The sequence below is a fragment of the Hyperolius riggenbachi genome, chromosome 7, assembly GCF_040937935.1.
Source record: "Hyperolius riggenbachi isolate aHypRig1 chromosome 7, aHypRig1.pri, whole genome shotgun sequence".
Taxonomy (NCBI): domain Eukaryota; kingdom Metazoa; phylum Chordata; class Amphibia; order Anura; family Hyperoliidae; genus Hyperolius; species Hyperolius riggenbachi.
Window position 1 is genome coordinate 137,050,764 of NC_090652.1, and position 72,089 is coordinate 137,122,852.

A 72,089-nucleotide genomic window follows, 5' to 3' on the forward strand; every position below is an offset into this window, starting at 1 on the left:
GCTAATCTATCCTGGGGGACAGCTGCCTAGCTAATCTATCCTGGGGGACAGCTACCTATCTAATCTATCCTGGGGACAGCTGCCTATCTAATCTATCCTGGGGGACAGCTACCTAGCTAATCTATCCTGGGGACAGCTGCCTTTCTAATCTATCCTGGGGACAGCTGCCTAGCTAATCTATATGGGGACAGCTGCTTATCTAATCTATCCTGGGGGACAGCTGCCTATCTAATCTATCCTGGGGGACAGCTGCCTATCTAATCTATCCTGGGGGCAGCTACCTATCTAATCTATCCTGGGGGACAGCTACCTATCTAATCTATCCTGGGGACAGCTGCCTATCTAATCTATCCTGGGGGACAGCTGCCTAGCTAATCTATCCTGGGGACAGCTGCCTAGCTAATCTATCCTGGGGACAGCTGCCTATCTAATCTATCCTGGGGACAGCTACCTAGCTAATCTATATGGGGACAGCTGCCTAGCTAATCTATCCTGGGGGACAGCTGCCTATCTAATCTATCCTGGGGACAGCTACCTCGCTAATCTATATGGGGACAGCTGCCTATCTAATCTATCCTGGGGGACAGCTGCCTATCTAATCTATCCTGGGGACAGCTGCCTAGCTAATCTATCCTGGGGGACAGCTGCCTATCTAATCTATCCTGGGGGACAGCTGCCTATCTAATCTATCCTGTGGACAGCTACCTACCTAATCTATACCGGGGGACAGCTGCCTAGCTAATCTATCCTGGGGACAGCTGCCTAGCTAATCTATCCTGGGGGACAGCTGCCTAGCTAATCTATCCTGGGGACAGCTGCCTAGCTAATCTATCCTGGGGATAGCTACCTATCTAATCTATACTGGGGGACAGCTGCCTATCTAATCTATCCTGGGGACAGCTGCCTATCTAATCTATCCTGGGGACAGCTGCCTAGCTAATCTATCCTGAGGACAGCTGCCTAGCTAATCTATCCTGGGGACAGCTACCTATCTAATCTATATGGGGACAGCTGCCTATCTAATCTATACCCGGGAAACCTAATTAGCTAATCTATACTGGAGCCACCTACCTAGCTCATCTATACTGGGGAAACCTACCTAGCTAATCTATATTGGAGAAACCTACCTAGCTAATCTATATTGGAGGCACCTACCTAGCTAATCTATACTGGGGTCCCTTACCTAGCTAACCTATTTCTTTTTTTATTTATTTTTGTCCCACCGCAGCATGTAGCATGCGGTACAAATTGTCAGGTGCTGTGCGATCATTCCAAATGGTGGGGGGGGGGGTAAATATGACTGTTGGCCCTCGACCTGGTCTAAGTTTTTCATTTCAGCTCCGTCTATTTGAGTTTGACACCCCTGAATTCTAGACAATAAGACGCACCTAGGTTTAGAAGGGCAAAAATCAGAGTAAAAAAAAAATACTAACATCTGTAACATCTGTTACACTGCACTACACTAATCCCTCCTGCCCCACAAGCTAAGCTACATACACTGTGATGCACTAACACTACGCTACACTAAGATTACATTACAACTTCAGTAAAGTACACTCTGACCTCACCTGATCCTGATGCTGCGCTCCTCTCCCCCTTGCTCTGGTCTTTCTGATAAATAGGGTCCTCTACTCCTCTCCTCCTCCTGCTGCCATTGACATGGTTGTACACTGTGACCTCCCTGCCGCTATACAACTCCGGGTCCTCCATATTTCCCTATTGGTCTTGTTCCTGTAACACTAGCGGCACATGTGCGTCATGTGTGATTCCGGCGCACATGAGCCACTGGTGTTACAGTAACAGGACCAATACAGAAGTACGGAGGCCACATGGAACAGAGGACCCAGAGCTGTATAGCTGAAGTGTACAGCTATATCCACAGTTGCAGGAGGAGAAGTAGAGCCCATCTATTAGCAGCACTGGAGCAAGGGGGGTAGGTTTAGGAGCTCAGCAGCAGGATCAAGTAAGAGCTTCCTTGCGCACTCTGCACAACATCTTACCATATATTTTCAATATAAGAGCAACACACTTTTCCCCCCTGGTTTTGGGGAAGAAAAAGTGCATCTTATATTCCAAAAAATACAGTGTATATACATCCCCAATGTCAGAAATTGATTCCTTATTATGTCTCTAGAAGAGGCCTCTTTTCCATGAACAGCTGAAAGCATTGTATTCAGCGCCCGTCTGCTTCTACCCTCTTACTGACCGACCGCTTGCTAGCACTCTCCCGTGAAGTTGCATCAGCACAGCGCATTCCATCTTTCGACACACAAGACATGATTTCAACCGATAAGGCACTTTTGATTTAAAAGAAGTTAGTTAAAAAAAAGAGTGACAATCAAGGAAGAAAAAGGGACAAAAGGAGGTTTTTCGAAAAAAAAGGTTGCTGTCCCTCTGAAAGACATACAGCTTTGAGCCTGTGACATGATCGAATAGTGATGATTAATGTGTTAAGAATTTTACAATATTTGGTGGTCCTAGTTTAGGGGAAGCACTGACAGAGCTAGCAGCATTATTACTATCTAATGGCTGCCATGTCCAAATGATTATAAGTATCATAATTATAAGTCAGATAACTATCTTGCACCAGCTCAGTTTAGTCATGGTGGGGGAAGGGGGGAGGGGTGTGAGTGAGTGTGTGCGTGTTATAGCACAGATCTATCATGGCAATTAGCTTGTTCACAGACTCTGTCCGTTTTTACCTTAGCTCTCCCTGACAGTGACAGCCTGGTTATATAATTCTTGTGGAGGCAGTGATGTGGCTCAGCCTGGTAGTGCCATAGTGTGCTGCTTCTGTCCCCTGTGATTTCAGTCAGACGTCAATGGGCAGACAGGTCAGTCAGTCCCTTCCTCTCTTTTCCACACTCTCTGGAACTCCTTGCCTCCTGTGTGAAGGGGCGGAGTTGGAGGCGGGACAAGGCTCTGTGCCATTTTTACTCTATTCTCCTCAGCCAGCCGAAACGAAAAACGAATTGTCGGGAGGAAGGAATATCAATGAGCATGCGTCAGGTGAAGTTCCCTTTCACCTGCCTGTCTCTCTGCAATGAGCTGGCGTGACAGGTGTCAGTGTTGGTAGTCATGGCCACAAGATTGGAAGGAAAAAAAATACCACACAGACAGCCAAGACCTGTGGGTCTCTGTTGCTATGGGGCCCATAGCAGGCGCTATTGCTGCTATGGCAATCCCTGTGCCAATGCCTAACACATTCCACAGCACAATACATCTAATAAGCTGCATTATGAGAACAGGCTTTATTGTAGCAGCACAGAGAGGAGAGAAATGTGCTGTTAGCACAGCCCAACTAACAGCAGGGGACACCACATCACTTGCCTTTTAGTTAATGACCTATAAAGTATCCTTCCAGCTAACCTTTTTAACCAGTTCACCCCAAGTGGTTTTTACCCTAAGCGACCTGTGCAATTTTCACCTGTCAGTGCACCTCCCTTCTATTCCCTAATTACTTTATTACTAATCACAAAAAAATGATCTATACCTCGTTTTTTACCCACCAATTAGGGTTTCTGTGGGTAATACATTTTGCTAAGAATTATTTTATTCTAAATGTGTATTCATGGGAAAAATAAGAAAATCATTGAAAAAAAAATATTATTTCTCAGTTTTCGGCCTCTATAGTTGTAAAACTAAACGTTCTCCTGTGGATAAAACAGACACATTTGCCCAGTTGTCACGATTATTAAACAGTTTAAATTATGTCCCTATCGCAATGTACGGCGACAATATATTATTTTGAAATATAGGTGTAATTTTTCTGTCTTGTTTTTCTTTTGTCCGGTCCATAATTACAAGCCCCTATGTAGTAAAGTAAAAAGTAATTTTCCATCATAAAATATAGATTAAAAAAGGCAACTATTTATGTAATTTTTTCTTTTACAGATTTTTTTTATGAGTGGTTTTTTTATTGGGGGGGGGGGGGGGGGCTTTGGTAATGCAAGTTATTAATTTCATTAGTATTGTGTAAGGCCTGGTGCACACCAGTGGAGTTTTTCTGAGCGTTGTGAGTTTTTAAATCTGCTGCTAATGTTATCCTATGTGTCTGTGCACACTGGAGCAATGAGGTTTTGTAAAAAACCCCATAGCATTACATTGGGAAGAGCTTTTGAAACCTCTAAGAGCTCTTCCCAATGTAATGCTATGTGTTTTTTTACAAAACCTCATTGCTCCAGTGTGCACAGACACATAGGATAACATTAGCAGCAGATTTAAAAACTCAAAACGCTCAGAAAAACTCCTCTGGTGTGCCCCAGGCCTAAGTATGTATGTGTCTGTAGGTGTAATTTTACTTTTTGGCCACAAGATGGCACTCGTGAACACTTTCTCGTTATATATATTTTTTTCTACATTTAAATACAATGTGAAGGCTTCCTGTTTTATGAATGGACGTGGCCGCTAATCGCAGCCACGTTCATTCATTCCAGGCATTGCGATTGGGTAGAGGTCCTCTTCCCCAATCGCTCAACGCGGAAACCCGATGGAAACAGCGGCAGGAGCAGCGCGCACACGTGCGGAGCGGCTTCGGGAACGCGTGACGTATTAAAACGCCATGTTACCGTTAACAGGCTAAAACATGACGTTTTAATACATTAGAATGCCATTAAATGGTTAAACAAGCACTGCCTAAAATTAGTTACTCTTATTTGCAACATGCACCCAAGTTTATCCCAGTAGCTTCAATTTCGCTACAATGGCAATATAAGATGGATCTTTACATGTTCCTTCTTGAGCAGGGGGATCTTGCAGTTGCTGTAAGATTTGAATCCATTATGACATAAAGTATTTACCAATGGTGTTCTTGGTGACTGTGGACCCAACTGCCTTCTGATCATTAACAAGTTCCTCCCATGTAGCTGTTGGTTGTTCCCTCAAATGTATCATGATCATCCAATAAGGCGAGATCTTGAATGGAGATCTAGAGAGCCTTTGATGTTGATGTTGTATATTTCTTCCATTTCCATACAAGCACATCAACAGTTGTCACCTTCTCTCCAAGCTCCTTGCTAATTGTCCTGTAGTCTCTTCCAGTACTGTGCAGGTCTACAATCTTGTCCCAGACGTCCTTTGACAGCTCTTGCAATGAAAAATGTATTGTGCGGACAGGTGAGCTCTCTACGTGTATCAAGCTGCATTTAATTGATTCATTAATTGTAATGTGTGTGCTACATGGGCACACAACCAATCTGGTTGGGTTGCAGGGGACCAAATGCTTATTTTCATTCACAATCCATCGACACAAGGGCTTGTCGATGGATTGCACATGCACAGCATCATTAACCCACTCATGCGTTGGTGGAAAAAAAAAGCTGAGCAGTACACAGACCTGATCAGGGTCGCTATTTTCCGCTGGAGCTGGAGCAGGTCTGTGTTATTGCGCAAGAAAGCTTTGGTAGGACACAGCATCAGATCAATGAGGCAGAGGGAGATGGGAGAAGCCTCTGGAGGATCTCCCGAGGTAAGTATCTAACCTTTTAATGTTTTTAAACTCATAGGTTTACTTTAAAGCACGAACGTCAGCTATACTATCCCAGGAAAAAAAAAACATATATAAGGAGATAAATACTTGTTCTACTTACATAAACATATGTATTGTACTGTCCATGGTTTGATTTCAGTTAATTGTATATGTTACGGCCAGAACCCGAAGTGTGGCTACTTCGCGTTCTGGCTGGCCACTTCGGGTTCTGGCCGGCCAATTTGCGAAGTGGCCGCAGCGCAGCGGCCAATGTTAGAAATGGCATGATGACACATAAGTTACAATGTATTTTATGGCCGTCTCGCTGCGGCCAAATGTATTAGAAGTCTCGCACTGCCTCCTCTCCTCCTCCCCCCGCCTCTCTCCTCTCCCTGCCTCCTATACCACATACGGAGCAGCCGGCGGGGACACGTGTGTCCCCGAGAGTCGTTCGTCGCGGCAGGGTAATCCTGCCGTTCCTGCAGAGCGGGTGCTGGCAGAAGCAATGTCTGCAACCTCCCCGCTCTGCTTCCCCTGCCGTGACGAACGACTCTCTGCCTCCGGGACACGCGTGTCCCTGCCGGCTGCTCCATATGTGGTATAGGAGGAGGGAGAGGAGAGAGGCGGGGCGGGGAGGAGGAGGAGAGGAGGCAGTGCGAAAGCCGGCGGCTTCATCTATTACATTGCTGCCGGCTATATTTCATGAAATTAACCAACTTCCGCGTGTCCCCGCCGGCTGCTCCGTATGTGGTATAGGAGGCAGGGAGAGGAGAGAGGCAGGGGGGGGGGGGAGGAGGAGAGGAGGCAGTGCGAGACTTCATACATTTGGCCGCAGTGAGACAGCCATAAAATACATTGTAACTTATGTGTCATCATGCCATTTCTAACATTGGCCGCTGCGCTGCGGCCACTTCGCACATTGGCCGGCCAGAACTAGAAGTGGCCACACTTCGGGTTCTGGCCGTAACATATATAATAAATGGGGTCATATGCAATTCACTTTTTCACCCGAGTTTTCTCCTAGGAGAAAAATTTCATCTTCCATTTAAAATAACATTTTAGCACTTTGCAATGAAAAAAGTATCAAAAAGTAGGTAAAAAGTACTATCAAAATTATTTTGAGCATTTTTTTGCTTGCTAATGGTTTAAAAATCAATTTACTGACAAGTTTCAAAATATCACCTAGGAGAAAAGTCAGGTGAAAAATACAATTGCATATGGGCCATGAAGAGAAAACTATTCCAGACATTTTCCATCTTTACTGCCTTTGACTGAAGCCAATTCTGATATAATTTTCTCCCTTACTCTTGTTTCCCTTTCCTGAAATGGTTTATGCATTGCCAGTCCTTCTCCCCAGTGAGCTCTGTACTAGGATTAGAAACTGCACTGTCATATCTAGTTTGCTTTGTAAACACATGTGAGCAAAGCATACTTTGGATTTCAGCAGCTTCTGCAGAGGGGTCAGGTGATTTAGCTTCTATTTCCTTTCTCAGTCTTGTGTCATACAATCTCCCTGAACTGCCCTCAGCCAATCAGTAAGGAGCAGGAAAGTGGTGGGGAAGAAGGGGAGATAAGGCTTTAGAGAATGAATCATTAAAAGATAGAGGGGAAAAAGTTAAATATAGAGACTCGGTCATAATAAAAAAATAACGTTTTTTTTCCTCAGTAAAGTTTTAATCCCTGCCTAGCCTATTAACCCCTTGTTAACCCTGTGGGTGCCTATACCTGATTATACACTTTTATTGACTGCCACCTGTAGTGATCAGATGCAATTGCTAGGACGACAGTTGGGAGGCCCAATGCTGTACAGATGCTTTGCTCTGCTGTGCCTAGCAATGCACCTGTACAGCACCGGGGCCCCTGAATTGTCACCTTAGCAATCACATCCAGTCACTACAGGTGGCAGTCAATGAAGGTGTATGAACAGGTACAGGCACAGACAAAGCCTAGAAAATACACTGCTCCAAAAAATAAAGGGAACACAATGTAACTCCAAGTCAATCACACTTCTGTGAAATCAAACTGTCCACTTAGGTAGCAACACTGATTGACAACCAATTTCACTTGCTGTTGTGCAAATGGAATATACAACAGGTGGAAATTATAGGCAATTAGCAAGACATCCCCAATAAAGGAGTGGTTCTGGCTGATGTTATGGTCACTTTGAAATGCTGGCGGTGCTTTCACTCTACTGATAGCAGTTTACAACCCAAACAAATGGCTCAGGTAGTGCAGCTCATCCAGGATGGCACATCAATGTGAGCTGTGGCAAGAAGGTTTGCTGTGCCTGTCAGAATAGTGTTCAGAGCAAAGAGGCGCTACCAGTAGATAGGCCAGACGTGGAGGAGGCCGTAGGAGGGCAACAACCCAGCAGCAGGACAGCTACCTCCTCCTTTGTGCATGGAGGAATAGAAAGAGCACTTTCAAAGCCATTAAAAATGGCCTCCAGTGGGCCACAAATGTGCAAGTGTCTGCTCAAACGGTCAGAAACAGACGCCATGAGGGTGGTATGAGGGGTTGAGCTTGCAGCCCAACACCGTGCAGGACATTTGGCATTTGCCATAGAACACCAAGATTGGCAAATTTGTCACTGGCACCCTGTGCTCTTCACAGATAACAGCAGGTTCACACTGAGCACATGTGACAGTCTGGAGATGCCATGGAGAACATTCTGCTGCCTGCAACATCCTCCAGCATGACTGATTTGGCAGTGAGTCAGTAATAGTGTGAGGTGGCATTTCTCTTGGGGACCACACAGCCCTCCATGGTCTCACCAGAGGTAACCTGGCTGTCGATAGGTACCGAGGTGAGATCCTCAGACCCCTTTTGAGACAATGGCCTATATGCAATTCACTTTTTCTTCTGAGTGTTCTCCTAGGTGATATTTTCAAACACTGTCAATAAAATGCTTTTAAAACCATTTACGAACAAGAAAATACTCAAAATAGTATTTATAGTACTTTTTCACATGCTTTTTGGCACTTATTTAATTGTAAAATGCTGAAAAGTTATTTCAAACAGAAGATGAAAAATTAAATCATAGGAGAAAACTCAAGAGAAAAAGTAAATTGCATATGGCCCAATATGCTGGTGTGGTTGGCCCTGGGTTCCTCCTAATGCAAGACAATGCTAGACCTCAGGTGGCTGGAGTGTGTCAGCAGTTCCTGCAAGATGAAGGCATTGATGCTATGAACTGGTCCACCCCTTCCCCAGACCTGAATCCAAATTAAGCACATCTGGGCAATCATGCCTCGCTCCATCCCCCAACTTTAGTCCAGGTCTGGTAGGAGATTCCTCAGGAGACCATCCCCAACCTCATCAGGAGCATGCCCAGGCATTGTAGGGAGGTCCTACAGGCACGTGGAGGCCACACACACTACTGAGCCTCACAGCCTTTTTTTCCCCACTTTAATTATGATTGTGACTCCAAATTCAGACCTCCATGGGTTGATTAATTTGATTTCCACTGATAATTTGTGTGTGTTTTTGTTGTCAACACATTCAAGTATGTAAAGAATGAAGTATTTAATAAGAATATTTCATTCACTCAGATCTAGGATATCTTATTTTTGTGTTCCCTTTATTTTTTTGAGCATTATATGTACAGTATATATGCAGTATATAATAATTTACCCTTTTCTGTAATACAGGTTATATTACTTCCTCAGTTTGAGTAATTTATCCTCTGGTCACTGTATTCTTAATAGAGCCTCACAAATCATCTCGTACCACAAGTTCAAACTTTGTCGTGATTAAAGATTAATGGCAGAGGTGTAAGCACAGGCTGTGTTTTCAGAAACTCCCAAAGATAAAGTCAGAAAAGCTTCTGTCTTGTTATAAGAGAACAGAAACAAGAATGATTTAGCACAGTACAAGCACATGAAGCATGCATACAACTTTGTTACGGGGGACTAGTTTTGTCCGCAAGTTGGGCGGAGCGTTTCTTAATAGTGCTGTGCTGGAATTAATGATCTGTGCATGACTCTGCTATACATTCTCATTTCCCAGATTACGGAGAAAGCCTGTATGGCATTGCTGCGGTAACTAAACTGTGTTAAGCTGTCTATAGATTCAGTTTATTTAAAGTGATAGATTGATAGCTGGATTATGGACCGTTGGGACAGAGGACAGCTAATTCCATTGTTATTGTGAGATACACAACAGCCTTTGGAGACTTTCCACTAAACGAGGTAAGAAATTTCTTTCCTTAAATGAATGTAAGCTTATACCACAGCAGATCTGAGGAAGCGAGAAGGTCTTACGAAATGCACCATCTTTTCTTGTGTTCAATAAAATATCTGAGGTAAGATTGTTTCATTACTCGAGTTTATCCATTGCATACTACATTAGGGTGCCTCCTCCCATTTTGTGTACAGTTTTTCTCCCCTCTCCCCCCCCCCCCCCCATCAAGGGTGTCACCTGTGATAATTATTCATTGGTAATTTTTCTGAAGTGTGACCCAACCTATCCTGAACAGGAAGGATACCCAGCCGGTTTGGAGAGGTAATTCTCCACCTGCCAGTGCCTGATACTGTGGTTGCTTAATAACAAATAGTATTTATTGTACACATTAATTCATTGGTTGGAAATCCTTCCTCTTTCTGTATTTGTTCCATTCCACTGTTTCTTTCATTTATAATAATAGTAATACATAAATAATAAAAACAATGATTTTTTTACATTAAGTATTATATTCATTTCTGAGTCTGACAAATTAATCCTCTGGTCACTGCATTCTTAATGAATCCTCACAGAGCACATACTTAAAGGGGCACTATGGCAAAAAATTGTGAAATATCTGCAAACATAAACAAATAAGAGGTATATTTTTTCTAGAGTAAAATGAGCCATACATTACTTTTATCCTATGTTGCTGTCACTTACAGTAGGTAGTAGAAATCTGACAGAGGTATCAGATTTTGGACTAGTCCATCTCTTCGTAGGGGATTGTCAGGGATTTATTTTCAAAAGCACTTAGTGAATGGCAGTTGCTCTGTCCAACTGCCAAAAAACTGTGTAGCGAATAGTGAAGCTGGCTAGCATTATTGCTTAAATCCTTTTTAGGGAATATCTTTATAAAGAATAAAAGCCTTGCAGAAAATCCCCTATGAAGAGATGGACTAGTCCAAAACCTGTAATTTCTGTCAGATTTCTACTACCTACTGTTAGTGACAGCAACATAGGAGAGAAATAATGTATGGCTCATTTTACTCTGGAAAAAAACCTACTTCTTATTGGTCTATGTTTGCACATTTTTTACATTTTATGGCTTTTCACCATAGTGCCCTTTAACATCTCTTCTGGCTGCCTAGTGTCCCCTTAGCAGATTGTGGTCTTTCACACTGGGGAATAGGTAGCAGGTGATTTTTGCCTTCTGAGACAGGCACAATGCAAAGCAGGTCTGGAGACAGTTTTTGTGGTTCACCAACACCAGAGTTTTAGAATTTATTTGTGCTGTATATAAGGTTCACAAGCTGTTTAGACTGTATACAGAAAACGAACAACAAAACATAAAAAAAATCTTGCCTACTAAGTAAATGGGCTACTAACTAAACTAAAGATGAGAAACCTTTCTACGGGGAGCAAACTTATTGTTTGTCTCAACACCAACAACTAAAACAGCACAAGCCAGCCTTTGCAGCACAGCACTCAGGTCCCTACCATATGTTTGTCACTCCATTCACTTCCCAGAGAAGGACAGAGTTTGACTAATCAGCCCTTTTATTCTCAGCAGGGAACTTCTCTTAGGGAGAACAGACAGGCGGTGTCGCTACTCGCTAGTAATAAAATATCGGTAATTTAAATTACCAATATTTCACAATGCACCACCTGGCCCCAATGCTCACTTGAACCCTCCTAATGGACTAAACTGCCCCCCCCCCCCCACACACACACACACACCTAAAACCTAATTCCCCTCTAGGTTTCAAAACCAAATGCCCTACCTAATCCCTAACCCCCTGTAAGTTCCTAAACCAAACCCCTCCACACTTAATGTCTAACCCTACCCCCATTAGTGTCTAAACTGGCCCCTCCCCCATCTAATGCCTAACTCCCCTCTAAGTGCCTCAACTGAACCTCCTAACCCGGTGCCTAAAGGACTGCTAGCTGATCTGCTACAACCATTGATTCCTATGTAGAAGCCAATCGGCTGCTTACCGCATCCAATTCCCGATATTTAACACAGGTGTCTATAAAAGAGCACCGGCCAAAAAAAGGTTTGAATGACAATACATATATGTAGTCTATGCACTGTGTACAGTTAGATGAACATATAAAGTTTACGATCTGGTACCATCGTAGTGGATATTACAGACTTACATTTATATCTGTAGAAGCATTTCCTTCTTTATCCTCATGTTGAAGCATTGCTAAAATACACTCAGCATTGTGCCTTCCCCTCCAGCCTGGTTCCCTCCCCGGCTCTCTGCCTGCCTGGATCAAATTACATCTCTTTTCACAGTGTATATCAGAGAGGAGAGACAGAAGAACAGCTGCAGTCTTAGTTCAGATGTCTTTCTGCCTGCCTGCATTAGACCAAATTGGACATGGGGGTGGAGTTATGACATCAATCCCCCAGCATTCTTTGCACCTATGGTTTGGAAAGAAAAAAAAGAAATCACCCTGGCCCAATTTCACACTGGGGATGGAGATTTCAAGACCATGGGCCATATGCAATTCACTATTTCACCTGAGTTTTTTCCTAGGAGATAATTTTTCAACGTCTTTTTAAAAAAGATTTCAGCATTTTGTAATCGAAAAAGTACCAAAAGGTAGGTGAAAAGTACTATCAAAATTATTTTAAGTATTTTTTCGCTTGCTGGTGACTTAAAAGGAATTATATTGACAAGTTTAAAAATATCACCTAGGAGAAAACTCAAGAGAAAAAGTGAATTGCATATAGGCCCATATGTGGAAAATGGAACCTGGGGGTAAGAAAATCGCACTTTATTATGTGTGATTTTTATATATCTTGGCAACTTATTAGGTTTAAAGCAATCTGTAATTTATAATTTAGGTACTGTTTAAGCTACATACTCACCGCGCGATGCAGAAATATGGATCCAGTGACGTCTCCCTGACAATGAGTGCTCCCTATCCATCCTCCTCCTCTTCTGTCCGGCAGTAATGCACAATGTCCCACGACGGGTGCGAACGAGACTTCAAGTGATCACGGTACTTTGCGGGGGAGTCATAGGGGATCCTAAAGATCTGATCCACTGTGGCGGTCATATGCAAAATTTGCATGATCGTGCGGCTGTACCCACGATCATGGAAACGACTGCTCATTGCGCAAAAAAAATAAATTGCCGGTCATCAGAAATCGTCTGAAAAATCGAGAGGTGGGTATGGGCCTGTAGATACCTGTCGATCCCCGTGTTTAAATGGCCTGATCTGCTGGCAAGGGCCATCAGCCAGGAGGGTGCAATACTATGCAGCAGTAGCAGTAATTTTTACAACATATTTTTAATAGATTTCATGCTGATTTCATTTAAAATATATATACAGTGTATGGTGGTAACAGATCCCTCTCTGACCGAGTTTGAGTCAGTCAGACAGGGAAGTTTCTTTTGGGCATGTCAGGTGGCCATCTATTAATGTATGGCCACCTTTAAGATTGATTGATTTATAAAATTGTATTTACTGACCAAATAAATTAACAGAACAGTGCATCTCAGCATTGAGTTCTGCAGGCGAGATGATGGGATTAGCTTTTTGCCCTACACATGTCTCAGTGCTGGCAAATGTAAAACTTGATTTAAAAACATCAGGCTCCATGTGCCCAGAATTCTTTTTACATATTACAATATGGTTTAGAAAAACTAGAAAAAAAGAAGAGGGGAGATGTCTATTGTAACCACCGAGCATCAGCTTATCCAGTAATGTAGTGTAAAGATCAGAAAAATCTAAATATTTGTTTGTGTCTTGCTCTAACTTGGTTGGTTAAAATGTTGTCTTCATGTATGGATTTTTCTGCATCTTCTGACCCAGAGTATCAGGTTGCTATAAACACTTATAAAATTACCTTTACATGTCAGCAGTACGGTCTACTTTCCAGCCTGCACAAATGCCCCTTGCTCAAAGGACAATTACCACTGGGATTTTTTATGGTACCGGTAAATCTCACCTAGCTTTAATATCTCTGGTCTACCCATTTCTGCTACTCACCCCATTACTGGTCCACCAAAATGCAATATCAGTGAACAAAAGTTAAGCACAAGAGCCAAGAAATCACAGGTTGTCTAGATCTGGAGTCAACATTTTTCATTCATAAATACAGCACTCTAGAAGCTTTCTAGTGAAATATGTCATTGCTTTTAAGAATGTGCTCTCCATTAAAGTGGTGTATAGTGGGCAAAACATAACTTGAGTAACGTGTGCCTAGTAACCCACTAGACCAACCCATCCATTGGGATGATCACCTGGTCCCCTTTACTTCAGAAATGTGGCACTCCTACCAAATGAGAAAAAAACAGATGATAAAAGTTCAGCTGATATTGTGTCTACCACCGTTGGATGATCACCATGGTGCTGCCCATCAGTAAGACGGTGTGCGGGGTCCGTCTGCATAACACATTCAGCAACACCAAATAAATCATAAAAGAAGATGAATGAATAATCTAGCTCAGTACCAATACAATGGAACATGATATTCATGACCTATGTTACTTTGTTACTTAGGAGGGAAAGGAGGTCCTGATGAACAGAAGGTAGGATAATTAATGAAGGAGCGAGACAGCTTGGTCAACAATGGAGATCAGTGATGGCAGAATGAGATGGGCAAAATTTAAGTTCAGCGATGCTGTAGTGAAATGAAATAGTAGGCAGGATAAGTCACAGTAGAGTTGGATTGACTTGGAGGCATTGCAATCAGTTATAATAAAGTGAGATGGGCAGTAGGCACCAGGGTTTAGTGGCAATGCACAAGAATGGGACAGGCGGCAAGATGATTAGTGATGATGGAGTTTGATGGAACAGATATCAGCAGGACCAGTGATAACTGTTCAATGGGACAGGAGGCAGTGAGCTAAGTTACCAAGCTTAATAATGGAAATCGCTGCACAGAGAATTTAAATGTGTGCATTAAGGGGGGTGTCCTCCACCCCCCTTGGAGTGCAGTGTGTGAGCCAGCCCTGAGCTCCAAAGCTCGGTGCGACCCATGCTTCATTCCTTTCCTTTTCAAATGTGTTGCACCCAAGCTATGCTCAGCAGCAGAACGCAATGGACGTCAAGGTAAGTGCCTGTTTTTAAATATTGGGAGGTGAAAGGTGCGGATGGCTCTCCCCGGCGCTGGCCACGCTTGGGGGGGCCGCCTGCGCCACCCAGCCTCCCCCCTCCGGGGTGCTGCTGTGGTTCCCAGGCAGTGAGAGCGCCTGGGACCCCGCGGTCCCCCGGTTGTATGGGGGCATTGGGAAGCCTCCCCGAGGCGCTCCTGGATAGTGCTGTATAGCATGAACTAATTCCCGCAGGGCAAACCGCTTTGCGGCATTGGTTCAATGGACCCTGCAATAGTTGGCATGCGAAAGCAAATGCATATTTGCATGAGCATTGCCTCATGAATAGCCAATTAGGCCAAATTTGCTCAGCCAGTTATGTCAGGTGTTCACTTGGTGTTTAATGCACACATTTAAATTCTCTGTGCAGCGATTTGTGAATGTCTTTCCCTTGGAGGCGGGTGGCGGATGGCTCATTCCAGGTAGTGTGAGCCCTGGAGTGGGCTGTCAGTGCCTGTCCTCCACCCCCCTTGGAGTGCAGTGTGTGAGCCAGCCCTGAGCTCCAAAGCTCGGTGCGACCCATGCTTCATTCCTTTCCTTTTCAAATGTGTTGCACCCAAGCTATGCTCAGCAGCAGAACGCAATGGACGTCAAGGTAAGTGCCTGTTTTTAAATATTGGGAGGTGAAAGGTGCGGATGGCTCTCCCCGGCGCTGGCCACGCTTGGGGGGGCCGCCTGCGCCACCCAGCCTCCCCCCTCCGGGGTGCTGCTGTGGTTCCCAGGCAGTGAGAGCGCCTGGGACCCCGCGGTCCCCCGGTTGTATGGGGGCATTGGGAAGCCTCCCCGAGGCGCTCCTGGATAGTGCTGTATAGCATGAACTAATTCCCGCAGGGCAAACCGCTTTGCGGCATTGGTTCAATGGACCCTGCAATAGTTGGCATGCGAAAGCAAATGCATATTTGCATGAGCATTGCCTCATGAATAGCCAATTAGGCCAAATTTGCTCAGCCAGTTATGTCAGGTGTTCACTTGGTGTTTAATGCACACATTTAAATTCTCTGTGCAGCGATTTGTGAATGTCTTTCCCTTGGAGGCGGGTGGCGGATGGCTCATTCCAGGTAGTGTGAGCCCTGGAGTGGGCTGTCAGTGCCTGTCCTCCACCCCCCTTGGAGTGCAGTGTGTGAGCCAGCCCTGAGCTCCAAAGCTCGGTGCGACCCATGCTTCATTCCTTTCCTTTTCAAATGTGTTGCACCCAAGCTATGCTCAGCAGCAGAACGCAATGGACGTCAAGGTAAGTGCCTGTTTTTAAATATTGGGAGGTGAAAGGTGCGGATGGCTCTCCCCGGCGCTGGCCACGCTTGGGGGGGCCGCCTGCGCCACCCAGCCTCCCCCCTCCGGGGTGCTGCTGTGGTTCCCAGGCAGTGAGAGCGCCTGGGACCCCGCGGTCCCCCGGTTGTATGGGGGCATTGGGAAGCCTCCCCGAGGCGCTCCTGGATAGTGCTGTATAGCATGAACTAATTCCCGCAGGGCAAACCGCTTTGCGGCATTGGTTCAATGGACCCTGCAATAGTTGGCATGCGAAAGCAAATGCATATTTGCATGAGCATTGCCTCATGAATAGCCAATTAGGCCAAATTTGCTCAGCCAGTTATGTCAGGTGTTCACTTGGTGTTTAATGCACACATTTAAATTCTCTGTGCAGCGATTTGTGAATGTCTTTCCCTTGGAGGCGGGTGGCGGATGGCTCATTCCAGGTAGTGTGAGCCCTGGAGTGGGCTGTCAGTGCCTGTCCTCCACCCCCCTTGGAGTGCAGTGTGTGAGCCAGCCCTGAGCTCCAAAGCTCGGTGCGACCCATGCTTCATTCCTTTCCTTTTCAAATGTGTTGCACCCAAGCTATGCTCAGCAGCAGAACGCAATGGACGTCAAGGTAAGTGCCTGTTTTTAAATATTGGGAGGTGAAAGGTGCGGATGGCTCTCCCCGGCGCTGGCCACGCTTGGGGGGGCCGCCTGCGCCACCCAGCCTCCCCCCTCCGGGGTGCTGCTGTGGTTCCCAGGCAGTGAGAGCGCCTGGGACCCCGCGGTCCCCCGGTTGTATGGGGGCATTGGGAAGCCTCCCCGAGGCGCTCCTGGATAGTGCTGTATAGCATGAACTAATTCCCGCAGGGCAAACCGCTTTGCGGCATTGGTTCAATGGACCCTGCAATAGTTGGCATGCGAAAGCAAATGCATATTTGCATGAGCATTGCCTCATGAATAGCCAATTAGGCCAAATTTGCTCAGCCAGTTATGTCAGGTGTTCACTTGGTGTTTAATGCACACATTTAAATTCTCTGTGCAGCGATTTGTGAATGTCTTTCCCTTGGAGGCGGGTGGCGGATGGCTCATTCCAGGTAGTGTGAGCCCTGGAGTGGGCTGTCAGTGCCTGTCCTCCACCCCCCTTGGAGTGCAGTGTGTGAGCCAGCCCTGAGCTCCAAAGCTCGGTGCGACCCATGCTTCATTCCTTTCCTTTTCAAATGTGTTGCACCCAAGCTATGCTCAGCAGCAGAACGCAATGGACGTCAAGGTAAGTGCCTGTTTTTAAATATTGGGAGGTGAAAGGTGCGGATGGCTCTCCCCGGCGCTGGCCACGCTTGGGGGGGCCGCCTGCGCCACCCAGCCTCCCCCCTCCGGGGTGCTGCTGTGGTTCCCAGGCAGTGAGAGCGCCTGGGACCCCGCGGTCCCCCGGTTGTATGGGGGCATTGGGAAGCCTCCCCGAGGCGCTCCTGGATAGTGCTGTATAGCATGAACTAATTCCCGCAGGGCAAACCGCTTTGCGGCATTGGTTCAATGGACCCTGCAATAGTTGGCATGCGAAAGCAAATGCATATTTGCATGAGCATTGCCTCATGAATAGCCAATTAGGCCAAATTTGCTCAGCCAGTTATGTCAGGTGTTCACTTGGTGTTTAATGCACACATTTAAATTCTCTGTGCAGCGATTTGTGAATGTCTTTCCCTTGGAGGCGGGTGGCGGATGGCTCATTCCAGGTAGTGTGAGCCCTGGAGTGGGCTGTCAGTGCCTGTCCTCCACCCCCCTTGGAGTGCAGTGTGTGAGCCAGCCCTGAGCTCCAAAGCTCGGTGCGACCCATGCTTCATTCCTTTCCTTTTCAAATGTGTTGCACCCAAGCTATGCTCAGCAGCAGAACGCAATGGACGTCAAGGTAAGTGCCTGTTTTTAAATATTGGGAGGTGAAAGGTGCGGATGGCTCTCCCCGGCGCTGGCCACGCTTGGGGGGGCCGCCTGCGCCACCCAGCCTCCCCCCTCCGGGGTGCTGCTGTGGTTCCCAGGCAGTGAGAGCGCCTGGGACCCCGCGGTCCCCCGGTTGTATGGGGGCATTGGGAAGCCTCCCCGAGGCGCTCCTGGATAGTGCTGTATAGCATGAACTAATTCCCGCAGGGCAAACCGCTTTGCGGCATTGGTTCAATGGACCCTGCAATAGTTGGCATGCGAAAGCAAATGCATATTTGCATGAGCATTGCCTCATGAATAGCCAATTAGGCCAAATTTGCTCAGCCAGTTATGTCAGGTGTTCACTTGGTGTTTAATGCACACATTTAAATTCTCTGTGCAGCGATTTGTGAATGTCTTTCCCTTGGAGGCGGGTGGCGGATGGCTCATTCCAGGTAGTGTGAGCCCTGGAGTGGGCTGTCAGTGCCTGTCCTCCACCCCCCTTGGAGTGCAGTGTGTGAGCCAGCCCTGAGCTCCAAAGCTCGGTGCGACCCATGCTTCATTCCTTTCCTTTTCAAATGTGTTGCACCCAAGCTATGCTCAGCAGCAGAACGCAATGGACGTCAAGGTAAGTGCCTGTTTTTAAATATTGGGAGGTGAAAGGTGCGGATGGCTCTCCCCGGCGCTGGCCACGCTTTGGGGGGGCCGCCTGCGCCACCCAGCCTCCCCCCTCCGGGGTGCTGCTGTGGTTCCCAGGCAGTGAGAGCGCCTGGGACCCCGCGGTCCCCCGGTTGTATGGGGGCATTGGGAAGCCTCCCCGAGGCGCTCCTGGATAGTGCTGTATAGCATGAACTAATTCCCGCAGGGCAAACCGCTTTGCGGCATTGGTTCAATGGACCCTGCAATAGTTGGCATGCGAAAGCAAATGCATATTTGCATGAGCATTGCCTCATGAATAGCCAATTAGGCCAAATTTGCTCAGCCAGTTATGTCAGGTGTTCACTTGGTGTTTAATGCACACATTTAAATTCTCTGTGCAGCGATTTGTGAATGTCTTTCCCTTGGAGGCGGGTGGCGGATGGCTCATTCCAGGTAGTGTGAGCCCTGGAGTGGGCTGTCAGTGCCTGTCCTCCACCCCCCTTGGAGTGCAGTGTGTGAGCCAGCCCTGAGCTCCAAAGCTCGGTGCGACCCATGCTTCATTCCTTTCCTTTTCAAATGTGTTGCACCCAAGCTATGCTCAGCAGCAGAACGCAATGGACGTCAAGGTAAGTGCCTGTTTTTAAATATTGGGAGGTGAAAGGTGCGGATGGCTCTCCCCGGCGCTGGCCACGCTTGGGGGGGCCGCCTGCGCCACCCAGCCTCCCCCCTCCGGGGTGCTGCTGTGGTTCCCAGGCAGTGAGAGCGCCTGGGACCCCGCGGTCCCCCGGTTGTATGGGGGCATTGGGAAGCCTCCCCGAGGCGCTCCTGGATAGTGCTGTATAGCATGAACTAATTCCCGCAGGGCAAACCGCTTTGCGGCATTGGTTCAATGGACCCTGCAATAGTTGGCATGCGAAAGCAAATGCATATTTGCATGAGCATTGCCTCATGAATAGCCAATTAGGCCAAATTTGCTCAGCCAGTTATGTCAGGTGTTCACTTGGTGTTTAATGCACACATTTAAATTCTCTGTGCAGCGATTTGTGAATGTCTTTCCCTTGGAGGCGGGTGGCGGATGGCTCATTCCAGGTAGTGTGAGCCCTGGAGTGGGCTGTCAGTGCCTGTCCTCCACCCCCCTTGGAGTGCAGTGTGTGAGCCAGCCCTGAGCTCCAAAGCTCGGTGCGACCCATGCTTCATTCCTTTCCTTTTCAAATGTGTTGCACCCAAGCTATGCTCAGCAGCAGAACGCAATGGACGTCAAGGTAAGTGCCTGTTTTTAAATATTGGGAGGTGAAAGGTGCGGATGGCTCTCCCCGGCGCTGGCCACGCTTGGGGGGGCCGCCTGCGCCACCCAGCCTCCCCCCTCCGGGGTGCTGCTGTGGTTCCCAGGCAGTGAGAGCGCCTGGGACCCCGCGGTCCCCCGGTTGTATGGGGGCATTGGGAAGCCTCCCCGAGGCGCTCCTGGATAGTGCTGTATAGCATGAACTAATTCCCGCAGGGCAAACCGCTTTGCGGCATTGGTTCAATGGACCCTGCAATAGTTGGCATGCGAAAGCAAATGCATATTTGCATGAGCATTGCCTCATGAATAGCCAATTAGGCCAAATTTGCTCAGCCAGTTATGTCAGGTGTTCACTTGGTGTTTAATGCACACATTTAAATTCTCTGTGCAGCGATTAATAATGGAAATACAACATAAATGTGAGTCCAACCTTAATAAGCTAGGGTCCCCAGGGGCTAAGGGGTCCTGTCCTGTATGCAAGTGAGTAAAATGCGGGATGGTGGCAATTGAGCTTATTCATCACCTGCTCCTGGGGGTGGGGCAGATCCTCCTCACTCCTTTTTAGTTCAATGTAGCCTGCGGAAACCATGGGGAGGAGTTAGAAGGGCCTGCTACTCCACCAGGAGCAAGTAATGTTAATGCTCCACTGTTGCTACTCTGCAATTAACTAATTTGCTCACAGGACCGGGCCCCTTAGCCCCCAAAGAATGGGGGGGGGGGCAAGAAGATGGTGCCCGACAGGCAGATTTTTGCTTGAGGGAGGGAGGGCAGTAGACTTTGGTTACACCCCTGATAAATACTCTGTAGGAGCAGAGAAGTGCAAAAAGGATATAGGGAAAATATTTAATCAAAGTGAAAAGCTGAACAAGGTTGGGTTATAGAATAGAGTACAAAACAAGATCAGATCTCAGCAGAGAAGAGGAGAAGCAGAATGGATGAGCAGCAAAGGTATGAATGTAAGAAAGGATGAAGAACAAGGTGCATATTTAAGTGATGGAGCAGATTGCACTGGGAGCAAAAGTGGCAGATATTAGCTCTGAGTGGATACAGCCATCAATGTATGCTGCTATTACTGATCCATTTTCAGTAGGAAAATTAGCACCGTTTAAAGTAATTCTGCTTTAGTAAATAAGTCCATGACTGTGTGAAAGCACTGAAAATGATTAAATTAGTAGTATGAATTGAGCTCTGGTGTGTTTAATGACTTTTAATGTAGCTATACAGCTGTTACAGGATGTGAATATGACCTACGAAAGCATAAGTGAGCAGCAAATGTAAAGGTGCTACGATGTGCATAAGATAAATCATACATGGAACAGGTTTTTAAACCATTGACAACCAGCCATATGATTAAATATAAATAGAGATGAGTTGGTATGTCAATACAACACTATAACTGTAGGTATAACAAGCAAGTCCATGAATGGTAGAATATGGATATTCTCTAATGGGCACAGAAGGGATGCTATACCTAATGGCTCTTGGTAATAGATTTATGTTCTAATTGTGCTGGGTATATCTGAATTATATTGGATGATCAAAACTAGATTTTATGTTTTTGGAATTCTACTCTTTTTGTGGTAAGCGACTAATTATAAAGGAACTCCGAGCACCTCTCATGGGCATGCCTTTAAGACAGACGACTTCCAACAAAGTCGTGCTATGACCCTCTGGAGGAGCCTCTTGCAATGGCCATGCGTGTCACTTCTTCTTCCTGCTTCATTCAGTGATGCACTTCTCTAACAGAGCAGACAGGGGTGACCTGGATATTATAACATAGCCAAGATGGCAGCTGCGATTTTTAAATTGAAATCGAACGAAAACTATTTGGTGTAGAATGGTGATTCAGGCATCAAATGAAAGAGGAGAGCACAAGCTACAGAAAGGTATGCATCTTTAAGGACTTTGCACTGCTGGTCAGAGTCTTAAAGGCATGCCCATGAGAGGTGCTCGGAGTCCCTTTAATATGTCATTTCATATTTTACATCATTTGAGTTTTTATTTTCTTATTTGATACAATGCTGTCCATAGGTTATACAGGTTTTAAAATAATAAATTTAATGATTCAGAGTGGTTTTGTTTTTGTTTTGTTTTTTTAAGACATTTTACTGGCACTTAAGGCACATAAAGTAGAAAAGATCATTTTCCATGGCATTATTTAAAACAGCACTATTTTTGTTTTTCTTTTTTTTAACAGTTATATACAATCATTTAAACTGTCCAGCCTGAGTTAATCAGTGTATGGAAGAAAATATATGTTGCTTCATATTAAATAAATCACCAAGATACCATCAGGTCCAAAACAAGAATACTACTCCCAGAGGAGTTCAACCTAGTGGACTCTCCTGTCCCACCTGCTGTTCACACAACAAACCAAAATCCTGCATCTAATAAATTAACCTTAATCCAAACAAAGGGCCCTTAACCAGTGGCTTAAGTAAGGAGCTTGGCGCCCCAGTGAGAGTTTTACATGAGGCCCCAAGTACTCTATTGATATGGAGCCCCAAAACCTACAATGGACAACTGCAGTGTCAGAGAAGTATAATCAGTGTAAGGAAACAGTTTAAGGATTACTACTATGCAATGCACATATAGAGGTGTTCATTACCAGCATAGCACCAATGAAAAGCTAATAAGATGGATGAAGGAGGGCCCCTAGTTGGTCCCTCTGGTCCAGAGGCCCTGGTGCAGTCTCAACCTCTGCACACCAAGTGCTACGCCACTGCCATTAACAGTTGCTTTAAATACAAACAACCGAGCTGCGTTCCACAACCCAGTAAGTTTTTAAGTTTGATCAAAACGATTTACATCCTGGTAACTAGTAAAAGCAAGAAATTTTGAATCAGGGTGATACCATTTATCGGCTAACTTAAAGAGGAACTGTTGTGAATGCCGTTATTTCCCACAGTGCAACAAGGTTCACTGGCGGCAAACTGTCAGGACTAGAGATGGCCCGAATGGTTCGCCGGCAAACTTCCGGGGTTCGCGATCGCAGAGAACCGTGAACTTTTCCGGAAGCTTGGTTTGCCTTCATAGTGCATCATGAGGGTCAACTTTGACCCTCTACATCACAGTCAGCAGGCACATTGTAGCCAATCTACACTCCCTCCTGGAGCCCCACCCCCACTTATAAAAGGCAGGCAGCATCAGGCTTTTCACTCACTCATGTGCCTGCAGTAATTAGTGAAGGGATAGCTGCTGCAGACTCTCATAGGGAAAGCTTAGTTAGGCTCTTGTAGGCTTGTTAGCTTGCTCCTTGCTGATTCTTATTGCTAAAAAAGCACCCAACAACAGCTCTTTTGAGAGCTAATCTTGTTCTAGTGATCTATTTTTTTTCTGTGTGTCCCACTGACACTTGTGTTGCATAGACAGTCTTGCTAATTCCTACTGTGTGTGCCACTGCCAGGCCCAGCACATTTAGTGACTACTACCTGTGTGTGTGACAGGTGCACATTGTAATACCCACTGCATATACCTACCTGTTGTTCAATGTGCACCCACCCACCTACGTGAGTGCACGCAGTGTTACTGTGCCTGTCTGGTACCTCTCTGTGTGTGACAGGTGCACATTGTAATACCCACTGCATATACCTACCTGTTCACTGTGCACCCACCCACCTACATGAGTGCACGCAGTGTCACTGTGCCCGTCTGGTACCTCTCTGTGTGTGACAGGTGCACATTGTAATACCCACTGCATATACCTACCTGTTCACTGTGCACCCACCCACCTACGTGAGCGCACGCAGTGTCACTGTGCCTGTCCAGTACCTGGCTGTGTGTGACAGGTGTACATTGTAATACCCATCACTGCATATACCTACTACTACCTGTTGTTCACTTCAGTGCACCCACCCACCTACGTGAGTGCACGCAGTGTGATATACCACTCCATGCATACCTGTTAATTGCACATTGTATTACTCAAGTCAGTGCATACCTTTACCGATATGGACAAAACAGGTAGAGGCAGAGGTAGAGGCAGACCCAGAGGAAGGCCACCCGGCAAGTCTGTGCGAGGTCATGCTGATGGGATTTCGTGCAGCCCTAGACCAAAGTACAATGCTCAGAAGAAGGCACGTCCCATCAACTCCCAAGATTGTCGGAAGTGGTTGACTATTTAACACAGAACACCTCATCTTCCGCAGCCACCAGCGCTACTCCATGTACCACATCCGCTACATTTGACAGTTCACAGGAGTTATTTTGTGGGGAAATCACTGATTCACAGCCATTATTGTTACAACCAGATGAAGGCACTGAGCAAGTTACACCACCTCATATGTCTGAGTTAGGTGGTGACACTATGGACGTAACGTGTGCGGAGGGGGATGATGAAGTACCTGCTGTTGGTGCAGTTTTGGAGGTGTCTGAGGCAAGCGAAGCTGGGCAGGATGATTATAATGATGACAATGATACGGATCCCGCGTATGTTCCCAATAGAGGAGATGAACAGTCAGGGGGACAGTTCAGAGGGGGAGTCAGAGAGGAGTAGGAAGAGACTAGTTCCTGAAAGAAGCAGGGGGAGCTCGTCATCAGAAACAGCTGGTAGCAGTTTCCGGTGCCATGCATCACCACCCAGAGCAGGGACAAGGTCCTGCAGCACCCAAGGCCGAGACACCAAAGTGCGCCCCTCCATCCCTCCCACCCCAGCTGTCACACACTGATTGCTATTAGACTAAGAGGGCCACAGGCTCCACAACCTCCCCAACACCTTAATATCTAGTTATGTGGCTTGCAGTCACTGCCATGTATCCCCTTTTCGTATTTCTTTCTGCTTCATACACAATTAGAAAAGACAGCTGAATGAATTGTGCGCCCCCTCCTACACTGCACCCTGAGGCTGGAGCCTCTCCAGCCTATGCCTCGGCCCGGCCCTGTCACCACCTATGTACAGCCAGCCAACATGCCCTTCAACGTCAGCTGCTGATGCCACCGTAGTGCCATCACCCCAGGGTGGCTCAGCGGTTTGGAAATTTTTTAATGTGTCTGCCTCAGATCGGAGCAATGCCATCTGTTCTCTCTGCCTCCAAAAATTGAGCCGTGGAAAGGTCAACACCCACGTACGGACAAATGCCTTACGAAGGCACAGGGAAAAAAGGCACAAACTGCAATGGGAAGAGCACCTGAGCAAAAGCAGCACACAAAAGAAAAGCCACCCTCCTTCTACTCTTCCTCCTTCAGGTGCATCATCTTCAGCCGCTTTCTCCCTTGCACCTTCACAGCTACCCTCCTCCACTCCGCCTCTGACCTTGAGCGGTTCCTGCTTCTCTGCCCACAGCAGCCAGGTGTCTGTGAAGGAAATCTTTGAGCAGAAGAAGCCAATTTCTACCAGTCACCCCCTTGCCCGGCATCTGACAGCTGGCTTGGCGGAACTGTTAGCTCGCCAGCTGTTACCATACCAGCTGGTGGACTCTGAGGCCTTCCATAAATTTGTGGCCATTGGGACACCACAGCGGAAAATGCCAGGCCGCAATTATTTCTCTAAATAGGCGATACCCAAACTGTGCCGTGAAGTTGAGAGCAAGTGGTGTCATCTCTGGCACACAGCGTTGGGTCAAGGGTCCACCTGACCACGGATGCCTGGTCTGCCAAGCACGGTCAGGGCAGGTACATTACTTACACAGCCCATTGGGTCAACCTGGTGACCGATGGCAAACAGGGAGTACGTGGCTGTGCAGCGGACCAACTTGTGACACCTCCACGGCTTGCAGGCAGGCCTCCTGCCATCTCCTCTCTTCCTGCTACATCCTCTTCGCTGTCATCCTCCTCCTCCTTGGCTGAGTGGCAGTTCAACTCTACTAGTGGTGCGATCTCCTCTCAAGCTACACAGCCCCAGCTCCCCAGGACCTATGCTGCATGCCAGGTACGACGGTTTCACACCATCTTAGACATGTCTTGCCTCAAGGCGGAGAGTCACACTGGACCAGCTCTCCTCGCTGCTCTTAACAAACAGGTGGATCAGTGGCTGACCAGCTGGAGATCGGCAATGTGGTGTGTGACAACGGCAGCAATCTCCTTTCAGCGTTGAATTTGGGAAAGCTGACATATGTACCACATGTACCATTGTGTCAAAGTACCCAGGCTTAGAGGACATCCTGAAGCAGGCCAGGAAATTGTGTGGGCACACTTTGCCAAGATTGAGCGGAGAAACAAGTTGCTGGTGAGACGCCTCATTTGCGATAGCCCGACTCACTGGAATTCGACCCTCCTTATGTTCTCTCGCCTGCTAGAACAGGAGAAAGCCGTCACCCAGTACCTCTACAATTTCAGTAGAAGGACACAATCTGGGGAGATGGGGATGTTCTGGCCCAACAGCTGGACACTGATGCGAAATGCATGCAGGCTCATGCGGCCGTTTGAGGAGGCGACCAACCTGGTGAGTCGCAGTGAAAGCACCATCAGCGACTTGATCCCGTACGCTTACTTCCTGGAGTGTGCCGTGAGTAGAATGGTGGATCAAGCTGTGGAGGAGCGTGAAGAGGAACAGTTACGGGAGGAACAGTTGTGGAAGCAATTTTCAGCAGAACCAGATGTTTCCTCAACACCTGCGGCAGCACAGAGGGGGGAGGAGGAGGAAGAGTCGCGTGGGAAAGAGGAGTCAGACTCGGATGATGAGACCTAGTTGGTCCCTCTGGTCCAGAGGCCCCGGTGCAGTCTCAACCTCTGCACACCAAGTGCTACGCCACTGCCATTAACAGTTGCTTTAAATACAAACAACCGAGCTGCGTTCCACAACCCAGTAAGTTTTTAAGTTTGATCAAAACGATTTACATCCTGGTAACTAGTAAAAGCAAGAAATTTTGAATCAGGGTGATACCATTTATCGGCTAACTTAAAGAGGAACTGTTGTGAATGCCGTTATTTCCCACAGTGCAACAAGGTTCACTGGCGGCAAACTGTCAGGACTAGAGATGGCCCGAACGGTTCGCCGGCGAACTTCCGGGGTTCGCGATCGCAGAGAACCGTGAACTTTTCCGGAAGCTTGGTTTGCCTTCATAGTGCATCATGAGGGTCAACTTTGACCCTCTACATCACAGTCAGCAGGCACATTGTAGCCAATCTACACTCCCTCCTGGAGCCCCACCCCCACTTATAAAAGGCAGGCAGCATCAGGCTTTTCACTCACTCATGTGCCTGCAGTAATTAGTGAAGGGATAGCTGCTGCAGACTCTCATAGGGAAAGCTTAGTTAGGCTCTTGTAGGCTTGTTAGCTTGCTCCTTGCTGATTCTTATTGCTAAAAAAGCACCCAACAACAGCTCTTTTGAGAGCTAATCTTGTTCTAGTGATCTATTTTTTTTCTGTGTGTCCCACTGACACTTGTGTTGCATAGACAGTCTTGCTAATTCCTACTGTGTGTGCCACTGCCAGGCCCAGCACATTTAGTGACTACTACCTGTGTGTGTGACAGGTGCACATTGTAATACCCACTGCATATACCTACCTGTTGTTCAATGTGCACCCACCCACCTACGTGAGTGCACGCAGTGTTACTGTGCCTGTCTGGTACCTCTCTGTGTGTGACAGGTGCACATTGTAATACCCACTGCATATACCTACCTGTTCACTGTGCACCCACCCACCTACATGAGTGCACGCAGTGTCACTGTGCCCGTCTGGTACCTCTCTGTGTGTGACAGGTGCACATTGTAATACCCACTGCATATACCTACCTGTTTTTCACTGTGCACCCACCCACCTACGTGAGCGCACGCAGTGTCACTGTGCCTGTCCAGTACCTGGCTGTGTGTGACAGGTGTACATTGTAATACCCATCACTGCATATACCTACTACTACCTGTTGTTCACTTCAGTGCACCCACCCACCTACGTGAGTGCACGCAGTGTGATATACCACTCCATGCATACCTGTTAATTGCACATTGTATTACTCAAGTCAGTGCATACCTTTACCGATATGGACAAAACAGGTAGAGGCAGAGGTAGAGGCAGACCCAGAGGAAGGCCACCCGGCAAGTCTGTGCGAGGTCATGCTGATGGGATTTCGTGCAGCCCTAGACCAAAGTACAATGCTCAGAAGAAGGCACGTCCCATCAACTCCCAAGATTGTCGGAAGTGGTTGACTATTTAACACAGAACACCTCATCTTCCGCAGCCACCAGCGCTACTCCATGTACCACATCCGCTACATTTGACAGTTCACAGGAGTTATTTTGTGGGGAAATCACTGATTCACAGCCATTATTGTTACAACCAGATGAAGGCACTGAGCAAGTTACACCACCTCATATGTCTGAGTTAGGTGGTGACACTATGCACGTAACGTGTGCGGAGGGGGATGATGAAGTACCTGCTGTTGGTGCAGTTTTGGAGGTGTCTGAGGCAAGCGAAGCTGGGCAGGATGATTATAATGATGACAATGATACGGATCCCGCGTATGTTCCCAATAGAGGAGATGAACAGTCAGGGGGACAGTTCAGAGGGGGAGTCAGAGAGGAGTAGGAAGAGACTAGTTCCTGAAAGAAGCAGGGGGAGCTCGTCATCAGAAACAGCTGGTAGCAGTTTCCGGCGCCATGCATCACCACCCAGAGCAGGGACAAGGTCCTGCAGCACCCAAGGCCGAGACACCAAAGTGCGCCCCTCCATCCCTCCCACCCCAGCTGTCACACACTGATTGCTATTAGACTAAGAGGGCCACAGGCTCCACAACCTCCCCAACACCTTAATATCTAGTTATGTGGCTTGCAGTCACTGCCATGTATCCCCTTTTCATATTTCTTTCTGCTTCATACACAATTAGAAAAGACAGCTGAATGAATTGTGCGCCCCCTCCTACACTGCACCCTGAGGCTGGAGCCTCTCCAGCCTATGCCTCGGCCCGGCCCTGTGACACCACCTATGTACAGCCAGCCAACATGCCCTTCAACGTCAGCTGCTGATGCCACCGTAGTGCCATCACCCCAGGGTGGCTCAGCGGTTTGGAAATTTTTTAATGTGTCTGCCTCAGATCGGAGCAATGCCATCTGTTCTCTCTGCCTCCAAAAATTGAGCCGTGGAAAGGTCAACACCCACGTACGGACAAATGCCTTACGAAGGCACAGGGAAAAAAGGCACAAACTGCAATGGGAAGAGCACCTGAGCAAAAGCAGCACACAAAAGAAAAGCCACCCTCCTTCTACTCTTCCTCCTTCAGGTGCATCATCTTCAGCCGCTTTCTCCCTTGCACCTTCACAGCTACCCTCCTCCACTCCGCCTCTGACCTTGAGCGGTTCCTGCTTCTCTGCCCACAGCAGCCAGGTGTCTGTGAAGGAAATCTTTGAGCAGAAGAAGCCAATTTCTACCAGTCACCCCCTTGCCCGGCATCTGACAGCTGGCTTGGCGGAACTGTTAGCTCGCCAGCTGTTACCATACCAGCTGGTGGACTCTGAGGCCTTCCATAAATTTGTGGCCATTGGGACACCACAGCGGAAAATGCCAGGCCGCAATTATTTCTCTAAATAGGCGATACCCAAACTGTGCCGTGAAGTTGAGAGCAAGTGGTGTCATCTCTGGCACACAGCGTTGGGTCAAGGGTCCACCTGACCACGGATGCCTGGTTTGCCAAGCACGGTCAGGGCAGGTACATTACTTACACAGCCCATTGGGTCAACCTGGTGACCGATGGCAAGCAGGGAGTACGTGGCTGTGCAGCGGACCAACTTGTGACACCTCCACGGCTTGCAGGCAGGCCTCCTGCCATCTCCTCTCTTCCTGCTACATCCTCTTCGCTGTCATCCTCCTCCTCCTTGGCTGAGTGGCAGTTCAACTCTACTAGTGGTGCGATCTCCTCTCAAGCTACACAGCCCCAGCTCCCCAGGACCTATGCTGCATGCCAGGTACGACGGTTTCACACCATCTTAGACATGTCTTGCCTCAAGGCGGAGAGTCACACTGGACCAGCTCTCCTCGCTGCTCTTAACAAACAGGTGGATCAGTGGCTGACCCCGCACCAGCTGGAGATCGGCAATGTGGTGTGTGACAACGGCAGCAATCTCCTTTCAGCGTTGAATTTGGGAAAGCTGACATATGTACCACATGTACCATTGTGTCAAAGTACCCAGGCTTAGAGGACATCCTGAAGCAGGCCAGGAAATTGTGTGGGCACACTTTGCCAAGATTGAGCGGAGAAACAAGTTGCTGGTGAGACGCCTCATTTGCGATAGCACGACTCACTGGAATTCGACCCTCCTTATGTTCTCTCGCCTGCTAGAACAGGAGAAAGCCGTCACCCAGTACCTCTACAATTTCAGTAGAAGGACACAATCTGGGGAGATGGGGATGTTCTGGCCCAACAGCTGGACACTGATGCGAAATGCATGCAGGCTCATGCGGCCGTTTGAGGAGGCGACCAACCTGGTGAGTCGCAGTGAAAGCACCATCAGCGACTTGATCCCGTACGCTTACTTCCTGGAGTGTGCCGTGAGTAGAATGGTGGATCAAGCTGTGGAGGAGCGTGAAGAGGAACAGTTACGGGAGGAACAGTTGTGGAAGCAATTTTCAGCAGAACCAGATGTTTCCTCAACACCTGCGGCAGCACAGAGGGGGGAGGAGGAGGAAGAGTCGCGTGGGAAAGAGGAGTCAGACTCGGATGATGAGGAAGGTGTTTCTTTGGAGGAGGAGGTGGAGGCAGAAGAACAACCGCAGCAGGCATCGCAGGGGGCTTGTGCTGCTCAACGTTCCCGTGGTATTGTTCATGGCTGGGGGGAGGAGGAGGACTTACATGACGTCACTGAGGAAGAGCAAGAGGAGATGGATAGTACGTCTGCATCCAACTTTGTGCAGATGGCATCTTTCATGCTGTCCAGCCTGTTGAGGTACTCCAGTATAAAAAATCTCAAGGGGTATAAGCTGTACTGGGTGGCCACTCTACTAGAACTTCGGTATAGGCACAAAGTGGTGGACATGTTACCGACACACCTGAAGGCAGAAAGTATGCAGCACTTGCAGAACAAGCTGGCAACTATGCTTTACAGTGTGTTTAAGGGTGATGTCACATCACAACGGAATTAAAGTATCACTGCCAGTAATCCTTCTCCCATGTTCACGCAGGCAAGGACAGGACGCTCCAGCGATCTCATGGTGATGTCGGACATGCGGAAATTCTTTAGTCCAACGCCTTGCCTTAGCGCTTCCGGATGCACCCTCTACCAACGCCTGAATCGGCAGGAATCTGACTACCTGGCCTTAAGTGTGGATGTAGACACTGTGAGCAGCGATGAACCCTTGGACTACTGAGTGCGCAGGCTTGACCTGTAGCCAGAGCTGTCCCAATTTGCCATCCAACTTCTGTCTTGCCCTGCCTCAAGTGTCCTGTCAGAAAGGACCTTTAGCGCAGCTGGAGGCATTGTCACTGAGAAGAGAAGTCGCCTAAGTCACAAAAGTGTTCAGTACATCACCTTTATCAAAATTAATGACGCATGGATCCCGGAGGCCCACTGCCCGCCCCAAGACTAAGTCAGTCCCCACACACAGCATCTCTGCCTGCAGGCCATGTGACTGCCTGCCCCAAGACTAAGTCGCTCCCCACACAGCACCTCTGCCCACAGGCCGCTTGACTGCCTTCTCCTCCACCACCAACAGGGTCCAGGACCCCAGGTGGATTCCTGAATTTTTAAGGCTAGTAGCGGCCGCTATACTAATTTTTCTGGTGCGTGTACATGCCTGCCTATTTTTTTCTGGCTGCACTGCAGCTGCAACAACAAAATAAAAGGCGTGTACAATTGCCAATTCCCCTTCGAGATCATTACCTTGCCGCAGTGAAGGGGCTTGCGTATCACAATGAAGCAATGATTGCTGGCTATATGAGTGTCTCGGTGTGGGGGGGGGGCACACCCAAGATAATAAGGTCGTTGCTTCATCGTGGACAGACCAAATTTGATCAGCTGGACAGTCACTGTTCTGTTATTCAGCTACCTCAGCCCGGCGACCATATGGGCTGGAAAGCCGCCATCACCTGCACTCTCGTCACGGTGCGCACCAGTCCAGCACGGCCATCACTACACAAACAGCTGTTTGCAGTCACTGCATACCTTTCATTGCATCTGTGACTGCACATTGTATTATACCTGGCAGTCAGTACATACCTTTCACTTGAATGGATGGCAGACTTGCCCTCCATAACAGATTCTCATTACAGGTAGTAAAGTCAATCAGTGTCATATACAGCAGGGCCTCGACAGTCCTCCTGTATTGTTATTTTTGGTCACTACCTGGGACGTGCATGCCATGCCTGCTGCCTTCCTTGGATGTGTGGTAGCTGTTCCTGCTCCTTTGCCCACAGCGTGCCTGTTGCCTTCCTTTGATGTGTGGTGGTGGTAGCCATTTCTTAGGCTCCCACTCCGGACCAGAATTGAACCCTGATTCCCCAGCCATTACCCGTGGTCACCATGCTACTGAGAAAGTACCATCGTAAAGTTTCACACAGTGGAATGAATGGCAGACTTGCCCTCCATAACACATTCTTGGCAAATGCTTTCGATTTGGTTCATCTTGTGCTGGGTCAAGGGTCCATCTGACCACAGTCCACAGATTCCTGGTCTGCAAAGCACGGTCACGGCAGGTACATTACTTATACAGCAAATAGGTCCTTACTTGGATGTGCGGTGGTGGTAGCCAGTTCTCAGGCTCCCACTCCGGACCGGAATCGAACCCTGATTCCCCGGCTATTACCCGTGGTCACTGGTCACTCACAATGGCAGACTTGCCTTCCATAAAAGATTCTCGTTGCAGGTACTGAACAGCAAGCAGAACAAGTATTTAAAAAAAAATAGATGTAAGCTTCAACAATGGTAGAGAAAGAACCATCAAAAGTTGATAAGGCAGTCAGACATTGCCTCATATCACTGAGGAAGAGCAATCTCGCCATGGTGCGCACCAGTCCAGCACGGCCGTCACAACACAGACAGCTGTTTGCGGTGCATTACACAGTGAGTTTGGTGTGTCAGTGTGAAGCAGTACTCTAATTACACTCCCTGATTGATGTGTACACATGCAAGATGTTTTAAAGCACTTTAGGCCTGCAATTTAGCATTCATTGTGATTTCTGCCCTTAAAACGTTGCTTTGCGTCAAATCCAGATTTTTCCCCGGGACTTTTGGCATTTATCTCACTCCGCCATGCGCCCCTCCAGGTGTTAGACCCCTGGAAACATCTTTTCCATCACTTTTGTGGCCAGCATAAATGTTTCTAGTTTTCAAAGTTCGCCTCCCCATTGAAGTCTATTGCGGTTCGCAAAAGTTCGCGTGAACCGAACTTTTGTGGAAGTTCGCGAACCGAAAATCGGAGGTTCGGGCCATCTCTAGTCAGGACCATGGTGACATCACACTGTGACAGGAGTTTTACCACAATTTCAGCATTACAGAACCACCCCTCCCCCGATTTATTAGAGAAAAGGTAAAACATTCTTATGGGAAAGGGGGTATCGGCTATTGGTAGGAATGACGTTCAATCTTGGGTTTAAGTTCCTCATTAAAAGCATAAGAGTATGCAAGCTTTCGGCTGTTAAGCTTTCTTCAAACTTGATTCCTGTGTGCTGACAAGATGTAGTAAAACAGCTCATACTACTCACAGAAGATACCAAGATGGAGAGTTGTAGAGTAACCAATGAAATGATCTCTAGTGCTTGATCTAAATAGTCAATAAAAAGACTGATCCCCATCAATAAACAGAAAAAATAAATTATACACACACATATATATATATATATATATATATATATATATATATATATATATATATATATATATATATATATATATATATATATATATACACACACATACGTACACACACACATACATACAATTATTTTTTTTCCTAAGCCAACTCATCAGATTGTATCATTGAATTGATGGCCAGACTTGCATTACTATTGATCTGGATCTTGTAAGTTCCATATGAATTACTTAATCCTTACGGGACTCACAGGGTATGCAGAGGATAATTGATCTGTGTTCCCAAATAGCCATTTGTCTTTGGCATGTGTGTTAAAATTTATGTTACTGTTTATTTTATTTTTTTTACTTTATTTTATATTTAATATAGAGCAATTTTTAACTTGGTTTTCCCATTATGTTGTAGACACAGGTAATAACATGAGCTGCAGCGCAGTGTCCACAGGCAGTACAGTTGTCCCTGCACACCTTGACTTGAGTTCATACATTAAGGGAACATACAAGGTTCCTCACCTGCACTAGAAGCTCCAGGGAGATTCTTCCCAGAAGAGAGCAGATGTTACAGAGCTTTGTACTTGAGTGTGTAACATTCTATTTGTCCTTAAAGCCAGGATGTACTATCTCACCTTCACCACCCCACATACAAATTCCCAGTTGGCATCCCTGAAATGACGAGATTATTAACTCCTTTTTAGATGTTTGAAACAGAAATTACAGGACCTAATAAACGTTTAATGCAAAGGAAAATCTTTTTTTAATAAAGACTTTGTGCCATCTCTTTTAATTACATTACAGTTTTATAAACTAACATAGGAAGATTATTTTTTTATAACGCCAGTTAAACCTCTGACCCAGTTCTCATAGAGTCAGTCGGTGTGTCTTTTGTAAAACACTTGAAGGGACATTACTACATGCAATGGCACCCATAGCAAACACTCAACTTCCACCCTAAAGGTAATCTCTCTATTAAAACCTGTGCGGTTCTGTCACAGTATAGTAATGATTTGTGAAATACAGTTTACTAATATTTGTGCAGTTGTACAGAGGCGCCAGAAGAGTAAAAGAAGTACATTAAAAAGTTTAAAATGAAGTGGGCAGTGGTGGACTTACCCCTTCAATGCAGACACAAAAATTGTTGATTTTTACAACAAAAATAGTTTATTTACATACTCCAGAAGGGTGGAACGCGTTTCGCCGGTATATCCCACTTCCTCAGGCAATACAAAGGGAGCATATAACTCATGCAGGTCTGTATCCTAGCTTAGCGCCTCTGTCTTCCTTCTTATATTCTTTTTACAAGTTTACTAATATTGTTTCCCACACAACTCCTCATGGTATTTGGTTATTAGGATTCCACAATTGCATGCCAAAAAACTGTGCGTAGATCTCAATAAACCGTTATTTAGCTACATTTTGTAATGCCATTGTTATGAGGAAATGAAATATGGCAGGGGATTCCAGTGACCATGTAATGACTGGGACCTTCCGTTTAGCAGCAGTTATGTGATGGAGGAGAAGAAAATCATCTATCAAGACTTTTGGAAGAAACCCTTATGGATCGAATCAGTGGATATTTGATTAGATTGAATTACAATGATTAGAACATTTGTATAGTCTAGTCTATGGCATGGGACAAAAGTAAAAAGTAAATTGTCTTTTATGTGGTACACTATGCAAATAGTGTTGCAATGCGATAGCAATGCAACGTATCTGAGATGTGGCATAGTGTGTTGACGTTACAGTGTGACCACTCAGTGAAGCATACAGTACAATGAAAGTATGCCTCTTTGCCACTGTAAATGCACTGCCCGCTATAAGTTATCCTGACTGAACCCATCAAACTGCCAGGCATAGATAAATTCTAAAACAGCAAAATGTTAATGTTTTTACATATTTGCTTTCCGACACCCTTTTTGAATGTAGTTTCTAGTAGGCTTGTAAGGTTGGTATACGCCAACTGATAGATGTAGGCATCACTTCCTTGATGCACTAAAGGATGCCCGGGCTGGACTCTCAGCCCATGGTAACATGTGAAATCTGTTGACATGTGTTAGGATATTTACTAAACCTATGATTATGTGTTGCAGTAGCTAGTAACTGCCATATTCTTCTGATTAATACATTGGCAGCTATAGAACATGAAAAGGAGTTTTACAAGCTCAATTTTCTGCTTTTCAAGATCAACACGGAGTGAGCTCATTTTAGAATAATTGAAATCGCTATGTCACAGCATGTGGGTGATGTAACAGATACTTGTGATGGGAACCATGTGTGCTACACTCCTTGTTCCTGAAAACATCTGTGTTGTGTTGTTTAACAACTGTATAGAAATGGTTGTTAGGTGAAGGTGACCTTTCTGTGAAGGCTTATTATTCCTGACTTAGAAATGAAATATCAATTTTTGCATGTTTCAGAATTTGTCATTCAATATTATGTTATTACAGTTCCCCATACAAGACACTAAATTCCACTATAAGCTGTAAATGAAATGTGAAAAAATTGTTTTGAAAGATTTGAATATAAGAAATAAAGGGAAGAAAGAGGAATGAGTACAATGAAGGCATGATAGCATAAAAGATGAGAAAGGAAAGGAGGAAGTAAGGAAGGCGAGGGACACTGAAGGGAAGGAAAAGGTATAGAAAGAAGGAAAATAAAAATATGAAGTAGAGATGATACAAAAAGGGGTGAGAAAAAAAACCGGGAGGAGGCACTGTATGTAAAAAAACAAAATCAAAAACAGGAAGACTTTATTCTATCCTCCCTGTAGGATGGAAACAAAAGTGAGAATCCAGACTCAATTAAACAAGGCAGGAATGAAAGGAGAAAAAGTGGGCAGGAGAAAGGAAAATGGGGGTGGGGGGGAGAGAAGTCAGAAATAAAGAAGGAAGAACAGAAGGTAGGGAGGAATTAAGGATTCCTGGTGCAATTACAATTTAAATTTGTCTAATCACCCCCAAATTGCCCCCTGTTAAATAAGGCAACTAACTATGCCCAAATAATGTTAAAAAACAATGTCTGTCACACTCACCCTCAGGAGTTCCAGCATTTGTCCCGTGCGCATGAGAATGGTCATGATACATTACGCACGAGAAACACAGAGCTGCACACGTGCACAATGCTGAGCGCACAAACAATTTGAAATCTGCCGCCAGATTATTTGGGCTTTCCTATAAAAGGCAGCTCAGATCTTGTAGCAATGAATTTTGTTTTTAGCAGCTCCTGGTAAACTAGCACTTGCCTTGTTCCAGTGATTGCTTACCCATTGTGATCAAACCTGTGACCTTAACTATGCCTGATATCCACCTTCATCTGATCTATAACCTGTGACCCCAACTACGCTTCCTGCCTGCCTTGACCCTTTGACCTTGACTCCCCTTGTCTGCCACCTGCCTTGAACCTCGGCCTGTACTTATGATCCTAATTAACTGATTGCAGTGCCAGTTTCCCTTGTTCTCCTTTGTCATTGGTGGAGCAATCCTGGGGTTAGTGACCTGGTGGCTACCAAGCAGAAAAGTAGTCCATTGCCCACTAGGGGTAGTGCCCTATTATCCCTTGCCGGGTGGTCTGGTGAAGGCCCATTTAGACCCCGTGCTCTGGGAAAACCTTAACAAGGAAAACCATAACATTGTCCTAATGTCCTTTGAAGAATTGCAAACAATTACTCAACAAAAGTAATTATATATATATATATATATATATATATGTATATATATATATATATATATATATATATATATATATATACCACAGTGCATTAACAATGAAGTCGATACTTTAGGCCCCTCCATGCGCCTGGTACCTCCTGCACCTAGAGTATAATTTTTGTTCCGGAGACACTGGAATTAGCTGAACCCTGAAAAATAGAAATTGTGACAGAGGGAAGCCAGAAAATGATAGAAAGAGGTGAAAGGAAAGCCCAGATAGCAGCAGAGCAACAAATACCAGTTGTGGGGGCAATTATTAAGTTGCACATCAGCACTAGTGTTAGGCTAGCTAGAGGGGTTAGTGTTAGGAGTAGTCAGTAGGTTAACATTAGGAGTAGGTAATGGATTTAGTGTTATGCATACATATCAGTAGGTTACTGTTAGGAGTAGGTAGAGTTAAGGGGGTATATATATATATATATATATATATATATATAGATAGATAGATAGATAGATAGATAGATAGATAGATAGATAGATACACACAGTGGCTTGCAAAAGTATTCGGCCCCCTTGAAGTTTTCCACATTTTGTCATATTACTGCCACAAACATGAATCAATTTTATTGGAATGCCACGTGAAAGACCAATACAAAGTGGTGTGCACGTGAGAAGTGGAACAAAAATCATTCATGATTCCAAACATTTTTTACAAATCAATAACTGCAAAGTGGGGTGTGCATAATTATTCAGCCCCCTTTGCTCTGAGTGCAGTCAGTTGCCCATAGACATTGCCTGATGAGTGCTAATGACTAAATAGAGTGCACCTGTGTGTAATCTAATGTCAGTACAAATACAGCTGCTCTGTGACGACCTCAGAGGTTGGCTAAGAGAATCTTGGGAGCAACAACACCATGAAGTCCAAAGAACACACCAGACAGGTCAGGGATAAAGTTATTGAGAAATTTAAAGCAGGCTTAGGCTACAAAAAGATTTCCAAAGCCTGGAACATCCCACGGAGCACTGTTCAAGTGATCATTCAGAAATGGAAGGAGTATGGCACAACTGAAAACCTACCAAGACAAAGCCATCCACCTAAACTCACAGGCCGAACAAGGAGAGCGCTAATCAGAAATGCAGTCAAGAGGCCCATGGTGACTCTGGACGAGCTGCAGAGATCTACAGCTCAGGTGGGGGAATCTGTCCATAGGACAACTATTAGTCGTTTACTGCACAAAGTTGGCTGTTATGGATCAGTGACAAGAAGAAAGCCATTGTTAACAGAAAAGCATAAGAAGTCCTGTTTGCAGTTTGCCACAAGCCATGAAGGGGACACAGCAAACATCTGGAAGAAGGTGCTCTGGTCGGATGAGACCAAAATTGAACTTTTTAGCCAAAATGCAAAACGCTATGTGTGGCAGAAAACTAACACCGCACATCACTCAGAACACACCATCCCGACTGTCAAATATGGTGGTGGCAGGATCATGCTCTGTGGTTGCTTCTCTTCAGCAGGGACAGGGAAGCTGGTCAAAGTTGACAGGAAGATGGATGGAGCCAAATACAGGGCAATCTTGGAAGAAAACCTCTTGGAGTCTGCAAAAGACTTGAGACTGGGGCGGAGGTTCACCTTCCAGCAGGACAACGACCCTAAACATAAAGCTAGGGCAACAATGGAATGGTTTAAAACAAAGCATATCCATGTGTTAGAATGGCCCCGTCAAAGTCCAGAACTAAATCCAATCGAAAATCTGTGGCAAGATCTGAAAACTGCTGTTCACAAACGCTGCTCATCTAATCTGACTGAGCTGGAGCTGTTTTGCAAAGAAGAATGGGCAAGGATTTCAGTCTCTAGATGTGCAAAGCTGGTAGAGACATACCCTAAAAGACTGGCAGCAAAAGGTGGTTCTACAAAGTATTGACTCAGGGGGCTGAAAAATTCCGCACACCCCACTTTGCAGTTATTGATTTGTAAAAAATGTTTGGAATAATGTATGATTTTCGTTCCACTTCTCACGTGTACACCACTTTGTATTGGTCTTTCACGTGGAATTCAAATAAAATTGATTCATGTTTGTGGCAGTAATGAGACAAAATGTGGAAAACTTCAAGGGGGCCGAATACTTTTGCAAGCCACTGTATATCATGTTACAGTATACTACAAGTTTCTGCACTCCAGCCTGGAATTAGTCACAGTTTCTCAGTCACAGTTTCTCAGCATGTGACCGGCAGCTCCCTTCCCTCTCAGCCTCACAAACTGCATCACAGATAAGTTGAAAATGAGAGTTGAGACGCTGTCTGTGAGAAATAAACAAAGAAAAAATACAGAGCCTGGAGGGGGTGTGCAGGGGACGTGCATAACGTGTCCCTATTACAGGCAGTCCATTCCTCCCTGGGGTCGACAAAGCTTGACAAAGAAAAGAAGATTAGATATATTACAGAGACAGTGCAACTAGAAAAGGCGGTAGTAACCCAGACCACATTAGAACAGGTATATAAACTTAAAGGATAGAAGAAATAAGGCTGAAAATTTTGTTGCAGAGTCTCTTTAAAATTGTCCAATCATTGGCTAATCAAAATTGGACATGTGTACCAATCTAAAGGTGGCCATACACGATACAATAAAATGAACCGATTTTAAGGCAATTCAATAATGGTGCCCATACACGATACAATAAAAACGTTCGATTTTCCCGTTTATTCGATCTATATGATCAAATCGAATGAAAGTTGAAAATATTTTTTTTCGATCAAGAAATTCTAATGATTAGCCCGTTTTTCGAGAAAAATGTGATCGGACATGCTGGAAAAATCTTTATATTCGATCTAACAGAACAGAACAATTGTACCATGTATGGGCACCTTAAAAAAGATCAGATTTCCCGAAAAATCAAAAGCTTTTTTTTTTATTTGCGCAAGAAATCCGATCGGATTTCCCATTTTTATTGCATAAAAGTTAATTGGGAATGGCAGATTTTTCTGATTAGTTTTATGAAAAGTGAATGTGTGTGGTAGACTGTCAATTTAAAAAATGGGCGCTAGGCTCCCCCCCCCCAGCAACGCAAGCACAGATGCGTCCTGCTAATCAGTACTCCACTGCTGTCTGCAGTATATGCACACAGGGAGAGGTTGCTTGCTTGCCAGTTGGAAAAACCTGTTATTTCCCACAATGCAATGAGGTTTACAGACAGCCAACTGTCAAGTCTGGAAGCAGGGACACACACACACACACACACAGTGACAGGACGCAGATACACAGGGGTTTTATTATATAGGATACCCAAGCAATTCTTTTTATGGCCCATACTCACGGGCTACAAATGTCGCCCGTGAGTATGAGGCGTTGCATGGGCGCGCACCCCGAACCGTCGCTTGTTGCTGATGTCGCCAGGCGATTGACCGCGGTCAATCGCCTGGCGACAGTTGCCGCCGCAACTCCGCCACAACTGTCGCTAGTCCGCGTGAGTATGCGGAATAGCGACAGCAACATAATTGCAAATAGACGGCGCTTCCGGCGAGGGGGGAGGAACGTCGTCGACAGCTTCCGTCGCACCGCTGGTCCCTCTTCCGCGTGTGTACGCGGAGGGACCTGGCGACGAGCTGTTGCCGGTCTGTCGCGCATACGCTCACGTCTGCTGGCGACAGGCCACTTTTGTAGCCCCTGAGTATGGGCCATTAGAGTTTCCAATCATTTTTATCATAGTTGAGGAAAAATTGAACATATGTGTGTGGTACATTGGTCAGATTTTTGAAATGTTACAATCAGTCAGAAAAATTGATTGCAATTCTTGAATTGAACAGATATTTAAAAAAATCGTATGGTGTGTGGCCACCTTTAGAGTGTACCCGAGGAGACATGTGACAAGATGAGATAAACAGGTGTATGTAGAGGGCAAAACATATTAAAACATAATAACCAGGCTGTTTTACTCATTTTATTTTTCTGCCTGAAAAAGTTAATTTTTAGGCATGGAAGTGACTGCTTCTGTCTTGTCGGTGCTGTAAGAATCTATACTTTGGTTGCTATTGGCAACAGCACTACACCTTCGTTCGGCACCATATCACAGGAAGTGTGATAACTTGACTCTCATCACAGCAAACAGCATAGGAGATAGGACTTCATAGATGTCGTCAAAGTTTAAGAGTTTATTTGTAGAACAAATATACAGATATGTTCAGTAGCAATATCTAACCTTGGCAAAGCAAACCGTCTGTAGAATCGTAGGCGTTCCTTGCTTCACTTGATCTATCTCTAATAGATAGTACAGGCCTCTCTTAGTTACATCTATGCATCTATGCTAGGCATATATACAGCATATAGATCATGTAGAATGAAAGTTGGAAAAGAGTGAATAAAGTCCTCAGTCAGAAGCAGCCTCGGGAGCCCACGTTTGCTCCTCTTATACTGACCTCTAAAGAGTTAAATGTGACATCATCTGAGCAGGGACAGAACAATAACTCATCGCCTGCTATTGGCTGATAAGAACCCGTGATACCATGACAAGCACAGTCTTTTACTGCGCATGCACTGGAAAATTCCATTTTCCTATGACCTGTCCCCTTATTCTGGGGAGGCCATTGTTTAATGTACTTGTGAGAATATTTTCATAACAATGGCTCATGCTTATGTTGTTCGTCGCCAGCTGGTCTGGCCTCTGCACTGGATATCTCTGATACAGCCTTCGGAGTTCCAGTACAATGTTCTACTGAAAATCAGAACTGTCTTTATTTATCCCTAAGAGAAATGCCCCTTAAAGGGCGATTCTGCAAATCAAGTCCTTTAACTAAAATCAGTTAAAGTAATTGAGGCCTATGAATTCAAGCATATAATACTTAAATTCTAGGTACGTAGGTAAGTTGTTTGGAATATAGTAAACCTCACTGATAAGCAAATTACAGCCATGAAAGTTTTCCTGGTAGACCACAACTTCTGAGGGTGGGGAGATAGAAAAAAGTCAATAGTTCATGTATTTTAACTCTGGGACTGTTAATAGGCTGCCACTGAGCAGAGACAACAAAGCATTCAATCCACATTGTAAATGTTTAAATATAAAATAAAATCATGGGAGATCTAAAAACAACAACAACAAAACCAGTTATTTTTAGGAGCAGGAGGATAAATACAATTGTTTATCTCATCAGTTTTATTTTCACCTTCGGTTCACTTTAAGACCACAGGTGGGGCCATCTCTTCAGGGTATTTAGCATGTGTACAGCCTCCCAGATGCTAAATTGCCAAGAGAGATTTGGAGGCAGGGCCAGGCCGAGGCATAGGCTGGAGAGGCTCCAGCATCAGGGCGCAGTGTAGGAGGGGGCGCACAATTCATTGAGCTGTCATTCCTAATTGTGTATGAAGCAGAAAGAAATAAGAAAAGGAGATACATGGAAGTGACTACAAGCCAGATAACTAGAGATTAAGGTGTTGGGGGCCCTGGGGTGCCTCTTAGTCTAATAGCAATCAGTGTGTGACGGCTGGGGTGGAGGGATGGAGGGGCACACTTTGGTGTCTCAGCCTTGGGTGCTGGAGGACCTTGTCCCGGCTCTGTTTGGAGGGCTGGATAATTTCTACCAAGCTCACTATTCCCCTCCTCACCCCTCCAGCAACAAACCACTTTATCATACCCCCCCCCTCCCTTCCCCCATAGTAACAACCTAGCAATGCATCTGTACAGGACTCACAGCCCACTAAATAATATAGAAAGGGAATCAGATGGAAAGATGTGAGCATTGCAGTGCAATATTTTCAATGCAGACACTTGTGAATTACATCAAGCTCCCTGTCTGGACAAGAGGTGGTAGAAACTGTCACACATGGGGACACAGGACAGAAGTAATTATCCAAAAATGGTTCCAATCACTTTCCACACTATCCAAAACCAAGATAAACATTTTTTCAGGAACGAAGCTTTAAAATATTTCCTTACACAGAATGAATATGCTATTATAAGCCACAAGTAAAGGTTAAATAAGATGTTGTTTATTTCAGTGTAGCTGGCTGTGAGGCAAAGTTTATTTTCACTGACTTATGAGTCAGATATTCCAGGAGATGGGAAACGCGCCGTAGACATTTGTCTTTGAATCATTTTGCAGATTTTTCGATACATTAATCTGTTTTGAGTTCTGTTGTGTGAGGTTTTATTGATCCGACCTTTCTGAATTGTCTCCGCTGTGTCACAGAGGGGATGCTTGAACTTTTTAATTTCGTTTCTATTTCATATTGCCGGATGAAGCGCTGGAAACCGCTATGAATAAAATATGTCCCTAAACATTTTTGTTGCCTCTAATACTCTGTTAAATATAGTTTTCTGCTAGACAAGGCTGAAAATTAATGTTTCCACCCAGTTTAACAGTAGTCGGGTTTAATCAGCTGTGCTACCAATTCTGCATTATTAGGTCATGCTTTTATTTAAAGGTATGTTGTGTCTGGATTTCCAGTTATTGTTCTTTGCAATGAAGATTGCTCATCAGCAATAAATCACATAAGTGGATGGGAATGTTCTGCAAGAGTAAAGACCAAGGAAGGAAAAAGCAATGTTGCAGGATGCTGACAATTAGGTGACTTGGGGACACCAGCAGCTTTCTCCGGAATCTAAATGTAAGTGGTGACTTGCTAAAACTTTTCCAGACTACAAATACGAGGGGTTTATAATAATAATTTGGCAACCACATATCTTCTGATGATCACAGATGAGGGAAATGGCCCAGCTTCGCTTTGCATATACAGTATATCTACAAATTTCCAAAAATAAGTGTCAGTAAAAAGGAAATTTAGGGGGGGGGGGGGGGGTTTGTCTTGCTTATTTCTTACAATATTCACTTATAAATGATTAAATCAGTTTCTGCCCATTGTAAAATCTTTCCCCTCCCTGATCTACATTCTGAAATGCATCATATGTAGTTCTGCCAGGTGATCTGTACGGAATATTTGTTACTGAGAGTTCTATGCATGGAGGGTCTAGCTTGGCAGTTGGAAAAATACGTTATTTCCCACAATGCAAAAAGGTTCACAGACAGCAAACTGTCAAGACCATGGTCATGACATCACACTGTTGGAGCGGTTTCACCACAATATCAGCCATACAGACCCCACTGATGGTCTATTTGCGAAAAGGTAAAGGTATCTCGCAGGAAAGGGGGTATCAGCTACTGAATGAAGTTCAATCCTTGGTTAAAGTACCTTTTTAAATGGACACCACATGGGATCTTTAGATGCCCTTTGTCTCTTGGTGCATGCTCCTGACCCTAGAAATTGCCACCTTCTATGTAGATTTAAAGCTCCATTTATATGAGGATGAAACTAGTAATGGAAATCTCGTGTTCCCGTTGCTAGGTACAAGAGCATTAGTGTATGCTTTCCCTTGCCACCACTGTGTTAGAACATTACCTGTGCCCATGAGGTGCCCAAAAATCGGAAGCAAGTGCTAAGCACCAGAGAGCTCTCTTCTGCTTACTGCTCACTCGCTATTAGTGAGGAGGCAGGGAGAAGTGAGTAGCAAGCAGAAGAGAGCTCCCTGCCCCTTAGCACATGCTTCTGATATACGGGCACTTCAAGGACACAGGTAATGTATAAAATGATCTATTTCTAATACAAGGTGGGAGGGGAAAATGGTACACGAATACTCTTGAGTTTTCTATAACCAGTTTCATCCCCTTTAAAAGCAGCTGCCATCAGCTTAAAAAATATAAACAACAGCATTCCTTATAGATCACTTAAATAACTATATTAGGGTTTGCTACAGAGATCAGAGGCCACAGAGATCAGAGCACTTGCAACACTCCTCTCGTTATGATCCCCTATGTGTATATAAAGTGGCCATCCAATGGTAGACAAAGCCTCTGGTAGGTGGCTGGGAATATAAGCAAAGTCACCATTTTCCCAAAGCCAGGACCGTTGTTAGGCACTGGCAAACCGGGCAGATACTAAGGGCTTGATTCACTAAACAGTGATAACTGATTTCACGGTCGCGCTAGCGTTTTGCGGGTCACGGTTTTTGCACGCAATTGCAAACTTTTCCATGTGCAAACGCGAATTTTCACGCAAAAACCGTTACGCGCGTTATAACGCGCGCAAAACGCTAGCACGTCCATGATATCAGTTATCACGGATTAGTGAATCAAGCCCCTAGTTTGACACCTGCATGAGTGGGCTCCACAGAGCTATTGTTAGCACACTCTAGTTTATGGAATATCTACAAAACTGCTCATTCCCTTATGAAAAGGATGGAGGTCATTTTAATTTTGCCTGGGGCACAAAAATGGCCAGAAAGGACCCTGCTCTGAGCTATTGGCCAGTAAGAGTTATGTTGCAGTTCGTAAGATGAAAACTGGACAGGGGTGCAACTTACATAGCCCAGGTCCCCCAAGCCAAATTTGGAAGGTGGACCCACCTCTTGTCCAGTCCGCAATGAGTCTGTGGGGAAACTGTATCTGCGCTCCCGAGTCCCAGACAGGGGCGTTGCTAGGATCTTAAGAGATCCGGGGCACTTTTGAGCACTCCAGCCAAAAAGTGGGTGTGAGTCGTGTGACCATACACCAGAATGTGGGTGTGGTCATGGGTGGAGCTTGCTGGTCTGGCTTTCAGCTGGGTGGGCAGGCATGCTGCCAGGTTGTCTGGCAGTCCACCCATAGCATTCCCTGACCTTCTAGTGGACCCCCTCCCCTGCTCCCACGGGCCTCACATTGAGGCATCCCAACTCCTGGCATTTCCCCATAGAAGAACCACAGCTCTCTGCCTAGAGGCTCCACAGCTCTATAGGAGTATGCTGGGAGCTGTGGTGCCTCTCTGAGAATCAGACGCTAGGAGCGCTAGCATCTGACTCATACTTGGAGACTACGGGGAGAAGCCTGGAAGAGAATATGTCTGCAGAATCTGGAGACCAAGCGGCTGGAGGTAAGTACTGCTGCCAGCTTCCTGACTCTGCCTGGGGGACATCCGAGCACCCCAGAATAGATCCGGGGCATGCGCCACTGATCTTTGGGGCTAGCAACGTCCCTGGTACCCGATCTTCGTTTCCTATGTGGCTGCTGCTCTGCAGAATTAGGCAGATGCTGGGGGAGACAGACTTGGGAAAGCACACACAGTTTCCACACAGTCTGGCGGTGGTAAAAGAGAGCTCAGGAGATGGTAGTGCACACAAGAAACCTCCAGGACTGGGCCCCTTAGCCCCCGGGCTCCACAATGACAGCGGGGGTCATGGGGCTATTGTTACGCCAGTGCCACTGGGCTTTAGGCTACTACACTGTACACAAGAAGATTATCCAAGTGGATAAGACATTAGATTTAATAAAACACACAAATTAACTAAAATCTATAAAACTAGCACATCCAAATGATCAAATATTTATTGAAAATTAGATCAATGTGTGTGGTTGCTGGGGAAGGGCAAAAATTGGCAGTTGTATTGTATTGAATGAAACAGTATAAAGCCAGTAGACTCACGTTTTGCTAACATCTTATGGAAGTGGTCCAGGAAGGTTCCAGGGTGGATATCGATCATTTACCTGGTAGTGCACAGTGGGCTTGTATATAGGTCCCTTTCTGTGATTGCAGTACATCATGGAACATGGGGACTTATGCTAATCACTCTGTGCTTACAAGTGCTTGAGGCAGGGAACACACTTGTCTTTCAGTTTTCTGCGTGCGTTTTCCTGCATACTTTTTCTGCACGCCAAGTGTGTCTCTATGCAGGAAAACTCGTGCGTTTTTTCATAGCAGCTGATGTCATTGATACAAAAAACTGAGTCATGATGCAGAATGTCAGTTTTTTTTCTGTGCGCGAACAAAATATTAAGTGTGTACTAGCCCATTGATTAACATGCGTTCTCAGTTTTTCTGTGCAGAAAACGTGTACGAAAACAGTCAAGTGTGTTCCCTGCCTGAAATTCATATTAGCTAAGGCATATTAAATGCAGATGTAATCAAAGGTTCTGTCCTAGAAGAGACATAAGCTAATTATTAGAGAGTTGGACTGGGCCATGCTGTTGATGAAAACAACCTCTTAAAAACATTCACGTTTAATTAGGCAGCCAGTGATTATGAAAAGTGGGTCATGAAGAGTGAGGCTTTGCTGTGCCTATGGTCAAATGCCAGAAAGGGGCCTGTTGTGTTCTAATGCATATTGTCCATGTTTTTGCAAACATTTCTATAAAATTAAATGTGATCATTGCAAACTTGATTTTCATCCTTGTGATGGGAGTATTTATATCATTATTTTAAATGCATGAGTCCTAAAGTCAAGTTCCAAGACAGACTTTCTACTAGGGAAGGCCTGATTTTCCACCACTTACAGTTTTAATAACCCCATGAGCTCTGCTGTAATTTGCTGAGTACTAGCGGGGCAGCAAGGGCTGAAGCTTCTTCAGTAGGTTCCTGATATTCACAGAAAGATCACAACATGTTTGTATGCGAGATTTCACATTTTGATTTTTCCATGAATACCAATGAAATTCATCTGCATGTAAATCAATCTAATTAAAGAGGAACTCCAGTTTAAACAAACATACTGTCATTAAGTTACATTAGTTATGTTAATTAAAATAGATAGGCAATATAATCTCTTACCCACACTGTTTTAAAAGAACAGGCAAATGTTTGATTTCATGATGGCAGCCATCTTTTTGGTTGAAAGGAGGTGACAGGGAGCATGATACACAGTTCCAACTGTCCTGTGTCCTGAGCACCTCTCCCAGTTGCTAGGCAACGTGAACAACAACATAGGAAATCCCATCATGCTCTGCACAGCATCAGGGAAAAAAAGGCTGGGCTTTTTTTCTTTGATGGGTGGAGCTTAGGTAAAAATGCAGCTAAAAATTATGCTTTGGTAAGAAAAACAAAGTTCTGATGCTGTGAAACTGTTAAAGAAACACCAAGCCTTTTCAGTTCTGCTGAGTAGATTTTTAATCTGGAGGTTCACTTTAACTAATGAACAGAGTCGTCACCAAATGCACTGTAGTACCTCAGGTGATAGTTGCAGCTCCTGTGGTGTGTACTAATGAATACAAAAGTCCAATTGTAAGTAGTAAGCAGCAGTAGACGATTTATTCACCAACCATCACCAGCACAGACATGAAAGCACAAGCATAGGGGTGGTGGCCTAATAGTCGTTTCGCGGCTACTTCCACTTCCTCAGAGACCATAAACTGTTTCTAAAGAAGTGGAAATAGCCACAAAATGGCTGTTAGGTTGGCACCCCTATACTTCTGCTTTCAAGTCTGTGCTGGTGATGGTTGATTAATAAATCACTCCTCAGCAAAGGGGGCTGGTGTCTCATCTACTGCTACGTCTTTGATGCAATAGGACTTCAAAATTGTATGCACATTTTTTATGGATTTTCTGTGTTCCAATCAGAGCAGGGACAAGGTCCTCCAGCACCCAAGGCAGAGACACCAAAGTGCGCCCCCCCATCCCCCCCACCCCAGCCGTCACACACTGATTGCTATTAGACTAAGAGGCGCCACAGGGCCCACAACCTCCCCAACACCTTAATATCTAGTTATCTGGCTTGCAGTCACTGCCATGTATCCCTTTTTCTTATTTCTCTCTGCTTCAAACACAATTAGGAATGACAGCTAAATGAATTCTGCGCCCCCTCCTACACTGCGCCCTGAGGCTGGAGCCTCTCCAGCCTATGCCTCGGCCCGGCCCTGGTTCCAATTGACTTGCACTGAAACATGAATCACACATTGCATATGAAAAATAGCAGATCTGCCATCCAAATTTGAAACGAAAAAACATTGTAAAGCAAATTCACATGCAAATGCACAAAAGAATGTGATGCCTTTGGAATACATGTGCAGGCATCCCTTTTTCATAAAAATGTGTGCTATATTTTGCAGAGTCTGTATGTCGTATTACATGAGCAGAAAGAAGATTTATATCATTTATGTAGTTTTGTCCAGTTTAATTAACAGCACCAGATCCAACTGTTAAAAATATCTAACAAAGTATGTGAACTTACTAATTCTTAAGATAGCAGTTATGCCTCTATCATGTATTAAGTACAGACTCCGCCTGAATTCAAGATCAAGCTACAGAGAAAATGGAGAACTTCATTATGCTTTGAGCAAAATCTTAGTAATCAGATTCCTAGGGTCATTGTTTTCCGTAAGATATTAAACTATATGTACATGAACTGTTTACCCAGCCCATACACAAATGTTTTCATAGTCCAGTGTAATTACTCATCATCAGAGCTTGTGAGGTAGGGGCGTAACTAGAGGGAAGCAGCCGCTGAGATCGCAGTCTGGCCCAGAGCTTGTGAGGTAGGGGCATAACTAGAGGGAAGAAGCCGCTGAGATCGCAGTCTGGCCCAGAGCTGTTTCACAGCCCCCAGCTACTAACCTTCTTTTCCTCCCATACAGGTTACTGTGTGTTGAAGACCAAACTGGTTTATGACCCTTGTGAGATGGGCCCCAAGTCAGTGAAGGGCACCAAGGGGAGGCAAGGAAGGGGTGTGATCATTGGGGAACCCCAGCAAAGTTTTTATGATAACGTTTTTGCGCGCAAACGCAAATTTTACCGCGGAATTGATATCGTTTTCGCGCGAAAATTCGTGACCGCGCGCAATGCGTAAAATTCGCGCGAAAACGGCCGTGCTAACAGTTACCACTCTTTTGTGAATCAAACCCAATGAATGAATACACAAAGAAGACACTTGGAGCCCAATATGGTGAAGTAAGTAAGAGGTAGGATGATAATATAATAAGCGGAGGGGATGACCCAGGTTATTAATAGAGCTCCCACCGCTGAAGGCATGTAGGGAAAACCTGTCCCCACTTAGGATAAGTCCCATCCTTCTGTTTCGCATGCACCAAAAACATATGATACTGGAGTTTAGGAAAACATAACATTTCACCCCTACCAACAGGGGTATGTAACACAGATGGGAGGAGTGCCAAAGATGTCATACCATTATTAAATATGGGTTAAAATGGAAAGTAAATTGTTGGCTTAGCTTTTCAAGGAATTACCAGACAGGAATTAGCCCTAATTTTATGAAGCACTTAAAACAATACACGGTGTCACTGTGTCTTACTGAATTCAGCCCTTTAAGCACTAAACTCAGCATTATCCACCCTCGTTCACATCTGGGCCATTTCTGTGCGCTTTTCACAGTGCATTGTTCTGCAAGGTATTGACTTTCCCATGTAATTAAATGTGCCTCGTTCACATCTATGCACTGCGCTGAGCTGGGTTACAAAAACAGTGTTGCATGCATTTCTGTGCGTTGAGCTGTAAAGCGCACATCAATGCAAGTGAATGGGGGTGCTTTTTTAGCGCATACAAGCGCATAGAAGTGCAGGCATTTTTTTACCCCTAATTGGCGACTCCTGCAGTATCAGATCCAGCGCTACCCACCTGGCCATAGATCCCCCGCAGTGTGTAGGAACCGCTTGAGATCCAGGGAGAGAGCGCCAACAGGGCTGGATTTAAGTCAAGGCCACATAGGCCATGGCCTAGGGCACCACAGGATGAAGGGGCACCAAAAGATAAAGGGCTGGTGGGCAGCAGACTATACTGGGGAGGGGGGGGGGAAGTGCCACCTGGCTACCTATACTGGATTCTGATTGCCGCTCGGGAGACTGTAAAGACGGCAAAACTGCCGTCTATTTACATGTACAGCACTGTGATCAGCAGCAGTGCTGTACTGGGGACAGCTGTGTGACACGGCTGTCCCCCTGGGGGACAAGAGAGCGATCGGCTCTCATAGGCAGAAGCCTATAACAGCCGATCACCGTGATTGGCCGGCTAGGGGAGGGAGGGAGGGATTTGAAAAAAAAAATAGGAAAAAATAATCACAAAATAAAGATCTAAATATTTATTTAAAAAAAAAAATGAAACAACTTGGGGGCGACCAGACCCCACCAACAGAGAGGTCAGTTGGTGGGGGTGGGGGGGAAGGGGGTTGGGAAATCACTCATGTGCAGCACGGTGGCGTAGTGGTTAGCGCTCTTGCTTTGCAACGCTGGGTCCCCGGTTCGAATCCCAGCCAGGTCAACATCTGCAAGGAGTTTGTATGTTCTCCCTGTGTCTGCATGGGTTTCATCCGGGTACTCCAGTTTCCTCCCACATCCCAAAAACATACAGATAAGTTAATTGGCTTCCCCCTAAAATTGGCCTTAGACTACAATACAGGCACTACACAATACATACATAGACATAGTACTATGGTAGGGTTTATATTGTGAGCCCCTCAGAGGGACAGTTAAGTGACAAGACAATATGTACAGCGCTGCGGAATATGTCGGCGCTATATAAATACTAAATAATAATAATGTGCTGTGTTTTGCAGCCCTGCAGCTTGGCCTTCAAGCTGCAGTGGCCATTTTAGTAAAAAAAAAATCAAGTGGTTAAATATATCATATAGGAGACACACACAATGATATTTGAGAAGTGAAATGAAGTTTTACAGAAAGTGCGCAATAATTGTTTAACCCCCTTGGCGGTATGAAAAATACCGCCAGGGGGCAGCGCAGCAGTTTTTTTTTAATTATTTTTTTTTTAAATCATGTAGCGAGCCGAGGGCTCGCTACATGATAGCCGCTGCTCAGCGGCATCCCCCCAGCCCCGCCGATCGCCTCCGGCGATAGGCGATCAGGAAATCCCGTTCAAAGAACGGGATTTCCTGGAGGGCTTCCCCCGTCGCCATGGCGACGGGGCGGAATGACGTCACCGACGTCAGCGACGTCGGGACGTCATTGGGAGACCCGATCCACCCCTCGGCGCTGCCTGGCACTGATTGGCCAGGCAGCGCTCGGGGTCCGGGGGGGGGGGGGGCGCGCGCCGCACCGGATAGCGGCGATCGGGCGCGCGGCGGTGGCGATCGGGGTGCTGGCGCAGCTAGCAAAGTGCTAGCTGCGTCCAGCAAAAAAAAAATTAAGTAAATCGGCCCAGCAGGGCCTGAGCGGCACCCTCCGGCGGCTTACCCCGTGTCACACACGGGGTTACCGCTAAGGAGGTTAAATAAAATTAGGCAGGTGCATTAATGTGGGCACTGTTGTAATTTTATTGATGACAAAACGTTTAGAACTAATTATTGGAGCTCAAAGTGGCTTGGTAAGCTCAGTGCCCCCTGACCTTCATACACAGGTGAAACAAATTATGAGAAAGAGTATTTAAGGGCGTCAATTGTAAGTTTCCCTCCTCTTAATTTTCTCTGAACATTAGCAACATGGGGGTATCAAAACAACTCTCAAATGAACTGAAGACAATGATTGTTCACCATCATGGTTTAGGGGAAGGATACAGATGGCTGTCTCAGAGATTTCAGCTGTCTGTTTCCAGAAACATATTGAGGAAATGGAAAACCACAGGCTCAGTTCAAGCTAAGGCTCGAAGTGGCAGACCAAGAAAAATCTCGGATAGACAGAAGCAAGGAATGGTCAGAACAGTCAGAGTCAACCCACAGACCAGCACCGAAGACCTACAACATCATCTTGCTGCAGATGGTGCCGCTGTGCATCGTTCAACCATTTGGCCCACTTTACACAGCTTGAGGTATGCTAAAGCACATTTGGACAAGCCAGCTTCATTTGGGAATAAGGTGCAGTGGACTGATGAAACTAAAATTGAGTTATTTGGGCATAATAAGAGGCATTATGCATGGAGGAAAAAGAACACAGCATTCCAAGAAAAACACCTGCTATCTACAGTAAAATACGGTGGTGGTTCCATCATGCTGTGGGGCTGTGTGGCCAGTGCAGGGACTGGGAATTTTGAGAGTTGAGGGACGCGTGGATTTCACTAAGTAACAGCAGATTCTGGAGACCAATGTCCAGGAATCAGTGACAAAACTGAAGCTGCGCCGGGGCTGGACCTTTCAACAAGACAACGGCCATAAAAACTGCTCAAAATACACGAAGGCATTCATGCAGAGGAACATGTATAACGTTCTGAAATGGCCATCTCAGTCCCCAGACCTGAATATAATTGAAAATCTGTGGTGTGAGTTAAAGAGAACTGTCCATGCTCGGAAGCCATCACACCTGAATGAACTAGAGATGTTTTGTACAGAGGAATGGTCGAAAATACCTTCAACCAGAATCCAGACTCTCTGTGAGAATTTGCTCAGCTGCCTGTGCAGACAGGCAGCGTTTTGACCACTGTTCACGTCTGCATTCTGCAGGTCTCTTTAAGAGAGACTTTCTGTCAGTTCTGCAGCTTGTGTTGCTGAGGAATTTGCATACATTAGTCATGCAAATACGTTACCTGCCTTCTTTTGATGACTAGCACTATAAAAGCATTCTGCTCCCAGAATGCTTTGCTGGACATTTCCCTTCCATGGTCTGTTCCTGATGGACACTGCTGGAGTGTCAGCCATTGCTATCTAGTATAGTTAATTCCTGGGGGTTGCTTTAGGCTCCCCTTCTAGTCCAGTCAGGTTGTATCATCTGTTTTGCCTGTTCCGTCTGTCTTGTGTTTGGATCGTACAAGCCCTAGCATTAGCGGCTGTGGATCCTTCTGATTGAGTCTGGAGTGTAGGTTGAAACAGCGGTTGTTTCTGCCTACCTCATCTGTTCTGTCTGCCGTGTGTTTGGATCGCACTCGCCCTAGCGCTAGTGCTGGGGATCCTTCTGTTCTGTCTCCTGGGATCGCGCTAGCCACTTTTCGCTAGCGCTGGGGATCCTTCTGTTCTGTCTTCTGGGATCGCGCTAGCCACTTTTCGCTAGCGCTGGGGATCCTTCTGTTCTGCTACTCTGTCTCCTGGGATCGCGCTAGCTACTTTTCGCTAGCGCTGGGGATCCTTCTGTTCTGTCTTCTGGGATCGCGCTAGCCACTTTTCGCCAGCGCTGGGGATCCTTCTGTTCTGCTACTCTGTACTTGGATCGCGCTAGCCACTTTTCGCTAGTGCTGTGGATCCTATCTCTCGCTTGTCCCTGTTTTCGTGTGTCTGTCTTGTCTGATTCGAAACGCTTGCTGTAGGCTCGGTGAGGTAACCGTTAAGCAAGCGCTCGCGTTCTCTGTTTCGTGTTTGTCTGTCTTTGGTTAGTTAGGCGTGCTTGTCTCTGTTGTGCGTAACACGCGGAGACCGCGCACGAACGCGTGCACTGTTGCGAATGAGTGCGGTGTTCGCGTTCAGCTAGCATTTGTTATTTTCTTTATCTTTCTCTTTGTATGATTTGCTGTGCCTTTGCTACCCTTGTGCTCTGTCCTGCTCAGTCTTCTGTCGCTATTGGCAATTGCCATTCTTGCGATTGCGTTTCCTACTTCGTTTCCGCCGTTGTGTGTTCGCTGTCGCTGGGTGGCGACTAATTTGGTGGGCACACATTGGTTCTGTCCTTTTGCTCTGTTCCCTGTGGGCTATCCAGCCCTGCCTGATTGTACCTTGTCCCGGATCTGTACAATTCCCATTTGGCATCTGTGGCTGTGCAGCGGCTGTGTTCGCCTGCACTCCACAGCGCCATCTGCCGGTGGGAATTGCCCTCTGCGGGTGCATAGCACCTAGCCTGGGTGTCCGCAATAATACGCTTGTGGAGGAAATCCGCCGCGTCAGCGCACGTCTGGTGCGCTGACCACGGAGACGATTCCGCAATCGTTACACTCTCATTGGAACTTACAGGAAACGTATAGAGGCTGTAATTTCTGCAAAAGGAGGATCTACTAAATATTGATTTCAATTCTTTTTTGTGGTACCAAAATGTATGCACCTGCCTAATTTTGTTTAAACAATTATTGCGCACTCTGTAAATCCATTGAACTTAATTTCACGTCTCAAATATCACTGTGTATGTCTCCTATATGATATATTTAACTAAATTTTTTTTATTATAACAACCAACGATTTATACAGGAAAATCTTGATGATTAACAAGGTTGCCCAAACTTTTGCATCCCACTGTCGAAGTTCAATTCCAATGTAGGTACTGGCCTTAGGCAACTAAAAAAAAATTACTGTAAGCTGTTAGAAAGTTAAACAGCACCATTAAATGACCATCTCACATTTCATACTCTATAAGCAGATGCTGGAAGCAGAGGCGTAGCAATAGGGGTTGCAGAGGTAGCCACCGCATCGGGGCCGCTGGGCCAGAGGGGCCCCAAAGGGCCCTTCCTCAACTGTAGTATTAGCTCTCTATTGGTCCTGTGCTCATAATAATCACTTCTATAGAGACTTTGAACAGTGGTAATCATTAACAAACTGTTCCCCATCCCCTTCTTGCACCTCTGACACTGTAGTTGCCATTGGCAGGTTTTGGTGCGCCAGATCAATTGCTATGTATAGAGTGCTTGGGGGGGCCCCATTGTAAAACTTGCATCGGGGCCCAAAACTCCTTGGCTATGCCACTGGCTGGAAGGTTACTGGATTTTCAGCTTTTGGCATAGGTACCACTATATTAACTGCTAAAGCAAAAAAAAAAATGCAACTGTATCAGTATCGGCAAGTTTATGTTTTATTGATTATTCTGTACCAGTTCATGCTGTACTTTAAAGATGTGTAAGGATACATTGGTTCCTCCACTTGCCTGAACAGCTAAGCTATTTTCATGCAGCATAACATGGTTCTGCCTGAAAAGCAGTTTTGCTGATCTTGAACTGATAAATTCTATTTATTGGAAAACTGGTCTTGTTATTTAAATTGGTTTTGTGATCTCTTGCATTGCTTTAATATTTCTGCCAGCTATAGTGTTTATTTTTCAGCTTTCAGCAGCAGAGTAAGAGACAAGTTATATATCCATTAGCAGTAAGAGAAACAGACACAGCAAAGGCTTACAAATTACAGATCTGAGAACATGGCCAGACATTTTAATAACCAACTATCCAATTACAGTAGAATGGATTTCATAGACTACATATATTTTAATATGGGAACGTGTGTGTGTGTGTGTGTGTGTGTGTGTGTGTGTGTGTGTGTGTGTGTGTGTGTGTGTGTGTGTGTGTGTGTGTGTGTGTGTGTGTGTGTGTGTGTGTGTGTGTGTGTGTGTGTGTGTGTGTGTGTGTGTGTGTGTGTGTGTGTGTGTGTGTGTGTGTGTGTGTGTGTATTTGGAGCTTGCTTCCTTGAATGAAAATCGCTCAGAACATGATGCTGGCACCATGATTGCAATTTTATCAAATTGTAATCACTGCCAGGGGCGTAGCAATAGCGGTTGCAGAGGTTGCGACCACATCGGGGCCCTTGGGCCCTCCCTCAACTACAGTATTAGCTCTCTATTGGTCCTGTGCTCATAATAATCACTTCTATAGGTACTTTGATTAGTGGTAATCCTTAACAAACTGTTCTCCATCCCCTTCTTGCACCTCTGAGACTGTAGATACCATTGGCAGGTTTTGGTACGCCATATCAATTTTTATTTATAGAGTGCTTGGGGGCCCCATTGTAAAACTTGCATCAGGGCCCACAGCTCCTTAGCTACGCCACTGATCACTGCTATTGAATCACTGAAATAGACTAACTTTGGATAAGCGCTATTGAAATCGCTAGAGTAAGAGTTTACATGGCCAGTGAGTTGACAAAATGTATACATTTTCTTTCAAATGTGCGACCTTCATGCCTATGCTTAACTTTAACTTCTCCTCTTTTCTTCCTAACACTAACCTCTACCTCTCTTGTGCCTAACATTACCCTCACCCCCTTCTCCAGATTATGTCATGTCCAAGAAAGTGCCACACGACAATGGGCAAATAGTAAAATGGCAGGATAGCCACTTTGCACATTGGCCAACAAATGACGGACAATGGTTGGTGAGGTTACTTCTAAATCGATGGAGGTGCCAAGCTCGCTACCTTGGAAAAACAGATACTCCATTTTTTTGCCTGAGGAAGCGGGTTTTCTCCCATAAAACGTGTCACAAATTGAGTTATTTTTGAATTTGAAACAAAAGTTGTTTTTTAATCTAGACTTATTGAGTCTACCTTCTTGAAGGTAAGTCTACCAATAGCTCATTTTTAACAGATTTTGAATGCATTTCATCCCGTGTTGGCAACTCTGTTCCTTTGTCTACTACCCGTATTAAATTGACCAGTTTGAGAAATGTCCATGCATTTCTCACTTTGGCAGACTTCTGTTATTACCTGTATCATTGATTTACATTATTATGATAACCTGCCAATACCCAAAATAACCACTTCTGGCAGCACAGAACACAGCCAGGTGCCATGGAAGTGACTTAACATATTGGACAGTTGCTAGAGGTATCTGGAGACATGAAGACTGCAGTTGCTGACAGGTGAGTTGCGGCTGATCTAGTAATCGAACATTGGGCTTGATTCACAAAGCCGTGCTAACTGTTTAGCACGGGCGTGCTAAGCAGTTTGCACTTGAAGTGCCGTTCGCAGACTTTTGCACGCGCAAAGTGCCGCGATTCGCGCGATCACGGACTTTTGCGTGTGCAAAGTCAGCGATCGCGTGAATCGCGGCACTTTGCCCACGCAAAAGTCCGCGAACGGCACTTCATGTGCTAACTGTTTAGCACACCCGTGCTAAACAGTTAGCACGGCTTTGTGAATCAAGTCCTTGGTGTCCATAAACATGTTCAATTGGTTTTAGGTCTGAGGAGTTAGAAGGCCATGGAATTAAATTAAAGATATGGCTCATCGGAGAAGCCAACCCTCTGCCAGTAACCGTCAGTCACTGCAAGTCCAGTGTCAGCACTCCTTTGCCAATTACAGCTGAATTTTGCAATAAACACTTGTGAGCATAAGTACAGTGGCAGTCCTGAATCCTCTCCCCCTAGCAGAGTGCTAGCAGAGGAATATGCTGAAGTGTGTATTTATCTCTGCTATCATGGCATGGTGCTTGCTAGCCGCCTGGTGAAGTTCCCATACCTTCTCATTCCACAGCCACATATCTGTTCCTGATCCTGCCAGAGGCCATATAATAATGCTAGCATTATTATAACAATGACACAGGCACTGGGCCGCCATCCACACAACCTTGACACCTCCCCCCTCCCTGCTGGAAAAAAAAGCTGTAAATTGCAGGGTACACTGGCCTACTTGTCTATACTCAATATTGCAAAAAAATCAACTACCTTTGTTTTTAACTTTTTTTTTTATTCCAAAGTGAACGTGGCAGCATCTCCAAAGAAGTTCAATGTGGAAAAGCATAGGACCATAATCTAGTTCCCATTTCTCCAAGGGAAAAGTGAAAAGCAGATCCATGATGAAATAGCACAAACTTTGGGTGAGGCCCTTCCTATGCAACAGTTAAACGTTGGGTTGTCAAATTTAACACTGGCCATTTCAGTGTGGAAAGTGAGGAACCCAGAGTAAATGTGAAAGCTTCCTGCAAAGTGGATTCTGAAAATGTTGACAACCAAACGAAAGAGAGGAGACATCAGTGGCTGTTTTGTAACATTTTGCAACAAATAAGTCAGATTTCCTGGACAAACTGGTAACTGGTAAAGAGACATGGATCCAAACTGGGCCAAAATCTGAAACACCGTCTTGGCTGCAGGCCACAATGTTTATTAAAAGTTAACCCGGCGGGAGGAGGGGGTTAGGGTCTCTGGGGCACCCTAAAAGCATCAGAATCAATACCTGAATGTGAATAATACAATTACAAAAATGATCCCAGCTGAAATCCAAAATTTCAAATGTCGCAATTGAAGTGCGGTTCTTTCAGCCAAAAAAAATCAGGTTCCCCGTGGAGCGGTCCAGGGAAGACCACCGGGGGGTAATGTCGGCAGCCAGCTCATGAGCCCGGGGGCTGACTTTGCTGTGGGAAGGGGCTAGAGGATCTCCAGGTTACTTTTGCAACTCAAGCCAACCCTGGGTAACGCTCAATACTTGTCAGCATCCCCTCGTACTATGAAATGCAAACTGAAAAGGGCACTCTAGTTCACTCCCAACAGGTCTGCAACACTAACATAAAAGTGCTCAAAGTTATTTTCCACCAGTAGAAACAAGAAGTTAGATGAAACCACAATAATAGGTAGCTTACATCTTTGGTTAAAAAAAAAAAAAACATGTGGAAGTTACAAGACATGGGTCTAGAATAGCACAAAAGCATGAATGTGATGGAAAATGGGAGAATTGTAAATAAAAAAGTAATCTATAAGAGTTTGGTTCACAGTAGGGAGTTACAGTGCGATAAAACAGAGGTATTTTAATGCAAAAATCGCACTGCCAACAGTATCCCAACACAGTTCATGCAGTGCATTACCGCAAAACGTGCATGCTACCTGTGGCAGTGAAGCATACTTTCATTAATTGAAAGCATCACCATATGCAACGTAAATTTGCATAACATGCGATGTGCCTTTTTCTCTCCATTGTGTTCCTGTTTTTACAGAGAACCAAGTCAGCTCTCATTGTGACTTAGCATTCTATCCTAGAATACAAGGAACTAACAGGACCAATTAGCTATGCTTATTGTACAATGGAAGTTCATGATTTAAAAGAACAACTGTAGTGAGAGAGATATGAAAGCTGCCATATGTATTTCCTTTTAAACAATGCACATTTCCATGGTAGTCCTGCCAACCCTCTGCCACTAATACTTTAAAGCCCTGAAAAAGAATTTACCCCATGCTTTCTTGCTTATTTCAGGTGGGCGATTCAGACACTGCTGATACATAAAAGATCAGCCGGATGCCAGGCAACTAGTATTGTTTAAAAAGGAAATAAATATGGAAGCCTCCATATCCCTCTCATTTCAGGTCTCCTTGAAGATTTAAAGAGTAACTGTCAGGCTGCAAAAGCTAATTTAAACCTCTATTCTCCTGTGTTAAACAGTTTAGAAGGAAGCCAAAAGGCAATATTGAAGTTAAAAATCTCTCTTACTTTTGATGTGTGCTGAACAGCAAAGATGTTAGACCCAAGCTCTTAAAAGGACGACAGGCCGCATACCATACTGCAAAGCATTCTGGGGCTGCTTGGGTCCTCCCCTCGGCTGCTAGTGAGAAGTTACAGGCTCATGTTACAACAGCCAGCACTGAAAAATCTCCGGGCAGAGTATACTGCATGAGTCCGCTATTGTTCCTAGCCACATGGCTAATTAATATTCACTGCACAGTAGTGTTGTATTTTTTCTGAGTGGAATCATCAGGAAGCAGGCAGGACATGACGACACATTTGGCTTCATAGGAGACAGACAAACATGGAACCTGCCATGAGCTGTCAGGAGCATTATTCTCTGCAAATACTATATAAAAATTCTGTGAAATCCAAACGTGGACAGTGAAATGCATATGTAATGTAAGTACAGCCAATCTTTAGCTACTGATATATGTGTTTTTTTTCTCTGAGACCTTATACCTAACAGCTCCTGTTTAAGGAGGGGGGGGGGTGGAGTCAGTGCTGGTTCACACTACAAAAGCTTTTTAAGTGCTAGTGATTTGAAAAGCTCTTGCTAATGCAATGCTATGGGGAATTTTTACAGAATCACATCGCTCCAGTGAGAACACTTACATAGGGTAATATTAGCAAGAGCTTTTAAAATCAAAAAGCGCTTAGAAGAGCTCTTGTAGTGTGAATGAGCCCTTAGTGTGCACCAGCCCTAAGAAAGGAGTAGTAAGACATAGGGATGGTAAATGAGATGCAAGTAATTCTAAGATGATTCAGGATTATGCTTATTTTGTATGCAAATGTATGCAGCTTGAAAATGATCCAATCAAAATCCACCAAGATGAAATTTGATTGGCCCATTTTGAAGCCACTTACAATTGTATTCAACATTTGCCCAATCCTAAATCTCATTGGCCATCCCTAGTAAGATAAGAGATAAAAATGACATTAGGAAAAAAGACCTCAGGCCACCAGCTGTATCATTCCAACTGCCATTTTTATTTTCTTACTTTCCACATTAGGCTGGGTATATATTCTGGTCCTGGCTGTCTCACATATGGTTTGGGTATTGTCCTCCTGTCTGTTTGCCAGCCCTTGACAGCCATTACTATAAATAAATATGGAGCCATTTTATATATTTATCACTTATCTATTCTCGGACAGTCATTTATAATTCAATCCATATCTATATTGTGTCACAGGACTTTACCTTTATGCTCATATTTTGTCATATGTCTTATACATATACTGTATATATTATTTTGCACATGGCACACATGCCAGACCTTAGTGAAAAGGAAGATATATATAATTGCATTTACCCTTTTTGGGGTTTGACTTACAGAACCTAACCAGTTATTCATAAATCCAGGTTGCATGCTTATTAAATGCACTGTCATTTGTGGTCAAACATATGTAACCCGTTTTGTTTCTGGGCTTTGTTTTTAATTGTTTTATCTCTTTTGTACTGTGCTGAGGTTTCATAATAAAGCATTTTGTACCTTCTCAATATTTGCAGTTGTGCTCTTCTTTTGTGGAAATGTAGTTCTCAGGTGATGTTTGCGTTCATTATCCCCTGAGTCTGCACACTAGGCTGCGTTTTCTGTATATTTTCTCTAGAGATGATGGGGGGCGACAGGATGAGGAGTCAGAGGAAGAAAGTTAACAGTCTCAGCAGCAAGAAACTGCATATCATACTGTTTATCAGCAAAAAGAAGAGACATATTACAAGAAAAGTACCACAGCAAATCACAATACAGCTATCTAGGACATGTGTAAAAGTTATAGTGTAAAGAAAAAATGCTGTTCTCCCAGTGCTGAAACTGACTGAACAAATACTTCTGTATTTTTAGGCAGAATATATTTTCTCGCACTTATAAATATTACACTTTTTACCTGTTAGACATCAGCTCCTTATATACTGTGTATACTCAATCACACAACAATGGCTGAACGGATTTGAATGAAATTTGGCACACACATCAGGGCCGGAGCTACCATAGGAAAAAATGGGCAATTGCCCCAGAGCCTGTAGGGGCCCCCAAGGTGTCCCTCCCCTATCTTAACTGTTGCTCTCCAGGGACTCTGCAGAGTCTGTTAAGTTAGGAGGTGATTGGGAGAGGGTCAGCAGCCAGTTCAGGGGCCCAGGAGGGAAATTGAGCTGCAACAAAGGGCCTTTAATTACGCTTTTTGGTCAGTAGGTGTCTGTTGGGGGGCCCCCAGGCTAATTTTGCCCTAGGGCCTAATTGTTACTTGAACCGGCCCTGACACACATAGTACGTTACCTGGAATAACACATAGGATACTTTTTATACACATAACCAAAAAGTGGGCTGAGCAAAATACAAATTTCACTGGGAAAATGTAAACTGCAGCCATTCTTACACTGTTAATGGCAGGGTTCTCAAACTTTGCACAGTTGGTCACTGGGTGACTGAGATTAATATTCAGAAAAGTGGGTGAAGCCTAAAAAAGACAATCAAAAGTCACCTATTGATTTTCAAGGTGAATATTTAATTGCTGCCATTTTTGCACTGTTTTTGGCACAGGCCGCAAACCTGGTACAGTTGGTCACTGGGTGACTGCAGTTCAAATTCAGAAAAGGGGGTGGAGCCACAAACAGCCAATCAGTTTTGTTTCATTTCGTTGCAAATTATTGAAGCCAAAGACCGCAAAGCTCACAAACTAGGTCATTGAACAACTAAATAATTGTGTGTTAGGGTTAGAAAAAGTAGGTGGAGCTAACACCAGCCAAATACATCCCAGGGCAATGCCGGACCATCAGGAGACCTGGCACTGTCAGAGAAGACTTTGTTTACATTCCTCACTTGATACAATCAAACACAAGATAACATTATCTGCAAGTGCGGATGCGTCCAGCTCTGCTGGCAGGGAAGTTTCTAAGGCCTGTGTTAACCCTTTGAATGTTGTTCTAGTAAAAAAAAAATGCTGGTTGTATATAATATGCTGTAAATAATCTATAAGTGCAAAGTAGAAATGCTGTGTTATATTCCGCATTAATCCATAGAAAAATTACATAACAGACCACAGAAATATTTTTTATTACAGTATATATATATATATATATATATATATATATATATATATATATATATAGTCTTCTTTAAAAAAAAAAAAAAAAAGCCTGGTTAAGCCAAGCTGGTGAAGAAAGTTCAGAGCGTAGTGTAACACTAAGTCACCGAAACAAAACAAGGTTATGGTCATCACTATTCACTGTTTCCCATATCCTTTGTTTCCTCCTTCTTCCCCTTGGAATTCTCACACTCTGAACACTCATTATGTGCTTCATCCCTCACTCTTTTCACTATTTTGTTACCTGTTCTGCATACTCCCTTGTAGAGATGGCCCGAACCTCTGATTTTTCGGTTCACGAACCGGGTTTGCGAACCTCCGCAAACATTCGCAAACTTGCGAACTTTTGCAAACTGCAATAGACTTCAATGGAGAGGCGAACTTTGAAAACTAGAAACCTTTATGCTGGCCACAAAAGTGATGAAAAAGATGTTTCAAGGGGTCTAACATCTGCGTTTTTGCATGGATGAGTGGGATAGATGCCAAAAGTCCTGGGGGAAAAATCTGGATTTGATGCAAAGCAGCATTTTAAGTGAAGAAATCACTTTGCATGCTAAACTGGAGCCCTAAAGTGCTTTAAAACATCTTGCATGTGTATAGATCAATCAGGGAGTGTAATTAGAGTACTGCTTCACACTGACACACCAAACTCACTGTGTAACGCACCGCAAACAGCTGTTTGTGTTGTGACGGCCATGCTGGACTGGTGCGCACCATGGCGAGAGTGCAGGCGATAGCGGTTTTCAAGCCCATATGGTCGCCAGGCTGAGGTAGCTCAATGACAGAACAACAGTCATTGTCCAGCTGATCGAATTTGGTGTGCCACCCCCCGAGCCACTCATATAGCCGGCGGTCATTGCTTCATTGTGATACGCAAGCCCCTTCACATGACATGTGTCAATTCCCCTTCGTGATCGTTACCTTGCCGCGGCAAAGTAACGATCACGAAGGGGAATTGACACATGTACATGCCTTTTGTTTTGTTGTTGCAGCCACAGTGCAGCCAGAAAAATTAGGCAGGCATGTACACGCACCAGAAAAATTATAGCGGCTGATGCTAGCAGCGGCCTTAAAAATGTAGGAATCTGCCTGGAGTCCTGGACCCTGTTAGTGGTGGCAGAGAAGGCAGTCAAGCGGCCTGCAGGCAGAGATGCTGTGTGGGGAACGACTTAGTCATGGGGCAGGCAGTCACACGGCGTGCAGGCAGAGATGCTGTGTGCGGGGACTGATTTAGTCTTCGGGCGGGCAGTAGCCCTCCGGGATCCATGCCTCATTCATTTTGATAAAGGTAAGGTACTAAGCACGGTTTTGACTTAGGCGACTTCTCTTCTCAGGGACAATGCCTCCAGCTGCGCTGAAGGTACTTTCTGACAGAACGCTTGAGGCAGGGCAATAGAGAATTTGGATGGCAAATTGGGACAGCTCTGGCCACAGGTAAAGCCTGCGCATCCAGTAGTCCAAGAGTTCATCGCTGCTTACAGTGTCTACATCCACACTTAAGGCCAGGTAGTCGGCTACCTGCCGGTCGAGGCGTTGGTGGAGAGTGGATCCGGAAGCGCTAAGGCGAGGTGTTGGACTAAAGAATGTCCGCATGTCTGACATCACCATGACATTGCTGGAGCGTCCTGTCCTTGCCTGCGTGGACATGGGAGGAGGAGGATTACTAGCAGTGGCACCTTTATTGCGTTGTGCTGTGACATCACCCTTAAATTCATCGTAAAGCATAGTTGTCAGCTTGTTCTGCAAGTGCTGCATCCTGTCTGCCTTCTGGTGATTTGGAAACATCTCCACCACTTTGTGCCTATACCGAGGGTCTAGTGGCGTGGCCACCCAGTGCAGCTCATTCCCCTTGAGTTTTTTTATACGGGGGTCCCTCAACAGGCTGGACAGCATGAAAGACACCATCTGCACAAAGTTGGATGCAGACGTACTATCCATCTCCTCTTGCTCTTCCTCAGTGATGTCAGGTAAGTCCTCCTCCTCCTCCCCCGAGCCACAAACAATACCACGGGAAGGTTGAGCAGCACAAGCCCCCTGTGACACCTGCTGTGGTTGTTCTTCCGCCTCCTCCTCCTCCAAAACAACACCTTCCTCATCTGACTCCTCTTCTCCAAACAACTCTTCTTCCTCCTCCTCCTCCCCCCTCTGTGCTGCCGCAGGTGTTGAGGAATCATCTGCTTCTGCTGAGAATTGATCCCACAACTCTTCCTCATGTTCCTGTTCACGCTCCTCCACAGCTTGATTCACCACTCTATGCATGGCACGCTCCAGGAAGAAGGCATATGGGATCAAGTCACTGATGGCGCCTTCACTGCGACTCACCAGGTTTGTCACCTCCTCAAACGGCCGCATGAGCCTGCAGGAATTTTTCATCAGTGTCCAGTACTTCGGCCAGAACATCACCATCTCACCAGACTGTGTCCTTTGACGGTAGTTGTAGAGATACTGTTTGACAGCTTTCTCCTGTTGTAGCAGGCGGTCGAACATCAGGAGGGTCGAATTCCAGCGAGTCAGGCTATTGCAAATCAAGCATCTCACCGGCAAGTTGTTTCTCCACTGAATATCGGCAAACCGTGCCATGGCCGTGTAAGACCACCTGAAATGCCCACACACCTTCCTGGACTGCTCTAGGACGTCCTGTAAGCCTGGGTACTTATACACAAATCTCTGAATTATGAGACTGAGCACATGTGCCATGCAGGGTACATGTGCCAACTTTCCCAAACACCTGTTTGTTAAGAGCAGCCAGGAGAGCTGCTCCAGTGTGACTCTCCGCTTTGAGGCAAGACATGTCTAAGATGGCGTGACACCGTCGTACCTGGCATGCAGCATAAGCCCTGGGGGAGCTGGGGCTGTGTAGCTGGAGAGGAGATCGCAGCACCAGTAGAGTTGAACTGCTACTCAGCCAAGGTGGAGGAGAAGGACGACAGCGAAGAGGCAGTAGCAGGAGGAGTAGGAGGAGGAGAAGAAGGAGAGGAGGTGGCAGTAGGCCTGCCTGCAAGCCGTGGAGGTGTCACTATGTCTGCTGCACAGCCACGTACTCCCTGATTGCCAGTGGTCACCAGGTTGACCCAATGGGCTGTGTAAGTAATGTACCTGCCCTGACTGTGCTTGGCAGACCAGGCATCCGTGGACAGATAGACCCTTGACCAAACTCTGTGTGCAAGAGATGACACCACTTGCCTCTCAACTTCACGGTACAGTTTGGGTATCACCTTTTGGGAGAAATAATTGTGGCCTGGTATCTTCCACTGCGTTGTCCCAATGGCCACAAATTTTCGGAAGGCCTCAGAGTCCATCAGCTGGTATGGTAACAGCTGGCAAGCCAACAGTTCCACCAAGCCAGCTGTCAGACACCGAGCAAGGGGGTAACTGGCAGACATTGGCTTCTTCTATTCAAAGATTGCCCTCATGGACACCTGGCTGCTGCTGTGGGCAGAGGAGCAGGAACCGCTCAAGGTGAGAGGCGGAGTGGAGGAGGTTGGCTGTGATTGTGAAGGAGCAAGGGAGAAAGTGGCTGAAGAAGATGATGCACCTGAAGCAGGAAGAGGAGAAGGAGGGTGGCTTTGCTTTTGTGTGCTGCTTTTGCTCAGGTGGTCTTCCCATTGCAGTTTGTGCCTTTTCAGCATGTGCCTTCATAAGGCAGTTGTCCCTACATGGGTGCTGGCCTTTCCACAGCTCAATTTTTGGTGGCAGAGAGTACAGATGGAATTGCTCTGGTCTTTGACATACACACTAAAAAATGTCCACACCGCTTAGCCACCATGGGGTGTGGGCACTATGGTGGCATCAGCAGCTGACGTTGAAGGGCATGTTGGCTGGCTGTCCATAGATGGTGATACATGGTGCCGGACACTACCACCAGCTGTTTCTGATGACAAGCTCCCCATGCTTCTTTCAGCAACTCGTCTCCTCCTACTCCTCCTCTCTGACTCCCCCTTTGAACTGTCCCCTTGGTCATCATGTCTCTTAGGATTCCACATGGCATCCATGGCAGTATCATCATAATCATCCTCCAAAACTTCGCTTGTATCAGACACCTCCAAAACTGCACCAACAGCAGGTACTTCATCCTCCTCCTCCTCACACCTTACGTCCATAGTGTCGCCTAACTCAGACATATAAGGTGTTGTAACTTGCTTAGCTCCTTCATCTTGTTGTAACAATAATGGCTGTGAATCAGTGATTTCCCCACCAAATAACTCCTGCGAAGTGTCAAATGTGGTGGATGTGGTACTTGGAGTAGTGCTGGTGACTGCGGAAGATGAGGTAGTCTGTGTTAAATAGTCAACCACGACAATCTTGGGAGTTGATGGGACGTGCCTTCTTCTGAGCACTGTACTTTGACGTATAACATCAGCACGACCTCGAACAGACCTGCCGGGTGGCCTGCCTCTGGGTCTGCCCCTGCCTCTGCCTTGACTAATACAATGTGCAGTCACATAGGTGCAGTGAAAGGTATGCAGTGACTGGTATTACAATACAATGTGCAGCTGTCACACAGGTGCAGTTATCAGGTATGCACGGACTGGTATACTAAACAGCGTGCGGTCACACAGGTGCAGTGAACAGGTATGCAGGGATTGGTATTACAAATGTGCATCTGTCACACACAGGTACCGTGAACAGGTGCAATGACTGGGATTAAAAATGTGCAGCTGCCTGTCACACAAACACACGGACTGCAATGACAGGTACAATGACTGGTGTTATTAACAATGCGTGCGCTCACGTAGGTATAGGTAGGTAGGTGCACTGAACAGTGAACAGGTGCAGTGATTGGAATTACAAATGTGCAGCTGCCTGTCACACACACACACACACACACACACACACACACACACACAGGTACCCTGAACAGGTGCAATGACTGGTGGTATATTACACTGCTTGCGCTCATGTAGGTAGGTAGGTAGGTGCACTGAACATGTGCAGTGATTGGGATTACACATGTGCAGCTGCCTGTCACACACACACACAGGCAGGTACCCTGAACAGGTGCAATGACTGGTGGTATTAACAATGTGTGCGCTCACGTAGGTATAGGTAGGTAGGTGCACTGAACAGTGAACAGGTGCAGTGATTGGGATTACAAATGTGTAGCTGCCTGTCACACACACACACACAGGTAGTCACTGAATGTGCTGGGCCTGGCAGTGACACAGTAGGAATTAAGGTGCCAAAGGCCAGCTGCGACTGACTGACAGGGCTGTATATAATGCAAGTGGGCCACAAAAAAAAAAATATAGATCACAAGAACAAGATTAGCTTTCAAAAGAGCTGTTGAGGTGCGCTTTTTTAGCAATAAGAATCAGCAAGGAGCAAGCCAACAAGCCTACAAGAGCCTAACTAAGCTTTCCCTATAGCTCTCTCTGCAGCAGCTCTCCCTTATCTAATTACTGCAGGCACCCAAGTGAGTCCAATGCCTGACACTGCCTGCCTTTTATAAGGAGGGGTGGGGCTCCAGGAGGGAGTGTAGCGTGATTGGCTACAATGTGCCTGCTGACTGATGTAGAGGGTCAAAGTTGACCCTAATGATGCACTATGGGGGCGAATCGAACTTCTGTAAAAGTTTGCGGTTCTCCTCGATCGCGAACAACGGAAGTTCGCCGGTTCCCGTTCGCCGGCGACCAGTTCGGGATATCTCTACTCCCTTGTTAGAGATATCTGCCTGTCATTTGAATATTTCTTTTTACTTTCATGCCATTTTTCTTTGTCTGCCAATGGGCTCTGCCTATCATTGTTATGTGCCTGCCAATGGAACCTGTCTCTGTAGGATCTACTTGTCAGTGGTACCTGTTTATGAGTGATATCTATTCCAAAGTATAGAATACCAACCAACACACCCACATGTGAAGAACGGACATTAAGATGAGCTCAAATCACTGTCACCAGTCATCCTGTAGAAATGACTTCTAACCTAATCATTTAAACTTACCTGGGCCTTCCTCCAGCCCCCGGGACACCTTTGGCTCCCTCATTGTCCTCCTGGGCTGCTTCAATCTTCTGCAATTTTCTGTGGTAATTTCCCCAGTGGGTGTCAGTCACACTCCACTGCACAGTCCATCACCTGATCGCGCCCCCTGGGCCAGGAGCGTTCTGCACCTGAGCAGTTACAATGTTAGCGAACTGCATATGCCCATTTATACTTACCTGGGACCTCCTCCAGCTCCCTGTAGACCATGGGTTCAATCGCCATCCTCACGGGCTGTTCCATTCTTCTGCAATCTTCTCCGGTAAGCTCATTCGGCGTCAGTCACGCTCCACAGCACATGTGCAGTCCCGGCCACACAAGTCACCTTGTCACGATCCCATGGCCAGGAGTGTTTTGCACCTGAGTCTTAGCAAACTGCAAATGTTTAGAAGACTCCTGGCCATAGGAGTGTGGTATCAAATGGCATGGGGGCGGCCGGGACCATCATTTGCATTCGAGTGTGACTTGGCGGTGACTGGGGAAATTACTGACAAAGATTGCAGAAGAATGGAGCAGCCCGGGAGGACAGTGAGGGAGCCCACAGCCTACAGGGAGCTGGAGGAAGCCCCAAGTATAAAGGCTTAGGTTTATAAAGTTGCAGGTTTCATTGAAGTATTTTGACAACTTTTAGATAGATATAAATAAAAGTTAGGATGTAGGCTTCCCTGGCCTTTCATCTTTTCTTCACTTCTTTTTGAAGTTTACACCATACCACTTGTGTTTACCGCAATAAAATGTTGCTTTCAACAATATAAATATCTGGACAGGCACGCTGTGGTCTGATTGGTTCACTCTCCTGCTAGCAAATAAGTCGATATGCCCTCTAGCCACATCAGCTCCTCCATACATCATGTCCTCATGACTCCTCAGCGGTAAGGAGCATGGTAGGCTGCAACTTCAATAAGAATATTCTCTTTATTCCTCGGTTCTCCTATTCTACCGGTTAAACTGAGCTCCCACCCAAACCTAATCCACAATGAAGAGTTGGGACATTTTGTAGCCAAAGAACAAAAAAAACACAGGTGGTACATTGTCAATTTAACTGAATATCTAGCAAAAGAAATAGCACCAAAGGGGCTCAGATGGGACATTTCCCCCATTGATAGAGAGAATAGTGAGAATAATGAATGTGATGATTATTATTTTTTTTAGGAATCTGGATTGGGACTAGTCTACTACTTATTGAAAAAAACATTAAAAGACTAGAGATTAGGGGAGGAAGTGGAGCAAATGAAAGGGAAAGTGAAACTAGGGGTACATAATAACATCAGTCTTCAGAGACCCTCCAAATGAACATAAGAAATATTTCATGCAAAGTTAATGAAATTAATTATAGCAGGGGAGTAACGGACCCTCCAAGCAACATTACTCTGGGGCCCCTTACATCTAGACCCCTACCGCAGGGGGTTAGGGGGCCAGTCATTCCAAACACCCCACCCCCACACGTAGTGACCAATTATTCTGCTCCTACCGTAGTCACAGGGGTCATGGGGGTGTTACATAGTTACATATATAGTTACATAGTTATTTTGGTTGAAAAAAGACATACGTCCATCGAGTTCAACCAGTACAAAGTACATCTCCAGCCCGTCCCCCGCATACCCCTGTTGATCCAGAGGAAGGCGAAAAAACCCCCACAAGGCATGGTCCAATTAGCCCCAAAAGGGAAAAATTCCTTCCTGACTCCAGATGGCAATCAGATAAAATCCCTGGATCAACATCATTAGGCATAACCTAGTAATTGTAGCCATGGATGTCTTTCAACGCAAGGAAAGCATCTAAGCCCCCTTTAAATGCAGGTATAGAGTTTGCCATAACGACTTCCTGTGGCAATGCATTCCACATCTTAATCACTCTTACTGTAAAGAACCCTTTCCTAAATAAATGGCTAAAACGTTTTTCCTCCATGCGCATCTCATGTCCTCTAGTCCTTTGAGAAGGCCTAGGGACAAAAAGCTCATCCGCCAAGCTATTATATTGCCCTCTGATGTATTTATACATGTTAATTAGATCTCCTCTAAGGCGTCTTTTCTCTAGACTAAATAAACCCAGTTTATCTAACCTTTCTTGATAAGCGAGACCTTCCATCCCACGTATCAATTTTGTAGCTCGTCTCTGTACCTGCTCTAAAACTGCAATATCTTTTTTGTAATGTGGTGCCCAGAGCTGAATTCCATATTCCAGATGTGGCCTTACTAGAGAGTTAAACAGGGGCAATATTATGCTAGCATCTCGAGTTTTTATTTCCCTTTTAATGCATCCCAAAATTTTGTTCGCTTTAGCTGCAGCGGCTTGGCATTGAGTATGATTATTTAACTTGTTGTCGATGAGTACTCCTAAGTCCTTCTCCAAGTTTGATGTTCCCAACTGTATCCCATTTATTTTGTATGGTGCTAGACCATTGGTACGACCAAAATGCATGACTTTACATTTGTCAACATTAAAATTTCATCTGCCATGTATGTGCCCATATAGCCATCCTATCCAGATCCTGTTGCAATATGACACTAACTTCCTGAGAGTTGATGATTCTGCACAATTTTGTATCATCTGCAAAAATAGCAACATTGCTCACTACTGCATCTACTAGGTCATTAATAAATAAATTGAAGAGCACTGGACCCAGTACAGACCCCTGTGGGACACCACTGCTAACAGTCTCCCATTTTGAGTACGATCCATTGACCACAACTCTTTGTTTTCTGTCCATTAGCCAGTTCCCTATCCATGCACACAAACTCTTCCCCAGTCCTTGCATCCTCAACTTTTGCACCAGACTTCTGTGGGGAACAGTGTCGAAGGCCTTTGCAAAGTCCAAGTATATCACATCTACAGCATTCCCAATATCCATATTAGCATTCACTACCTCATAAAAGCTGAGCATGTTAGTCAAACAGGACCTGTCTTTAGTAAACCCATGTTGATGCTGAGAAATAAGATTATTTTCTACTATGAAGTCATGTATAGTATCTCTTAGTAACCCCTCAAATAGTTTGCATACAACTGATGTTAAGCTTACAGGTCTATAATTTCCTGGATCAGATTTTTTGCCCTTCTTAAATAATGGGAAAACGTGGGCTGTATGCCAATCCACTGGGACTCTGCTAGTTGCAAGAGAGTCACAAAAGATAAGATAAAGGGGCTTAGCTATAACTGAACTTAATTCTCTTAGGA